At 41.3% G+C, this 72,089-nt stretch overlaps 1 protein-coding gene across 2 annotated transcripts; it reads right to left on the bottom strand.

Moving 5' to 3' along the window:
- Positions 1 to 13,425: 13,425 nt before the first annotated feature.
- On the bottom strand, positions 13,426 to 62,364 carry insyn1 (inhibitory synaptic factor 1). Of its 2 annotated transcripts, none has more exons than XM_070972829.1 (3): positions 61,780 to 62,364; positions 59,723 to 61,307; positions 13,426 to 15,548 (listed from the first exon to the last, which is right to left on the bottom strand). In XM_070972829.1, the coding sequence occupies exons 2-3, from the start codon at positions 59,864 to 59,866 to the stop codon at positions 14,727 to 14,729; spliced, it is 966 nt and encodes a 321-aa protein (XP_070828930.1). In that variant the 5' UTR covers positions 59,867 to 61,307; positions 61,780 to 62,364; the 3' UTR covers positions 13,426 to 14,726. The 2 variants fall into 2 exon arrangements, with proteins under 2 accessions (XP_070828930.1, XP_070829012.1); XM_070972911.1 differs by having other exon boundaries at positions 61,550 to 62,350.
- Positions 62,365 to 72,089: the final 9,725 nt, after the last annotated feature.

Raw genomic sequence — 72,089 nt, 5'->3', positions numbered from 1 at the left:
GCAGCATGCAGATGAAGACTGAAAATAGATTTGAATTTTACCTATTTATTATTATTTCATCTTAAATAGATGCTAATGCTTGGCCAGTGCAGCGATTTAATATTTTTTTAGCAACAGAATCATGGTTCATATGTGCAATACAATGAATGTATTTACATATGTTGCATACCTAATTTTTTGCTCTAGCTGTACTTTTTTGTTTTTTATGAAGTGTACAATTGAAGATCTTGAAGATTAGTCACCACAAGCCTCTTCAGTGTCCTTAAAGAAGGTTGTTGACATGCAAATCGAATGCTTTTTTTTTTTTTTTCCCAGATTATCCAGACTGTGCATGCATGGTTTTCACATCCATGTGAAACTGCTGGAAATGCTAAGGATAGCTCAGCAGCTGTTTTAATTCCTGAAGGAGATGCATCATTTAAAAATGATTTCACTCACATGTCTGAAGCAAGAACAAATATGCATCACTGTGCAAATTTTGGGCAAGTTCGGACTAATTTCCTACTCTGCGATGCTGTATAAATAAGAGCCCCATTTTAGTTTATTTAACTGCAGTGGCAAGTTGGAAAACAAGCTGAAATAACACATATCACAACCCATTTCCTCACGATTAGGCATGCTTCTCAGCTGCTAAAGGGATTTAAGACACGATAATAAAGATAAAAAGGAGACATTAATAATTTTGTTATGTTAATTAAAGGCAAGAGGATTAACAACAACACAGGAGCCTTGTAACGCAATAAACAGACAGGGGCTCTGACATTTTTCCAAAACCATTAATAATAAATGAATTCTGTCCCTGCTGCAATCAAACAAATCATATGGGAGGGAAAAAATTTCTCACTTCTCTTGAGAGACACTTTGATTTTAAATTCCAGGGTCTTAAACATCTATAGCAGTGGCAGTATATACACTCAGTCTTCTTTGCCAGTTGACTTCGGGTATTCAGCTTTAATGCGGTATATGCAGTATATTTGTTAGTGTAACCACAGTCTGTAACTGGAGCTGTGCCATTGAACTCCATTTTAAAAGCACATTACTGAGCCATATTCTTTCATTACAATAAGGAAAAACAACCAGTGCAGAACTGCAGCCCGAGCATTTGCAGTGACATCTGCATGATGTGAAGCTGAGTTGACTTGAGATGTTTTACATGAAACGACTCCAGCCATGTTAGATAGCAAGCAAATCATTACAGCCTATTAATGAAGCTGCTAATCAGCCTTATAACTTGCAGCTGTGCCTGTCTGAATGAACCGCTCTTTATGCTTCTTCACCTTCAACCAGTGCTGAAACTACACCTCTCTGCACCTTATGCTTCTGGATCCACTTAAGTTAACAATTCAAGACCAAAAAAATATTAACCTGACCAGTTAGTAGCCTGGACAGCTTGTTAATCAGGTTACTGCTGGAAATATATTTACTGTTAACCTGGCATGTTTTAATCAAGCATGTTTTTAAGTAAAACTCACAACAACAAACAACTTCTTCTTCTTCTTCTTCTTCTTCTTCTTCTTCTTCTTCTTCTTCTTCTTCTTCTTCGTCTTAACGGTTATGGTATTTACACTTTGTTGTCATTTGAGAGCAGCATCCTGGTGATTAACTTGGTTACTTCAGTTGTTGAAGTGCCTGAACACACCACTCCTTTTGGTCTGTGAATAGACGGGTTGAATTTGGGGAGGAGGTGCAGGTTCAGCCTGGCCTCTGAAGATCCCTCTTCTTGGACTGTTTCATTTGAAATTCCTGCTCATGACTTTGGGAAAAGTACAGTGTAATGCTTGACATGGCACCTGTGGCCAACTGGGATGTTTATTTCTTCTTCTTATCTCTGTGCCCCTGGAAATGAGCGCCTACATGGTTACCATAACTCTCTCAGATTACTCTTACCCTGCTGTAACATTCATCATGTGTTTTGTCTCTATTTGTCATATCATGTTTTGAGTTCTGCTGTCTGTCATTTAATTTCATCTTGTTTTGCTCAAATTGAAACCTATTTGACATTGGGGTCAATGTGTTAATGACGCCCTTGTTCTAATTGCACTTGGGAAATTTACACATGGTTAGTTTTGTAATGTTAGTTAATGTTGCTGTAATGCTGTCCATTTCGGGGTGCCAGTGATATGGTCTTGGTGTTCACTGGCATGTCTTTAATGTTAGGGGGCCATCAGTAATGTTGTTAGTTACATCTGTGCTCCTCCTGCAGGTCCAAATGTAGGCCATGAGAAAAGGTCTGTTGGGTGTTGAAAGGTTAATGGTGAGAGTTGAGTAATAGATGCATTTGTAGTCACATCACCTGTGGCTCTTGCACCCTGCTGGTCATAGACACTGATTTGTAGACAGATATCATAGAGAGCTGCAGACAAATTGAAATGGTGGCTGAATTACATATTGTGTGAAAATGACAGAGCTGTGAGGAATGAATAGTATTAGTGCTGCAGTCACTCCAGGCAGCACATTGAAATGTGACATTAGCACCAGTGACATCAGCTTGGGGAGGTTCAGCCTGTTTGATGCATGAGACCGTGTCATATGATCGGCTCAGAGATGACCTCAGCGCTCTCAGGGTTAATGGCTGAGGATCCGGGTCGAAGCTTTGGCTTGTTTAAAATTGATTGATATGTTGAGATTGATTTTGCAATAGTTGGCATAATGAAATGGCTTGGTTGAAATGATCTTTGGCAGTTTGGTTACTGACACGGAAACGCTTAAGAAAATCTCTCATGTCTACCTCCCGAGCTACAGCTACCCCCACACGTTCCTCTGTTTGGTCCAGCTAAATACCCCCACACTACTTTCCACCACCATCTCATTTTTCTAGGTCCAGTCTGAGCACGTAACAGATGTTTTTCATGAATATAGAGTACTTAGCTGATTTTAATTCTCAAACGGATGTTGGGAGTTGGCTGTGAAGATGTGCACTTTTGTTTAATTGATTTTATCTTTAGCCTCTGCTTCTGTGGGCAGTTAAAGCTTATTACCAGGCCAGGATAAAAGCTATCACTGGTGTGTTCAGCTATTTTAGTCTATATTCTCAAAAAGAATGACATATCCTGCAGCATGTTTTGAATTCAGAGTCCTGGCTGTGTGTCTGAACAGCTGTGCTTACTTAGAGAACAGAAAGCATTATTGAAATCATATTTACACCTGGGCAGTGGGCGGCTCTCACCATTTAAATGATTCTAATTTCCAAACCATTTGAATAAATGTCACAAACGCTGTATTCAGCTTTTGGATTGGCTGCTTTCAACAGCTGGCACAAGATGCTAGTCAGTGTGCCATAGCTGATTGTGCCCAGGCTCCCACTCTCATTCTGTTTTTTCTCTTCATATTGGAGAAAATGGTTTCTACATCACACCACACTGCTCTAGCTGTCCAGCATTGAGAAAATCCAAGTTTGTCTCCAATGCTATCAGAAGCAGGTGGTTGGATCTGGAGGTCAGGACTTCTCAGGTGTGGGTATCTGATCACAGAGCATGACATGTTTAATGACAAACTGTCTAAGAAGAGAGGAAATGACTTAATCCTGCATGGAGGTAGGGAAAAGGGTGGGGAATAAGGAACGTGGCTAGTGGGATGACCCTCCGGGGAGCACACCCCGCCCTGGACATACCCATAAAATGTATGAAAAATGATTAGGCTGTGACTAATTACCCATTTAGTGTCGCCGAAAGTTGTTAAACAGACCATTGCCTTTTAATACCCAAAGTAAGGAATGGGATTAATTAAGCAGAAATGTATTCTTCTACTCTGCCAAGTCTCTTTCTCACAGTCTCTAAAAACACTGTGTGATGGGGTTTGCACCTCAGGGAAATAGTTGGTAATGGCCTGAGAAAGGGATCTCCTTTTCTCAACTCACTACTTCTTTTTTGGGTGGATGAATGAATGAATAAGTGCATGAACAGCCACCTCTATAAAATGGAAGGCAGAAGGAAAAATGGAATTTTAGGAGATGAAGGATTTATGACTGCAGAACTGTTCCTTGAGAAAGCATGACCTTTAAAGGTTAATGGCCTTTAATAAAGAAATCATTATTGATATCCATCTGTGTAGTAAAGAGGGTGAAATGCTATAAATGGCACATATACCATGGTTTGGGAACAGTCTGTTCAGTATTCTGCTGCATAGAAATGTTGATTTTGTTTGCCAGTTTACACCTATCTTGTAGACAATACCAATGCTGTCTAACTTCATCACTATAGTAAACACTTCCATCAGTCAATGACACTTGCGCGGCATACCAACAGCAAAAAAGTGAAATAAGGTCACTCTCACAAAGCTAGATGCTCTGGATTGTAACTGTAATCTCTCCAGCTGTATATCAGAAGATCCTGTTTCTTTGAATACATAAACTTGCATGAGTGGAGGATGACAATTAAGATGATGATGAACTCTGTTTTTTTTTCTAACATAAAGAAGAAATGTTGTTTATTAACATATTTGGCAAGTTGCAAAATGTTGATACAGCTGATTTCATTGGAAGGAGAATTTCTCATAGCAAAAGATACAAGCTTGATCTTCCATAGAACAGAGCAATGGTTACTGTAATAGTCAGATTCACTGTTTGACTCGTATCCATAATGTCTGCTGGACATGGCTGCTTTTCAAACTTAATTGCACTCATTCTCCATTCTGGCTCTTTTCCCTGCTTCACTAATTTGAAGCGCTTTGGTCAGTTTTGGTCAGACTGCCTCATATCTGGAATTAAAACTAGAAATGTCTGCAATGTCTGTATGTGTGACTTTTTGCTCATTGAAGTCTTTACTGAGTGAAATTCACATTTTTACTGTAACGTGTCGGCGGCCATCTGTATGATGACTATATGATGACTTTCCGATGGTTGCTTGGATCATTATAGCCAACTCCAGGTGGCAGAAAAATGCATATTCTCTGGATTATATCTGCAGCTATCTGCAGTAGTGGTGAACATTTTAATTGCACTGCACAACCACACACTCCTCTTCCAACTTCCTTAATTCTTGTGCAGGCAATACCTGGCTCATGCAAGATTAATACAAAACCTGCTACAGTCTAATATAACTACAACTCAGTATTCCATACAGCTTTTACACAGTATGAATCATCAGTGATTAAAGTTATTCTTGAGGCATTTTGAATTTCTCCAGTCATTGTCAATCAACTCTAGTTACCCACCAGTCCTTGCTTTATATTCTGATTCCACATGGCCAAAGTGGTCTGACCATCAGCCAGCTGTAGCTTGGTCACATGCCTGACATGCACATATACAGTTAACAAAATGAAATGTAATCCATTCATGTGCTGCTATTTTCAAAAAAACTGACTAAAAGGGTTTCTTATCTAATAGTGTGAGATGTGCGTTAGGCAACCATAGCAACACTGAAACATGTCAGTATATACGTGAAAGAGTATCGAAGCGAAGACAGTTGTGCCTGTATCATACAGTGTGTAATGTATCTGCCCCTCGTTAAATTTGAGTATAACCTAAGCAGCAACCACACTCATTATTTGACAGTTTCCCCTGCAGTGCCCAGAGCATTGTATCATTAATTGCAATACAGCTATGCTTGTGACTGTGGCAAACATGACGTGGTGCAACAATATCACCACAATAAATTGCATCTCGTATAAATTTATGTAATGCCATGTAAATTCAGTAATTATTAGGAGTTGTAAACCCCTGTGTCCAGAGCCGCATGGTCTACATTCAGCATGTAGTTTTGATCAACTGCAGTCGGTCATTGGAATGTGGACTATATAAATCCAACCATGGTGCAACTTGTGCATTTGGGATGTTGTAAGTGATTTAGGGTTTTGCACTCATGGTTTACCTGCTGTCTTGTCATTGGTGACTTTGGTGTGCATGGAAATGTACTGTAACTGTCTGTGACTAATTGGCCTTTTTCATTGGAGACATTTAGACTTGTCAATGCAGGAAAAGCACAGATTTGACTAAGTAACATCAATTATGGCTTCACTCTATTTAAGTCTCCTAGTAAGGCATGCCAGTAAGCCAACACAATAGCAGGACTGTGGCTACTGGCACACTGACATGGAATGCAGCCATTATTAATGTTATTAGTTACACTTGCATTTGACAAGTAAAAATGTCCTCCTTCGTACCTTATGCAGCTTGAAGAACAAGACCAGAGCTACTTCCTGGAGGAAGGTGGCCTGGACCTCCTGCTCCTGTGAGTGTATGATATCGCTCACTGCTTTTAAGAGGAGAGGGAGATGAAAGGAGCTTAATGCCAGCATCTAAAACATCCAGTGATAAGGCACTCGTACCTGCTTCTTACTGTTATCATCTGCACTGCTGATAGCCCTTTCTGTTAAAGTATCAAAAGGGCCACAATGTCCAGTGTGTGTTATGCCATTTTCCGTCGTGGAACTTTGGACCACAATGATAAAGTCCTCCGCGGTTCCTGCGCTGTAAAACACACTGCACTTTTATTCAGGAAAGGAGGAAGACTGAAGCAGAGTGTGCAGTCAAACACACCATTTGCAATTGCTTAGAGGTCATGGTAGTGTACTTTTGATATTTTAAGGCCAGAGGTGTACAGTGTAACTGGGCAACATTAGCAACATAAGCAACATTCATTTACCATACATTATAAATTGGTGTGTCAGTGACCGGTATCCATTGACAGCAAGTAAGGACGTAGAGACTACAGACTGACTTTTCCTATGAGGAATAAAATATTACTTATTAGTTGAGACAAGAGCATCTTGTATCAGAAACTGCATCTGTGCAGTTTTACTGGTTAAATAATCTACAATCAAATAACACAAACAAGCATGATGTATGAAGACTTACATGGATGTGTACTTTTGGAGTCTATGCAGGTTGGTCCCTGCCTACTGTCACTTAAAGAATTGGAACCATAGTTTGATGAAAATTGCACTAAGCAGACAGGTGTAGTTTGCAGTTTGCTGTTGACCTGACTCACACAGGTGAACAAAGTTCGGTCATATTCTATCCCAAAACTGCAGCAGACAAGTTGGCAATTAAACACACCTCCTACTACATCTCCTCCTACTTTGCTGAATCGTGAGTCACAAAAATACCAGTCTGGTGCAGGTGAAGAAAAAGCCCACCACACTTCAGAGTTTGCTGGCTGGCTTCTACTGTTAATTTTCCAGCTCTTAGTCACACAATAAATTCAGACTATATTTGTCCTTATGGAATATATTTCTCATGCATATTACAGTGCATAGACTCTGGGATTGTGAGTTATCACTGTTGATAGTGTCCATGAAAACATTTCCACAATGTATACTTTATTCTAGATAATAGCAAGTTGCTACAGCTGGCTTCTTACAGCTCTGTGCAAGAGGGCAAATCCAGTCTGGAGACAGCAGAGATCTGTCTGTCAGCTGGGAGATTTACACTTTACATGCTCTTAAAGTCCTGGTCTGACACTGAGGGTGCCAGAAACCTCTGCCAGATTGCCAGACACCAGGCTAGCAAAGGGCCCACACAGGCATTTAACGGCTGTGCTTTCCAGGCTTTATAGCTCATGCTGATGGACTGAGGACACAAGCAAAAGAGAACATTGATTGACCACTTGGACAAGGCCAAGATGCTATAACTTAAAACTGCGGCCTGCTTGCTTTTTATCCAAGTTACATTACAGGCGATTTGCTGCTTTAGGATCAATTGTTGTTGTTTGTTTGTTATCCAACTTGGCATCTGACGAACCATACTGGTATATCCCACACTGACCCCTGCGTAAATCCTCTGTTATGCCACTTCTACACCACAATTAGGGCATACAGGCAGTTGACAACTTTACCTTTGTCAGTAGACTTTCTGTTTTTTTTTTCTTGGTCTGGCACATTTGATATGTCACACACATACCAGAAAAGAGGAAATAGCACAAAACAGCATTTTTAAATATCTTTTATTAAACGATGATGATGATGATGATGAGATGGGAAATGGAGTGCAATGAGTTGACACCTCTGCCAGTGTCCGGAACTTCAATGCACATCATCATCGTACTGGAAAAATATTGAAAATTACTGTGTCCGCTCAGATGTTTCCATCACTGCCAATTGGAGCTTGAGCTGATACCTGCAAATGCTACAGAGTCATTTGACCCAGGAATTAATGCCGACTGTACCCTTTACCACTGAAGACAAAAGCCAGATGCTGATCGGTGCTCACGGGTTTATTGTCCAGGTATCTGTACTGATGTCCATTGAGAAGATAAATAATAGTTAAATCTTTAAACAGCTATAGTTTGTTGAAATTGTAACAGTAATTTCCACATTTGTATTTACATTTAATGTGTTGGACAGCTATAATTTAATTTGAGAGAAAAGAAGTTGCAAATTGATATCAATAATCAATGCTTGACCCCAATGTGTTAAATTGTTGATTTAGGGGGTTTTAGTTTCTATAACATTACATTGATTTGGAGGACATTATTATAACAGTGTATTCCTGCTCTTTTGTGCTTATTAGTTGATAATGCATCATGCTGCTGCCAGTTTTGGTGTTCTTGGGTCTGACTTTGCTTGGGTCTCTCACATCCCCTGAATGACTGTGGTTTTATAATTATTATTATTATTATTATTATTATTATTATTATTATTATTATTATTATTATTAACAACAACAACAACAACAACAACAACAACAACAACAATAATAATAATAATAATAAATATATATTTCTGGACTGCTCTGGACTGTTTTTCAGATGTGATTTGTTTTTCACCATTCCTCTGCAATCTACTGAAAATTATCTTTTATTCAGTAAATACAATGGTTTTTATGACTTCAGGTGCCATGAGAAGAGTCGTTAAGACCTCTTGTCACCTGTGACTGTGCAGTGTGACATTCGTATATGCGGACCAGGTCAATGCCTGAGCCTGTTGACAGATTTGTTTTTGTCCTCTGTGCTTAATTATGGACTAAACTTAAGAGAAAGCACTAAAGTTGGAATGAATCTGTGTTTATTCTTCCTGTTTCTTTCAAACACCTGACTTGAAATCTCTTGAAATTCCAAAGCTATTAATCTTTTGACATACCTCTGAGCTACTTTGTCAGCAAACCACCGTGAGAGCGTAACCAAGCCTGACATTTGACTAATTGCAGTCATTTGAGAATGATCGCTTCTGTAATGTATTGGAAATGCACAGCAGCATAACACAACATTGAGGCACCTCTCTCCATTTGCTGACCCACTTTACAGTCAGAATAAGGAAGAGGCTGTTGAACCATCAAAAAACTCTACTAATTAAAGCAAAATAAGTACAATAGTAATTATTGAGCTTTTATTTCCCCAATGTCCACTCTGATTTTTGCCAGAATCGCCGAAGACAGGAATCAGTCCTTGGCACAATCCATTATCCAGTGCTGCGGCATAGCCGAACTCAAGCTTATTCCCCTCTTGTTTCATAGAAGGGTGACTCTTACCTGTCCTTGGCACCTTGTGAATTGCTGTGTGTTTGATGAAGACCTCAGTCACAGCCTCCTGGGCTAGGCAGGAGAGCTCATTACAGCCAGAGGAGACAAGTGTGTCGGAAAGAGTGAATAGAGGAGAGTGTGCATGTGTGTGAAAGAGAGACATAATAAGAAAGAGAGAGGGAGAGTGTGAAGGCTATAGACTATAGAGAAAGTAGTAAATATGAGCAATGGGGAAAGCCCCTTGTAAGGTGAAATAAGGGGCACTTGGGGACTTGCCTTGTACATTGCACCTGTCTTATCATCATTTAGCTCTTATTTGTTGGTCTTACTAAACTGTCAGCAACTCTCTGCCTTCTTGGCCTTTACCTGTAAAATGCCATGGAAATGCTGACAGGCTGCCAAACCAGAGCTTTCTGGGAAAGACTGCTGCTGGCTTTTCTTTGACTTCCACTACGTATTGTCAAAATTAGATGTACGTGCACAGAGCTGCACTTAGCTGCATTTATATTCCACAGTCCACCTTTCAAATACAAATTCATTTAGCAGCCGCCTCCTCTGATTGATTCTTTCCTTTCACAACTTACCAGTAACTTGGTAATAAATGTTTTCCGATCATGCTGAAACATGCTTCACTATTCCTGCAGTCTGTGTCAGTGATTTTTCACGTAATTGTGTATTTTTCTGGACCGATTCAATTGTCTCTTGATGTATTCCTCGCTCAGCTGAGCATGTCATTACACACATCATTTGTGTGCAATTTAATATGGTATGCAACAAGGTTACATTTCTATGGTGGTTCAATTTGAGGACTCGCAGCATTTCAGCTGCAATCATTTCTTTCTCTGTCTCTCCTTTTCACTTGCTCTCATAAATTGCTTTGGCGATGATTACGCACTCCTCTGCCTTGCTCGGTCATGCCACATTTTAAGTTCACATTGGGAGATGTTCCAATTATCAGTCAGGTAATGTGATGAAAATGGTAACTTGCTTTCTTTAGCCTGGGTGTGCAGATATTTTTTTTCAAGTGGACTGCATCATAAAATCATATCCATCTCTTGTTTTCTGTGCTTTCCACTGGATGTAACAGTTGTAGGCTTCACATACTTCTCATTGACTCTTGAATGGTAACTGTACGGTTTCTGGTTTCTTGTAAGAGTAATTGCTAGCATGAAAGGACTGTGAATGTCTTTGGGTCTCCAACCAAAGACCAGTACAAACGCTAAAAATGGTTTGGTAGCTTTATTTGAACAAGGCCATATGGTCACCTCTTCTTTGACCTATCGTAGAATAATTATAGCCTCCTATTACCTTTCTTTGTTTTGCTTGACACACTGTTCAATCACAATGTCACGGTGTATGTGAAAGTGACAGGGTTCTCATTAACCTTAATTACTGTGTGCCAATTCATCTAAAAGCAGTGTTATGTCCCAGGAACCGCCCAGCCCCCTACTCACAACCACAGGCGCTGTCCTTCATCACCTGCAAAGGTCTAATCTTATCTGCGGCTGTTGCCTGACTCTTCATTAATCACTACCCTGGCCCAATCAAATGGTAACTGATGGTCGGTGTGGCCTTGTCCAGCCATCCCTCAGGTGCCGGGAGCTGGTCTTGGGTTGGCCTGGGGCATATTGTGGCACAGATTCTGTGGCTCATTCTGACCAGTGTCTGTGTATGCATAAATCCGGTGGTGTCCTCCACATGGGGCACACAGCGTATCATGTAACCCAGTGCCAACTGTGCAGCGCACCTGAAGTTCAACACATTGTTCCGCTGCTTCTGACCTTGTCTCATCAGCAGCAGTGAGCTCTTAGCGTGACTTTGATTTGATAGAGTTCAAGCTGTGATCTGAGTACCATACAGGTTTACTCAATGACACAAAACTTTCTACTTATTTGACCCAAACTAAGACATTAAATTATAATCCCATCTCTTGATGTGCTCAGTAGAAGATGTGCAGTGACTGACCAGCAATATCATGACTGGAAAAAGGCAGAGCGAGGTGAGAGTAGGTTGCATATAGGAGAAGGAGGAGGGAGACGGAACAGCAATAGTTTGTTCTAGTGGCGGCAGGATATAAATGGCACAAACATGAAACAAATCAACCTTAGGTATCCCCAGCCGTTAGCTAATCCATAGTAATCAGTGAAGCTGCATTGAGCTCTCTGCTTCATGGACCTTTACCAATCAGCAGAGAAAAGAGATCTGTCATCTGTTTTCCTCTGCTCACTGATGGGGGCAAGGGGCCATGAGAGTGAAGTGTGGTAATTATATATGAAGGTTGGAAGGGATTGGGGGCGTATGCTTCTGTGTTTTTGTGTCATAATCACCTTTTATAAAGTGTTTTTTTCCTTTCTAATTGTCAGTCACTCAACAGAGAATGTCCCACTGGCAGTGATTAGTGGATTGATCAGGGATGTGAACGTGAACATGCCCACTGCTGATGTCAAAACACAGATGGCATGACTTACTTTGCAGCCTTGGAAAAGCGATTTTATTTAATCGTGTCTTATGGACAAGTCTGGCCAAATGACTTCCAGGGGGATGTGCGGCATCTATTTGTATTGATCTCCATTAATTGCTGTGACAGTGAAATATGAAATTAAGCATGAGGCGATGGGTAATTCAGAAAGTGTCGCTTATCTCCTCACAATGTGCAGGCAGAAAGGCAGTGAACATAAAGATGAGATATGCACATATGCGCACAAATACACAACATCTGTTTTGTATGCAGTGGCATCACAAAAGGTAGGCAGATGATTTGGCGTGCTCAGGTTTTCATAACCTTTGGATGCCTCCCATCCTTGTCCTACAGAGAACCGAGGACAAAGCTCTGTCCTATTAGAGATGAATAATGAGCCTGTTGGCAAAAGAGACATTGCAAATATTTTGTCCAAATATCTCAAATCTGTCCCCAATGATAATGTATTCTGCATTAGTGCCAAACAGCTCTATATTTGAAGAGGTGATTTCATCGCAGATATGACTTATAAAATCTTTAGGCTGGAAAGGAAAAAAAATCCCCCTGATTTTATAATGTCTAGCGGGTGTATAGGCATCACAACAAGGGCTTAGTTTGTTTTCCTGTAATTGAAGCTTTGTCTGTGTGGCGGCATAGCTTTGTTTGTTTATGCTAATGGCTGTGATGACCTGTTGGTCCCCAATCTAGCAGGGAAATGGCAGCCAATGCTTTGGGGAGTGAGCCATTGATCTCTCTTCAGTGCCTCTTTCTTCACAGGTACTTGGGATTAACCGAGCCAGAGCAAGAAAAAAGGAAAACACTATAAACTTAGAAAAAAAAAAAAAAACATAAACTAATTGCTTGTGGCATGTATAGCACATCGGCTTCAGACTAATTGGTGCTTGTGTGGCTTCTACCAAGCGGCCTAGTGTAAAAGTGCTCACTCTGTTTCCCTTATATCGGACTCTTGAGGCTTGATGCTGCCTAAACACAGCTGTAACTCCCCTTGGCAGTCCACTATGCAATAACTGTTAATAACCTACAGTGTTGCACTGGTCAGTTTAAGAGGACTGAGCACATCCCAAGCTGTCATCAAAACAGAGAATCACTGAAATACAGCAAATTCAGAGTACAGTGATCTTCCAGTGCTGGCACTGGAAGATCACTGAGGCCATTCTCAACAGAATTAGTATGAAATTAGTTGAATAGCAACCAATCTTATTTTTAACCATATTAACCATATAGTAATTACTCTTGTCAGTTTGCCATTCCATGGAGATTTAAATTATCTGCTTTACAGTAGCATGATATTTTGATTTGTACTTAAATTTGTACTTATCTGGGGTTATGGTTGTTGATTCAAATCTATTGCCTTTTCCCATTCTAGATTATTTGGCTAGATTTCTAAAGAATAAAATTGTCTCATCTCTATGAATTTTGTCAGATATTTGAGCAGTATGTGAATGAATATGATTCTGTGACCATCTCTGCCTACGGTGGAAGGTAAAGTCCACATTAGGTGATCCGAGGCACAAAGGTCAGCTTCACAGGAGTCAGCAAGGATTTTCCTCTTTAAGATATGGCATTTTACTTTTTTCTTTTCAAAACTAAAAAAAAACATAACATCAGGAAAGTGAGGGTGAAAGGACCATGGGAGCAGACTCACAAAGCTGTTCCCCAGGGTAGATTATTGCTCTGTAAAAAAAATCTTTGAACAGGAACACTCTCTCTTTCCACCATCAGTTCTCACTCCTGGACGCACATTTTTCGAAATGTCAGTTCTTTAGGACCACAGTTCTAATTTTTGTTCCACTCAGTGTAAGTAAATAGGTCTGACTGTGAGTTTTTGTTCACAGATCCCAAGAGAGTGGCATGCAGGCTCAGCAGAGAGACCTCTTGCTGCAACCTCCCTCTAACATATTGATCAAGAATGGCTATTGGCGTTAGCCCAGTGAATACATTGCTGCTCTGCTGAGTTCAGTTCCCCACTGGGCAACTGAATAGAGACAAAACCTTTAGGACTTTTTGCAGAGTGCTATTTAGCCCCAATCCTAGGTCTAATGATGTCACAGCCAGGCACGGAAGAAGAAAAAAACATGGAAATGTTACTTTTGTGGACCACACAAAAGTTTTATGTGTGTGTGTGTGTGTGTGTGTGTGTGTCTGTCTGTCTGTCTGTCTGTTTTTCTGCCTGGTGCTCTTACACGTCAGCTTCTGCAGTAGACCAAGATGAGATCACATTTAGATGATTTCTAAAATCAAGGGCAGGTAAATAGTGTTGTTTCCTGGCTCCTTGCTCGAAGTTGTTTGTTGACATCAAAGAGAGGAAGAGGCTTGACATGTGCATCAAGATACATTACCCCGCTGAAAGCAACAATTCCCTTGACATTTGAAATAACTGGAACATGGAAAAAGACAATGTTTATACAGATTCAGAGTACAGAATGTGCAGTGTTTTTGTATCCACATTATAGGAACAAGCATTTTCTTTTTTTTTCTTCATGACTTATACTATTGTACGAGGAGGGAAAAGGACCTCTTCATACCCTGCTGTTCTAGTAAAAATGATTGCTTTTAAAATCTCTGTTATTGTTTCAAATGATTACACGCAGGGAATCCATTCAGTATATCTTTTGACGTTGGAACAGGCACTAACCTTTTGGTCCACCAGTAGCTTTCATCTGAATGATCTGCTTTGCTTCATTTTGTGTTTTCCCTGAGCCTCAGAATAACTTTAGGTAGTCGAGTGATTTCCCATATATCATTTATTTATTTAGTAATTAATTTATTTGTGTATTAATCTATGAGCTATGTATTTAATATTAAATAATGCACAGTCCTCTTCATGAGATTTATGATAAACTTGGGGCTTTCTCAGTGGTCCTTTGTTTTCTGTTTGGTTGGAATATAGGGCAGTACAGTTTGGGTGCTCTTGTCAGAGACAGTTTGTGTGCTGCTATTTCGTAACAGTTTTTTGCGGCAGCCGGGGTTTAAGAGACCTTTCCTGGGTAGTGTGTGAGCTCCCGTCGTCCCCTTCACTGGCGAGGAGACATAGGAAGGGTCCAGACAGTTATGGAGGAGTGAGTGCTCAGAGGAAGAACGTTTGGGGGTGACCGAGCTTGTCAGGAGACTGGGTTCACTGTCGCTATCTGGTGTAGCACAGCCACTCTTGTCCTCCTGTGATTCCTCTTGCTCCTCCTCCTCCTCGTCATCGTCACAGCACAATGCGTGGTACAGAATTTTGTCACTGAAGCGGACTCTTTCTCTTGTGCCAGACGTACGGGAAGTCTTGTGGCTGTGCGTGGAGCTGCTGGCCTCCTCGCTGGATGAATCTGGTGTAATAATTCGGGGCCCATTGGGTATGGGCAACCCACCGTTCATCTGGGAGTAGACCGAGGCAGTGGTGGGGGGTGGGGTGGGGGTCTGCGTCTGGGTAGGGATGGTCCCGCGGCCCAGGTCCGGTCGCGGATCTCCTGGGTGGTCGCCAGGTCGACGGGCAGTCGCGCCAGCTGCCTCCAGGTAGCTGCAGAACTCCCAGCTATCAGAAAGCACATCTGCATTGAGGAAGTCCAGCCTGAAGGCCTCTCCCAAACCTCGCTCACTGCTGGACGTGCTGCTGGCTGTGGCCACCGTCCAGTCATCTGGCTCCAGGTCAAAGTCAAAGTCGGACGTTAGTTTATCGATCTGACCCACCACCTGCAATAATAAAGGAAGAGCATGACATAGGAACTGATTAGATAGTGTTGAGAAAGGGAAAGGTCTCAACAACTACTTGATTGATTGGCATGAAATTTGGTACACACATTCATGTCCCCCTCAGGATGAACCGGTGATCCCATAACTTTCCGTATGGCGTCATTGTCTACATTCTAATTTGTCAGGTGCTTTGATTTGTGACCAAATACCTGCAAAACTAATGACATCCTCTTCATACTCAAATTAGTTTTGTTTCGTGCAAAGGTTATCAAATTAGCAAATGTTAGTATGCTAGCACATTAACTCGTTCAGCATGTTAAACACTGTATACATAGAAGTCTATGTGTCAGCACGAACATGTTAGCATGTTGATTGTAGCATTTAGCTCAAAGCATCGCTCTTCCTACAGCCTCACACAGCTGCTGGCATGTAGATTTTTAGTCTTGTTTTCTTGCAAGTGTTGAAGTGATTTTTGTGTCAATATTTCACAGTAACAATGCACATTTCTCAGCTAAAGACTAAGTGACTGCATCAGAGACCATCTGAAGTGGTTTAGGCTGCATCAGAACATCGTACACAGTCCTACCGATGGTGTCACGTGACTATGATCAACAGGTGGTGGTAGCACACCAAGGTATGCTGCTTCTTGTGTTGTGTGTTCTTACAAGGGCAGAAAAGACTGCAAGCTAATTGACATTGAAATAAATGATGCAACATTTAATATCCTTAAAACATGGCTTTATAAGTGTTTTATTAGGAAGTAAATGAAATCAACCTTATTGGTAGGATACACACAGTGTATTTTGGTGGATATAATCATAGCTTTTGTTTGTTTACAGCAAATCTCCACAGGGCCCCTTTAATGTACACAGGGGGTTGATCATTACTCATATTTTGGTACTTTTAGAAGCATTACAAATGTAAAATGCATACTGATGTTCCTTTTCACAGATATAAATAAACTCAATAGGAATAAAAATAGATTCAATCTAATGACAAAAGTTGACAAAAGTATGGAAGACACTTAACCAAAAGTACTTGTTGTGAAACTCACTTTGATTTAAATCTTTGTGACAGCTTACCCAATGCTATTTACATGAAATTTCCAGATGCTTTGCATTCCATTGATCTACCCCCCACAGGCAGGTTTAACAAAAGTTAAGATTTATTTACAGCTGTTAATAGATCTGCGTTTGGCTTTGCAGCATGCCATTACACTAATTTTCATCCATAAATCCTTAATTGTGCGTTCATGGTTTCTAAAATTGTTTTCAGCTTTGACAAGACCTCCTGTGGACAGGTGTTGTAAATTAGCTTTTATGCTAGATCAAGACAAAAGTAAATATCCACTGGAACAAGGTTATAGCATTGAAGAGGATGAGTGGTGAAAGCAGTACATCCTCAGTCCAGTGGCTGATTCATTTTGCCTTGATGTTGTACTGTAACTACCTGGATGAATGAAATGAACCGACACAGGCATATGGCTTCATGATACACTTAACCTCGTGCCTTAGATGCTTGTATATTCATGCACAGTTTTTTAATCTCAGTGCTTATGCAATGTCCATGTCAAACAAAATAAACTCAAAATTCCACCTCCTGCATGGAAACGTATCACATGAAAGCCTTTAATTCATTGTTACCTCAAAATTAACCTCAATGCTTCTGTCATCAGCAGCCACAGTGTTGAGTGTTTGATGAACAGAAAGCACTTCAGTTGAAATCACACTGGTTTGCTGACAACACCTAAAATCCAAGCCCTCCATCCTTGACATTTTAGCACCTTCAATCAGCATGTTTTGCTCTCAACAACAGTCTATTGTAAAATGAAAACACTCAGCATTCACGTACCATGTAAATGATACGTTTCCACAAACTGTTCAGCAATTAAGCTGAGTGGTTGTAACTCCAAAAAGTTTTTTTAGAACATGCACACATGAGTTTGCAACATAATTGCAGTGGAATAGGAGACAAAGTGTAGTTTTACACTCAGGTTTTTGTAACATGATCCCCCTTTTTTTCTGCCTCTAGAATTATTTGCAGGATTTTGTTTCTTCCTGGCTCTTATGACTACAAATGAGCACAGTTGTATCAATAACAAAAACGTCTTATCTCAGAGTGTAGAAATACAATCCCTTTTCGTTCTCTGTCCGAGTTTTAAAGAATAAATTACAAGTATCAGACTGTAAATGCAAGCATATTACAATGTGCTGGTAGAGTACCATGCTGCTCGTGTGCTCTCCAAAAGCTCAAGTGGTCTCCACTGCAAACATGGCAACTGACATCCATGTGCTTGATGAGCTTGTGCAAATATCTTCTGATTTATTAATCTAACATAAATTTACTCACTAAATACTTGAATCAAAAACAAGACTTATATTACCAGCTGCAAATTTAAGAGTGAGAAAGCGTGACGGGTAAGTTGATGCTGCTATTCTACTCTCTAATGAATTTTTTCTTGCTCCTGTATCCTTTTCTCAGATGCATTTTATGCTGTTAGGTCACACCAGCTGCGTTTGAATCTGGCTGTGTACGTCTACATACACAGCACTGGCTTGTCTGTCAGTGAGCTTCTCTGCAGATCTGCTAGTTGTGGCATCGTACACCTCATGAGTACCTGGACCGTGCTTCTCTATTGGCAGACTGCCCAGAGGGAATTGGGCTGTATGAATCCTCTAATCCTTGAATTACTCAACGTGTTTGCTGTGTGATTTGCCGACTTTCTACTCATGGAGTTGTTAATGTAAGACATTTCTCAGGCCCAGAGGAAGCTGAATAGCTTTGTTTACTTGATTATACAACTTGAGCGAAGGACTTAATTTAATCAATGAGTTAAAAAATTATCCGTCTAATGTATTTCACAAGCTTGCCATGACACCAATAGAGAATACTTGTTGGTTAGTTATTGCAATTAGCAGAAAATCATCCTAAATTAAATACCATTTAAATTTGTATATAAAAGTTTCAACATGTGACATGTTAAAGGAGAATTCTTAAAGTAAAGTTTCTGGCTGCTGAACATCACCCAAATGCTGCTGTTTCTCTGCAGTGGATCATGACCCTGCTTATTCTCCATTTTTAAAATGCATTCCCGAGTGTTAACGGTAAGCTGTGCCAGCTTCCACCGCTGGTTAGCCTGACCCCTGCTTGCAGTATATAGGCTAATTTAGCTTGATAAGTGTCTCAGCTAGAAGGGTTCTGCTGAATCTTTCTAGGTCACAATGCACCACATCCTCTATGCAGCAACAATGAACACTAGTCCCTGCTTTTTCTTCCAGTCAGAGAATGTGTGATGAAGGAGCTATTGAGTGAATTGGAGGAGCAGATTGCTTTAGCACAAAGGATGAATGTCAGGAACCAGTCATTAAGAATGACCACAATGTTTTTCAAATAGAAATCGCATTAATAAAATCTTCAAGTGTCAAAGGCAAAAGTAATTATGTGACTTAACAGTCTAACATTTTAGAGTTAAACAGCCTCACATCTGTTCATCAGTGACGAAGACATCAAATGTCTTTTCGAGATTATCCTGTCATTGGCCCCATAGTGCTGCTATCAAATAACAGGTCCTTTTAAGAGTAGAAAATGAACCAAACGCTGTGTGAGTAAACAGAATTAGTCGAATGCTCATCCTCTGTGCAATAACCAGCCCATGTTTACTGTACCAACACTTAATGGTCCTTCGCACTTGAGTATAATCAGCCAGAATAATTGTCTGTGTGGGTGGACAACACACAGTTACATGTTAAAACTGACTGATATCCTCCTGACAGTTCTTGTTAATAGGAAATATAGCAAAGTTTTCTTGGCTTCTTGTGTGTTTCGTTTCCTGTAACATTCTGGATATGCAGGTTAAAGCTGTGATAAACCTCTGGAGTTAGGCTGTGTATCCCCCACGGACTTTATGGCGCTACCACTCTACAAAGTTTATGATGCAGTGATGGCATATCCTCGTGACTGAAAAGACTCCATTTGCAACACAGTTAAGCAGTAATGTATAGTATCAGTGTGGATATAAGTGCTGGGGATTTGAGTTTATCTTTAGTCTTTAATTTTCTCTCACTGCCTCTGCTGACAACCTAACTTACTTTCTTTACTGTAAATGGTGTCTAGTGGAGGCTACTAAAAACTGTAATGCTGAATATAACAGTATCTATGATTCTATGTGTGAATGATTAGCACACAAATTGTAGCAATAAACAGTTTTTTTGTTGTTGTTTTTTGTGGCAGGAGTGCCCAGCCAACACAAAGCACATCTGAACTTGTTTATATACACAAGAGTAAGTGGAATTGTAATCCTTTTTCTCTTTTTTCACTGCACACTATCAGCCGGCAGCCATGAGTCAACTGTGGTCACAGCACCTGATCAACAGTGAGTTCAGTCATTTCAGAGCTCTCAGAGGTGCTTTAAAAGAGAGGCTGCCTCCGCAGCATCAGGTGAGGGTTTATTACTGTACCTCAACACCTGTCTGAGATGATTGTGCTGGGTAATTGAGGGTCAGAGTGAAAGAGGCCACTTGGAGCCTTGTCTGTGACAGAAAGGTACAGTGATGGAAAAGACAGGCAAGGATAGTCTAACGTAGAATGATGGTCAGTAATGTAAAAACTCTCTGAAGAGTCTCTTCTCTGGTGGAGAGGTGATTTTGGAAATAGATTTCATATTGTCCAGTATCATTACAAGAGTCCTTCTCACTAATATTCAGCTCCACCTGGTATCATGATTTATTTATGGTGAGTGGGTACATGTCCCCCCCCCCCCCCCCCCCCGAGTGAATGCCTGTCCTCTGTTAATGCTAATTGAAAATGTACTGGAACATTAGCAGTGGAATAACTTATTCTACTACTAATGTCTATCGTGTTGTTGAAAAATACTGGCTGAGGTCAAAATCAGCGAATGTGAATATTTGGGTGTAAAATTGCCTCTGATGAGGAAAGTATTTACCACATGTTCTAATCACTCTGTTGATCTTTAAACAGATGTTTAACTGGAATAGCTTGTTTTGATATGCATTGATGGCTTTCTGTATGAGAAGATTTTTGTTAGTTGTCGAGTAAACAGATGGAGATTGCCATCCATTGCAAGTCTTGTGTACTAAATGGTGTAAAAGCCCATCTTTAACATGTTTCTGATGATCAGAATATCATATTTTCCAAGTTTCTACTGTCTTACATATTAAGTATTTATCAGCAAATAAAAACTTCTTTGAAAGGCGGCACCTGTAGCAACGCTTTGTACATATGTAAAAAAATACATCAGGTGTGAGTTACCAAAATAAACGAGATAGAACACCCTCACTGGGTTCATTTGAAATGCACTCTGTATGAGTGAATTTTCTATGGATCGCTCCATTACGCTGTGTTCAAGTGGCCTCTCTCCATCTGTTCCTGTGCCACCCGTTCTTCCAGGAGTCATTTTCAGAGTAGACTGAGAGAAGTTTGCAGTGCTTGTTTGTTAATTATGCAGTATCCAGCGTCTAGCATGGCTTTGCTTTTTTCATGGGAAAAGCTAAAATGTGTTCATTGGAGCCATTCAAACACATCTAAGTGCTATTTCTTTCACAACATGTCAACAACAATAGATTTCTAGCCTTCCCCTGCACAGCACTTCCAGCGCTGGAAGCGCTTTATGCCAGTTAGTAAGTCTCAGCAATTATCACAATAGCCTGGCATGCTGACTTTGTAAGTAAAACATTTGCAAATATTGTTTTAATGCTGTTAGCTCCTGCCGTTTTGCAGTTCCTCCTTACTCTGTACCCCATGCTTATTTACCCTCAATTTAATTCTCCTCAAGACGTGAAGAGGGGAGCATCCAAGCCACTCATACTGTGGTTTATCTTATCCCCCAGAAGCTAATTTATCATCCCCGACTTACTCTGAAAGAACATGTTTCCTGGATTCACTAGAAAAATTGTCCACTGACTCGTAAACGTGTGCAATCTCTTCTAGACATCTTATTGACAATGGAGTATTTTGAATTTCTTGTTGCGTACTTATATTACCCAGCTGTATGCGAACAAAGTGCAGAATGTTGAAATATTTGCACAGCACTGTGGGCTTGAAAGCTTGGGCAACATTACATGAATGCTCAGGGCAAATTTATGATGCACAAGGTTGGTGTTGTGACTGACGCGCACAGACTAATGCTCATACCTGCTTGCAATCTCAACAGGGTCGAGTATGAAGATTGAGACAGAAGCAGAGCTTTTAGGCATATTTAGTTAAAAATATGAGCGTTTAGAATATGCTGAGTGCATGGGCGGACAGCAGAGTAATTAATTATGCTCAGGGAGCCAATTTTGAATTTTCAATGGACACTTTAATGCTTTCTCTCTGTCGTGAAAACTACCCCTAACCATGACCCTTCAACCTGACCATAGCCTCCGTTCTTTGAGACAGGCAAATTGCAACCATTACATTTCAAGCTTAGAGGGAGCAAGTGAGTGTTTCATAACCCCTCCCTGAAAAAATAAAATAGATTTTGTGTAGAATACGACTTTGATATAGCTGCATTTTCAAAGCTCCGCTTCAAAATCCCTTTTCCCAAAATGACACAAATTGTGTGAACTTGGGTAAATTCAGATTACATGCTGTACTGTCATCCTCCCTTCAAAGCATATGCATGTAAAAAATGGAGCCACATAACTGACAGTATGCAAGGTGTGATTCAGATGAATCAAGTGTTTATGTGTTTAGAGTTTAAGTTCACATGCTGCTACTGTGCGTTGGCTCTCTTCATCAGCACTGCATGTGACATCCCTGTCAATAAGTTTCTGCTGCAACACCACAAAGACCAGAAAGCGTACGAAATCCTGTATGCTTTTTGGCCTCTTCAATTACATAGAGTGCAGTTGTGATTCTAATGCTGTTGGCTCTGCAGAGGTCCAGTGGGTCTGTGGGCGGGGGACATTAGAGACAAGCCAGGGGGACCTGATTTAGGTCAGGCCATCTTGATTGGTGAGATGTGTTGCATGGTGTTGGCACAGGGATGAAGTGTCCTTTGAAGTGCTCGCTGGAAGCATTTGGTGTAATTATCCTGTCATGAGAGGGGCTATAAGCCTGAGACTTCATTAGGCACATGCCCCCTGCTTTTTCATCTTTGCTCAAAAAAACACTCATCTTTATGGAGGTCTTAAAGTGCTAAACAACGCTGTGATGAGCGTAGGGCAAATACCTCCTGACAACTCACTAATCAAAAGCATCATTACAAACTTCATGATGTGCCTCATTTATTCCTTTGGGGCTTTAGAAGAGGTGGGCTTCTGCAGTCCTTGAGGCCACGGAAATAAACCACTTCCTTAGCCAAATTTAGGTCATTAGACTGGGCAGGCTCATCCACCTGCTGTATGGCAAATTTGGAAGGTTTATACCATTATGCTGGAGAGGTTATGGGTTGTACTATCAGTGAGGGAGCTGGATTGGACGTCTATCTTCCAGCAACAGGGAGGCAGTAGATGCAGCATGCGTTAGTGCTGGCAAAGCACACTGATCATTTATTGAGGTTCTCCTTCATTGCCTCTATCCATGTTGAGAGGCCTAGCGCTGGTAATGACCAGAAAAAGATGGTAGTGCCACACTGCGGAGCTCTTCAGTCTGTCTGCTTCCCTGAGATAGCACACGGATTAGACCTGAGCACTGTCAGGTCACACTGGTCACATGCAAGAGAGAAAAGTGTGCATGTGAGTGCAGCCAGGCCACACTGAACCATTTTAATGACTCAGTAGGGTTTTCATTAACAACATGGTTTCTTCAGAGGAGTTTGCAGTGATTGCAGTTTGTCAGAGCACAGCGATGAGAGTGGTTTATGTATTTGTGGTAGGTTGGAAAGTAAACATTGTTGACCCATGCTGGAAAAAGGGGAGAATCTCTGGTTGGGGAGAATAACACTACAGGAACTGACTCAGGCCAATCCAACAGTAAATCGCTCATCCTGACACCTCACACTGCCAGTCTGTCTAAGGCCAAACCAGTAAGCAGATAAACAGCAAGTCTACCCTGAAGAAAAGCAAAAATAAAAAATACACGTCTGTGGCTACATGGCTGTGATGGTGACATGAGTTGTGTGGGAAATATATGGAGTTTTTTATTTATTTTTTTACTGTTGTTAAAGTTGATTTGTCACTGTAACAATGCCTCACATAATTCTTACAATACAAGTGAATGAAAAGCACTAAAAGCTGCTGTAAACATGTTAGTACATAAAAGTATCACGGCATGACATAAACAATTTTTCTGGCCTGTCATAGCTGTTTACATCAGATGCTGTGGGTACTCAAACAAAAGGTTAAGGTTGACTGAAAATTAAATATATACATGTCTTATTTCAGACTGAGTTATTGTGTCCTCTTGGAGTTTGGATTGTTTATTAGATTGTTTATTATATTGTTGTGTAGAGATACTGATGTGTAAAGGCAGCAGCTGCAGTAGTAGCAGCAATAGTAGTATGGTCAAATGTCAATGCAATTAACATGATTTAGATCTGTATCAAAAGGAAATTCTAAAACTGAAAAGAAATGAGGTGAATTTTTAAACCTGGTTGTTTTTTATCTCAGTTGTTGATGACTTTTTGTCAAAAGGAACAGCTACTCTACATTTTCTGTAGAAAATGCTGAATTAAAGTCCACGTTTTAGGTTTCATTGGGATGTTGTATGGCCGAAATGCAGACAGAAAAGTGGGTCTGGGGCACATGTAAGACACAAAAATTGACATTTAGGTCCAAATGTCAGTGTAATAGAAACAAATAGGCATCCGTTTCTCATCACAACTCGTAACAGTAACTTGCAGTACATTTTCATTTCAAAGTTATTCAAAAAAGGAACATAAGAGAGGTGAAGGATGTATGGAGGGAAAGAGAGATGAAGAAGGGGAGAGAGCCAGGCAGCAGGGGAAAGACTGATTGGCAGGGAAATAATCGCCTTCATCCAAACTTATTTTCATGTTTAACCTATGCTGCTTTGAAGGATTTCACTGTAAGCTTTGTTCCACTGTAGTATCTATGAAGGACCTCACTCACAGTCACATTATCACTTGTATACAGTCACACACGGCTATCAGTGGCTTTATCAAAAGTGGGGATGAAACCACAACCCCCCCACTCAAAAAGCTATCGCCTGTGCTAATTTCTTAATTAGAAATCCTTCTTTCAAAATTCCTGTCATGGCTCCTATCACTGTCTGTCTTCTTGGGCCAGGGACAGATGATAATACCTAATGTCAGTTTCCATGCAGCTGTACTGGGTGTTATTTTGCAATTCCAGTAGTGTAAATGGATTTACACATCCCAAAAAATCTGAAATAACACACCAACACACCATTCTGCAGTTACATCTATCAGCTCTGTTGGCGGTGAAGGAAAAATGAGATGTGAATATACAGCTTGTTGGAGGAGGATCAGATGTGTGAATGTGTACAACTGGATAACTTAGTCAATTACTCATTCACTCAGGTATCATCCACGACAGCTGCCAGACTGCTTTCAGTTCTTGACATTACTGTCACTTATGTCAATAAGCCACAGTTGCAGCCAATACTTAGACAAACTCGTACTGCGTGAGTACATGACGGGGTTGTTTTGTGGCTGTCTGTGTTTATAACATTACAGATGGTTTCTTTATTGACATAATTTGTGTGGAGTTAAGTGTCCATTTAGTGTCCAGACTGTCACTGCTGATCTTTAGCAAGAAGCAACCACCATTGCTATCAAGTGCAGAAGTTTCTATTGCTGCAAGGTGTTAGCTGCTAGAAAAACTCTCACTATGCTTTAACTCTCACTATCAAAATAGGTAATTTTTCAGCTCTCTCTAAATTGACCTGCTTAATTTGGCAACTGATGGTTTCCGTGGTACCAGCAGTGTGTGCTTTAATATCAAAGCAAACACTCAATCAGCAGCTACTACTGTCAAATATACAGAAACAGACGAAAGACTGGTGTTATCAGCAGAGCCAAACAAACAAATTTGAATTAAAACATAATTAGTAATTGCAATCAAAATAGCAAAGGGATGTTCTATTTTTCATTTACAGTAAAAATTTGTATTGGTAATAATACAGTAAACAACAAACCTGTCATCAACAAGATAACGTAAATACATTGCATGGCTGCTGAAGAAAAGAACATTTCTACCATAAATAGTAAAGAATGGTAATTTTTTTTTCCCCCCCAAACTGTTGTTTTCATGAAAATGTTAAGGATTATAAATTGCAGTAGAGGGTGGATTTCCTTCATGGTTAAAAACCCAATACTAAGTGTTGGTAGGAGACTGGATGTCTCCCTAAGCCTTTTTATGATGGTATAACATCTTGACACAACTTCTATCTTTGCTATCGAGAGAGGACAGTCATCACTCCCATGAGAGGCCACCTGTCAGAAAAACACGTACAGAGGTTGTTTTAAGCAGTTGAACAACCAGCATTGTTGATTTCCTGGAGATGACAGTTAGCATTATGTACCAAAATACATACACACGTGTCATAATACCCCAACATCTCCCATCATATCCAATAGCTAACAGTATGTCCTTAGTAGAGAAATGATAGTGATTGTTTTTCTTTTTTCTGAGACATTTATTATGATTGAAAGAAAAACATGTAACAGACCTGATAATGACATTACCACCAGCATTGGCTTTATAGCATTTTTTAAAATAACACAACAGATGTCGGAGCGCTGATCTACACTATTCAGCATTGAACTAATGTTTAGCTGAAACGGTGAACTCTAAAACAACAGTCGTTTCCTTGCTGTCTTCCCTGCTGTGCAATTCAGCGGACTACAACTGGCTTTTCAGCTGCTCAGCACTTGTACCGTTTTTCATTTGGTTAAAACTTGAGGTTAGTTGTCATTGCTGCTCATTGTTGTCGGGCCACGACTTTGGATGAAATGTCCAAGCTGAGAAAGCAGCAGCTAACCCTACTGTTAATACAGGGCATACAATCAATATGCCACTGGCATTTCTAGGTTTCCTTGGCCTGCAGCGCTTATCTTAATGGAAGTGCGCTCCCATTTTCTTTTATTGTGTGAACCCATATATCATTACCCACCAAATATAGCCCGATGTGCCATGCTGAAATGAAAACACTGGGGCTCAGAAAAGGAACAAAATTATATAATTTATTTTTATTTTAACCTTCTCTTTGCTGCTTATGGTGGTGATGGTAGAAATGTATGTACAGCCAAACGTTATCTATGTGGATATGACACACTTATGGTGCATTATCCTGCTGAAAGAGTGTGGCCATGAAGAGATGCATCTGGTCAGCAACAAGGTTGCATAATACACTGTGACATTTATACAATTCTCAGCTGTTAGTAAGAAAACTGATACAGTTTGTTCCAAGTTAAACATTATTAGTACATCACATCCTCCCTGTACTGACGGTGACACTGACCTGTCATCTCAGGGTCACAATAAAACCTGAGATTCTGTAATGCCACTATTTAATGATGTGGTCATCAAAAGTCCAGGGAGGCCCAATCCTGCAGTGGGGAACCAGAGGTGGAACCTAGCACGGTTTACTACTGTTTCAGTTCATCCGCACTTCCAAAATTTGATTGGCAACATTTATTCTCGACAGATATTTAGCATTTAAACAGATCTGTATGGGCTCTGTCACAGACCAGTCAGCCATTCTTGGTACCTGTATCTGTAGATGTGTCTTATCACACTGTCGCTGCACTAAACACTTACTTGTGGCCACTGTTAGCTTGAACAGTCTCCTCTGACCTCTCATCAACAAAGCTTTTTTGCCCTTAGGCCTGTGACTATGATTCACTGTCTGGAGGAGTGAGCTGTTTAAAATAAGCAACCTATTTTATGGTAACTGATATGCTATGATAGGGTCCCATTTGCAGTGATGCATTATCCCAAAGCATTATTGACTTCTGCAGTTGCACTCAACTTTATAACAATTCCAACGGCAGCAGCAAAAACTGATCTTGCCTCATGAAGACACACTTTATTCAGTAAATATTAGAGATCAACCGATATGGATTTTTCAGAGCCGATACCGATTATTAATAATCAAGCGAAACGGATAGCTGATATTTAGAACCAATATTCGTTTGCAGCAAAAATGAAAATTTTGTTGTCAAAATTTAGAGTAACATACCTGTGAATAGAATGAATACAGTATACTGTTTCTTTGTTTTGTGTACACTGAAAAAAAAAGACCTTAACTTTTTATAAAATAACACAAACACAAAATCTTAATTGAAATGCCTTTAAGTTTAATTATTTTTAAAAGAAACAGTGCAGGGGCCTTCCAGCAGCATTTCTTAAAACTCACTTGAATGAATAAATAAATAAATAAAACAGCCCTCCTTGAATTTTTGAAACATCAACAAAATAAACTGAACTGAACTGTTCTGAAATTTGGGTCTGAGTTAGTACTCCCAGTTCAGTAGCAGGAGTCATGCCAGCACCACAGTTTTCATATGTTTGAGCTTGGAAAGCATCTCATTACACACGTGAGTTGTAGACGCGACGGTAAATTTATTGATTGAAAATAAAACACATTGAGAATAATCTCCTTGACGTGTGCTCTCTGCCTGACTCATATCCCAGGACTTTACGAGTGACGGGCAAAAAGACGATCATTTAACACCAGTAGTTACGTTGCTGCGCCATAGTGCAGTGAGAGCACGAGTGCTGAGGGAGAGGCGACTGTAAACAAACAAAGACACGTTAGCATGTAGTACTGTTCAACTTACAGGCTAGAATCACCTCCGGTGTTGTTTATTCATAAACCAGGAGCTGGCCCATGGGCTGAGACACGTTTGGAGATTTATTATTCCCACAAAGTAACGGTAACTGAAAGGGCCTATATTATTATTGTGCGTCTGGCAGTTATAACGTAGTGGTGGGTCATCATGAAATACGCCTTGTTGAAGTTGTGAACAGTTTCATCTCCAGGGCCAAACAGCGAAATTCAGCAGGTTTTCCTCCCTTATGCTTGCTATTGTCTACCTACCGGTATGTCGTTATGTCTTTTTTTATTATTGTTAAGTAAGGAGCTTCAGGTCATGTTCACTTGGTTACGTCTGGCTGTCACTTACTCACTTGTACCATGTAGCCAATCAATGAGGGCTGTGGGCGGGACATTGCTACACAGCCAAGAGTGGTGACTTCAGGCGGAGAAATGGCTGCATCAGAGCCAAAGGAGCGCGTTTTAAAATACTTTAATTAATTTTATCAGTCATCGGTGGAAAATCTGGAAAAAATGCCCACTATCGGCTGATACTATCGGGCAGGCCGATAATTGGTTGATCCCTAGTAAATATAAACTTTCATAGTAAATTTTAGATCCTTAAAAACAATAAGAAATCATCAATCCTGTGATCTTGTTATTCCTGACTTACAAATTTGAGAACAGGAGAACCCTAAGTTGTGAAGACTGCTCTATTAAAAAAATAATTGAAGATTGAATTTGTGTACTCGTGAAAATGTTTGTTTGAGCTTTTACACCCAAATGAGCTTTATCTGGTGTGGTGCTAGCAGTTATGAACCAGAAAATGTGCCCATATCTCCGTGAAATCACCCTGGCTTCTGTAACTGTGTTCACAATGTCGTACTTGCACTCAGTGGAGCAGATCAAGGATCGCTCTCTTGATGACATAAAGAAAATGTTCATGTGCACTTTACGACTGTCCCCAAATCATGATGTTGGGAGTCGACTCAGAATCAACACTTCAATCTGATTGATCAGCCCAACTCCCCTACCAAGTCAGTATTAGTTTACTGCACCTGCAAAGCAGACAGCCCACACTAAGCTCCTGTATTCTGTATGTGTGAGTTTTACCTGTAAGACCCATGTGTTGATGCCCTTGTTCATCATCTGTGTTGTGAAACATCAGATTTCCACACTGGGAAAGTAAAAGTGTAAGGTTCTAGTCATAGTTCAGTTATAAAACCATCGAGCACAATGGGGCATCTCTCCTACTGTCCTGCTGACAGCTGTCAGCCAAACGCTCAGTCACGCTGGATGGCAATAGAGGAGGTTGTACCAGCGTGTAGCTCAAAAGTAGTTGAGCCGACTTCAGTTACAGTCCGCACTGGAGCTGAGAGCGTCTGTTCGGCGTCACGCTGCCCTTTGTTTCCATTACCCTTCAGTACTTCCACCGCAGTTAGTTATTTTGAGACAAGAGACGTGGTTTGTAAATTTTACAGCCTGCCAGGCTGTTGCTCTTGCATTGCTCGGTGGACAGTGAAGCAGCTAAAAAGAAAGTGATTTGACTGACAAAATGCGAGTCGACTCGATTTCACCTCAGCTGATGACTCAGATTATTCACTTTTATTTGGCACCCCTAGTGCACATACATATGCACTGTAACCATGCTCTACCAAGTCGAGGTGAAAACATTAAAGGTTATAGAATCACAGGGAGGGAAGATTAATTCTTTGATGCGGCCATTTGGCAACAGCAACTTCAGTTAATCACTTACATGAAATCAGATAACATCAAAGTGTGTTGTTTTTGATAATTCTGCCATAAACTCTCACTTTCAAATTAGCTGAAAATTTAATCCAATCCAATTACAGTAATTACAGTCAATGTAACATACTTTAGGGTGCATTTAGATGTTAAATTGTGCAAGTTGGTGGGAAGTTCATTTTTTACACAGTATATTACAAACAATCTCACTGAAATGCATATATTTCTATCTGCACTTAAAACCCCATTCGCAAAAGGCCATGACACTTAGACATACGGCTGTGGGAAGTGAAAACAAAGATCCTGAGTGATGCCGCGCTCCCCTCCTTGCTGAAGTAGGCCACAGATATTGACATGACTTGCTCTCCTACTTCTTTTTCTCAAAACAATTTGTCATTGCTTCCAGGGTTCTGCCATTTCTATCTGTGACAATCTGTAGGGCGGTCGCCTCAGAGAGTGACAAAACCTGTCACAGTGCGTCACTTTCACTCTCTCTCCAGCAAACGGCAGGACATCTTTGAGTCTGCAGCACCTTTATCAGATATGGCAGTTCCTAAAGCTCTGCCTATAACAGCAGGCAAGTTGGAGGAGAGGAGCCGGCGACTTTACAGAGACCTATTTGCAAACAAAATCACTGGGAGACATTCCCCACAAGGCACCATCTGGCCGCCACACATACCTGCCTCCATCACTCCCTCACCAGCACCGGTCTCTCTATTTATAGACACTCTTCTGTCCACCCACCCACACATTGCATCTTGTAAGACAGCAACCAACATGTAGCAAACTGAAGAATCTCCTTCAGGCAATCAATCATCAGGGTGACAGATGTCAACACATCTCCATGTAATGTGTGGATTTTCCTAACAGTCTGCATCCCTAACAATAGAAATGAACAATCAGCCGGCTCCTTGCCAGACCTTGCGGAGATAGCAAGGCCGGCAATGACCTTCTTTGTCATTATCTGAACCCGTTGCCTATTTTTAGCTTGGCTGTACTTAGAGTAAGTAGTGAGATGAGCTGTGAAAAAGAATGAAGCGCCTACGTGTGAGGTAAAAACTTACTGCAGTGACTGGTGGGGGCAGATGGTGAGGGCATTGGGCGTGATCTAATCTTTGTGTATTCCAGGTTGATACAAGCAGAATTTGTTATGATGTGGGATGTCAGCCATCCACCACCAGTGGACTATCAGAGTTATCAATAAAGCAATTAGTGTCTCATCTCTGAGGGGTGGAGGCTGAATTCTAATCATTGGTATTATGTTATTGAACAAACATTCCCCAGTGAGGGAATGATATTGAGAGCCCTAACACAGAACGTGCACTTGCAAGCTAGTCAGGCATTTGCTGCATTTTGATAAAGTCCACAGTGACTATATTTTGAATGCTATAAGAACCCTCACACACACTACTTTGACTGCAATGCTAAAATGTCACATATAATTAAATTTAAGCAAGCAAGGACTGCAAAATACTGCCTCACCAATACAGTAGATGTTTCAGGCACTCCCTTACTTATTTGTGCATTTAACATATCCTCTTTCCATTTACGCTCGAGCCAAGGTTTTATTCCTTCTGAGCAAGAATGAACTTTCACAACGTAATATACAGACTTTGAATGTGAAATTAGTCATCAAAATCCAGATATGTCGGCACAGTTCCCCATTAAGAAGCTGCCACAGCCTCTTTCTTTCTCTTTCTTTTTTTGGATGGATTTCATCAGCCATCTCATAGCGAGGACAATTAGTCAATGTGCATGGATCAGTTCCTTTAATTACATATTGAAATAATACTCATAAGCTCAAAAACATATTGATTACTTGCCTGAAATCTGCAGAGAATACATGTATGTTCCGCTCTGAGCAATAACACAACATATTTTCCTCCCAACAATTCTCTTGATTTCGGTTTTAATGTGACCGTGTGTGTGTGTGCATGCGCGTGTGTGTGTGTGTGTGTGTGTGTGTGTGTGTGTGTGTGTGTGTGTGTGTGTGTGTGTGTGTGTGTATGTCTTGATAATTATAGGCTGCAGAGTTGGCAGGGAAACATGGTGGTGTGTGGAGAAGCGCTGCCTCACTCACACAAGCCCTTCCAGCAAGAGGAGCTTGGTAAACAAATCTCAACAAAGTGAGAGAAAAAATTCTGTTTAACTAGGGCAGTATTTCAGTGCACTATTAATATTTTTCTACTACTTTCTGGACTCATTTTTTATAGTTCTTGTCCCCACTGTAGGGGAAGGGGTTTAGGTTGTCCAGAGGAAGGCAGACCAGCAGATAACTGTCTCCATCTTCAATATGCATAATCACAAAAAAACTACCATGCTTGATTAGGTTCATTTGCATTTAACTAAAGGCAGTTGTCAAATGTTTGCCCAGTGATGGAAAAATAAGTCTCCAGAATGAATTTGGATTGTCAAGATACATATATAGTAGATGTAAATGGGAAGTCCATGGTAGCCAACCAGGAATTTAGTCTATTGTAACGTGTCATCCAACAGACTTTCTCCTGTTGGCCACTTTCTCCTCTGCTGTATTGTTAGGAAAAAAAAAAAAAAAACATATAAAAAACACTTAACACAGTGGGGTGCTCTACCTGCATTCTCCAGGAACATTAAAAGGCCAATTACCACAGGCAAATAAGAAATGTACAGTGAAGGTGAAGGACAGGAGAGGCAATTTTCTATCCTTTTCTCCTCTCACTTCATCTCTTGCTTTCACAATTTAAATTGCCAATCCATAAACAGTGGGCCCATTGTACTGTGCTGTTGACACAAATTGGAAGGAGTGAAGAATGGAGATGTATTGTTCCATGTAAAGCATATTCATCTTTTCAATAAAGTTGGCATTGGTAGGGAAGAGAAAGTGTGAAGTCAGGCGCAGCATGTAATTAGCAGGTAGAGGTACAGTATGGACGCTTCCTCAAGCCATCTGTGGGGGACATTTGTGAGCAGTTCTGTGACTGAGCCTCCCTCACATCTTTGTTTTCACCTGGGTTTCTCCGTGACCCTCTCCCCTATATGCTTAGCCTGCCAGCAAATCGCCTCCCCCAAACCCACTGTTGTGCCTGTTTGCAAGTCTGCATGATGCAATAACCGGTGTTCGCCAAGGCAAGTTCTGATGCAAGCTCTTAGCTTTTCACACACCATTCTACAAGGTTCCTGGAAACATTTGAAGGGGCTGCATTAATAATCCATGGATTCTGTGTCCATGCGTAAATGCGGTGCCAACCTACAAGTGCAAGTCCTCAGTTGGCCACTGTTTTGACACCTTTCACGGTTTTTCCCTCTCTCTCTGGCAGCCATGCTTTGATTGATGACAACAAAAGGAGTGGTGAAATCTGAGGGCTGGATGGAGAGATAACTGACTGGCTTAGAATGACTCAGTCTGTAGCAGAGAGTCAGTCTACTGCAGCCTGGAGGAAGAGAGCAAGACAGGAGTGCAAGAGCGAGAGAGAGTGGGGAAGGGAAAGGGTATCATGGGGTAAATGAGGCCTTGTGGTGCACATAGCTTCATCATCCCTGGCTCATGTTTGGGAGGCAAACACGACTGGGCTCATGTTGCTTTATTTGAGAAGAGAAACATCACAGACAGTCAGAGTGATGCGACCAAACGCACAGCAGGGCCTCGCCAACAGCATCCTATCTAATCAATCTACTGGCAGAGGACAGAAAATACGCACAAACAACATGCACTCACTCAAGAACACGCACCCACAACAGGCACCCACAGTACTGCAGTATACGCACACACATTCCCGCATGCTCAGCCATCTCATATCTTCTGGCAGATACTCATACACCCACGCAAACACATGCATCAGTCACTAGCTGTTTTTTCCCTCTCAAATAAAACACACCGTCATACACACGCAACAGTTACATATACAGCGCACGCCAAATCAGTCTGACTGCCAGGCTGCCTCATGCTCGCTTGATCCTGATGTGAAACCGCGATTCTTCTGATGGCGGCTCATACATATAACCTCAGGGTTAGAAACGTATATGTATAGGCCAACAATAACCCTTAGAAATGTATACCACAGCTCTGACTGCATCTCTGACATTATCAGGCAAATTCCCTCTCATGTGACCTTGGGTTTTATGTGGTGGATCTACACAGAGAGAGAACGTGAAACGTGATCAGGTTGGTCACAGGAAAATGCCCCCTCCCCACCCCCCTTTGTAGCCATCATTTATGCGTCATGTTTTTTTGTCACAAGGTGATGGCTGCCAATGATGTCAGAGTGGCGGTGGGTGCAGTGTGGACACTGGCGTTTGGAGCTTTGGCATGCTCTCCCTCTTTAAATAGCCCCAGATCTAATCTGCAGACAGCAGCAGAGTTCTGACAGATCCTGCCTCAGTGCCTCCTCCCACTAGGTGACACATTCTTTATTTATTTTTCCTCTCCTCCGCTCTGGTATTCACTCCATGGAGCACTGGCCCCTCAAGCTATTGTCAGTTCCGTTCTCCTTCCATGTCTGAAAAACCAAATGGATTTACTGGGTTTACTGTCAACCCCTCCCTTTTTGGGGGGCTTATGAATGTGGCACAGTCTTCTGTTTCCAGTTTTTTTTTTTTTATTTATACACTATGCAGTCCTTTATGATGACTTGGTCATTCTTGTTATTGTGAGCTGCTGTTGAGGCACTGACTTTAATTTGTCTTATCATGACTTTCACATGTAACATATGTCCTAACCTGTGTACAGTCTTAGCTCAATGTAGTGCAAGTTTATGAGGTGATCATAGAATGTCCTCACAGTTTCAAAGATGGACAACACATCTGAATAGCTCATGGTTAATCCTCATTGCTTTTCTGGTAAGCTTGAGAGAAAGATGGAGAAAATGTTGTTCATTTACAGTCAAAGAAATAACCCAAAAACAACATATGCTTCAGTCGACTAAGTGCCCCGGTGACCATAGCAATTATGACTCCTGTTTGTTGGGAGCAAATAAGGAAGTCAGATGACTTAATTATAGAGTGACAAAGTTCACAAAGTGATGAGGTCGGGGTGGATGAATGGATCAACAAAATGTTGGACTGTAACCGGGGAGAGCACTGTTGGATTCCCTTAGCAAGGCAGCATGGCTTTCTTTTAACCTTGACTGCTTAAATTTTACCACGAAGGTCTCCTCAACCACAGTAATTTCAACCCAAACCAAGCTATTTGTGTGTCTAACCAGGCCTTAACTATAGCATTGCAGCATCATATAGTGGATATATTTCTAACAGTTTTGGAGGCACTTACAGTCATCCTGTGGATGATGTGGGAAATTCTCTATATGTGTCGTTCTGGAGGGCGGTGATTTTGTGGTTGAGACCAGTCTAGAGTTGATCTGATCTCTCAGTGCCTAAACACTAAAAACTGCAGTGAACATGGCTGTTCCTTAACACCTGCTTGCTTTGTCAGTTTTCAGGTGAAAGTTTGTTCATACCATTCTTTTACTGATCTTGAAGAGGGAAGCAATGACAAATTACACCTTATATACCCTTTTTCATCAAATACCTTTGGGGATACTTACACAATCTGCAGCTCTTTAAAGGTAACTCTAACCCTGGCCAACAATAGAAATTTATACAGAACTGCTCCAATGTGAAGTCATGCATGCTTACGAAACCTTCTTGTCCCTTCAGTTAAGGTTACAAAGGTGTTATCATCCCAAAGCAATTAGTTATTGGCCTTACATGTTCAAACTTATGGACTTTGTTAACACGTTGTTCATCATCATGTTTAGTAATAATGCTCGAGAGATGCATTGAACAACTGCTGGCTCCATCAGATGGATGGTTGAATCCAGTGTGGAAGTACCTTATGATGCAGTTTCTTTAATTTGTGGATACTCAAAAATAAATGAGTTTGCATTGAAGAAGATGGGAAAACCCCAACATGCTTACCTCAGGATCACTCAGTGGCCGTCATGATAAATCACACCACAGGAGCCATAACGTTCCTTCTGAGTAACGTAACAGGGGTCGTGTCAACGTCTTTCTAAAGTGTTTAACTGCAATCTGTTTGGTAATATGAAAAAGGGTAGACCTCTAAAATTCCTGACAAGTTTCATCTCGTGGCTTAACTGTAAGTAACCACTGCACCAACAGAAGACCTCCAAGCCATTAGATGATCCGAAGGCAGCATTCTCATTATCTATTGGCTTGCATAATTGTGTCAGTGTAAATGCTGTGCATACCATGCCCATACCATCCAGTCCATGCTGACAAGCTCAGAAGTTAGCTACTCTGTAATGCCACACTGTGCACTTCATTCTGTATTCTACCGGAGGCAACAGCTGTGTGGACTTTGCTGACATGAAAAAAAGCAAAAAGAAAACTAGTTTTACTTTGTGCAATTGTGTGATGACATGGTGAAATCCATTGCTATGAGATATTCTCTCGACCCTCCTCACTCCATGCACAATTAATTCGATACAAGCAAGAAGCATAAATCCTCGATGATTATGCTGTGTTCAGGACAACAACAATGAATATTTTCATCTTCTCAGGACTCAAGAACAGCAGGAGACAGGGAAATTAGTTTTGTTGTATTATGTAGATGCTGGCGCATTCTGCAGCATCGACAGGATTCAGCATTTGAGGTGTGTGTGTGTGTGTGTGTGTGTGTGTGTGTGCGTGTGTGTGTGTGTTTGGGAGGGGTCAAGTTGAAGTATTGAAGTAAAAAGACACAACAAAACATAATTTTATGTGTAGTCTTTTTCCCCCCAGAAATTATTATATTTCAATGGCGGCAGGTGTTGTGTCTCCGGAATGTCGTCACACTGTGTCTCTTGAGCAGTAATCCTGTGAGGTGAGACTCTTTGGTAATGATCAAAATGTAAATGTAATCGTAGCAAACCCCCTGATCCCCCCTCCCAGAACACAAGCACAATTAAAAGCGCAGTCGTTCAGGCTGGAAAGTGGCCAGCTGTTCTGGGTTAATAGATGGGCTTGGCCAGACGTCTGTGAGGTGACCGCTAGCTGGCAGCCTGCTGGATAAGGTTGCAGATTGTAAGTGGACATGTACTTTGCTTCCCTCTGTGTGCAGTTGTCACTGGAGATGATGAAGCACCCTGAATCTCCCCTCCTTCTCCGTCTTCACCTCTCTCATCTCGCCCTTATTCTAACCTTCCTAACCCTTCTTTCTCTCTCCAAGGCCAGAGCAAATGTAGTGCTGACACGTGGGTACCACGTCCCTGGCCCCCTGACTTTGGACCCCAGAGTGGACTGTCTCTATTGACTCAGGGGAGTTCAAGGACTAAGAGAGCATGATAAAAAGAAAGACAGAGACAGGGAGAGAGAGACAGCAGAAACCAGAGACCATGCCCTTTGATAACCCATGGCCCATCTTTCAACAATACACATTGTCAACAATACTTACTTGGCACCACCCTACAGAACTTTTACATACACATGCCCTCAAACCTGGAGTTAAATCAGTGGAGGCACAGGCGAGATCTGCTCTGACCTGGAATGACATGAAATAGTGTGCTAAAATATGTACATTGCTCTAAATATTCACCCAGTGTGTCCCGGTTACAGCTATTTCTTATTTCAGTACTGCTCTGCTTAGTGGTATCACTTGGCATCTGCTCTCATTTCCAGCGGAAAAAAAAAGAGGAGATGGAGCAAGATGGGGGTTGGTGTGCTCGGTCAGCCACAAATGTTACTCTAGCTTTTCCTGTAATCTTTGGAGTAGAGCTGTGTTATCCATGTTAAACAGAAATGTTGGTCAAAAATGAACAGTAAAAGTCTACTGGACATAAGTAGCCAGGAAAGCCTTCCATGCAAGCACTTAAGCATGAATTATCCATGTGTCGAAAAATCAGAGATTTGAACATGCTGCATTTGATTGAAAATATAAGAGCCATCAGATCGCAACTGAAGTCTCTTGTATAATGTAAAAAGTTTGTCTACATCAGCAATATTTGCGCATATTAAATATAAAAACAGCCTATATTCTGAAATATGATCGATTGAGATACACAAAATGCCGATTTTTCCATCTACAACTCAAACTCTTCAATGATGTATGTGAATATACTGTACCTAGTCAATAATTTATATAGTCAAACAAATGACTGATTAGGCAAGAAAGCATACACTCTCTAAGTGAGCAGGGCAATGAATAATAGGTAATGTTTGCAGAGTCTCAGATAGATCCCATCAAAATGCATATGAAATATTCATATAATGGGTCGCACTTTATTTGGATAGTCCAGTGGTGAAAATCGGTGTCCCATTAAGTGATTTTTATGTGTCACTAAAATGCCTTGGGTGTTTCAAATGCTGCTCATAATTGCGTGAGAAGTAGTCAATATATCTCTGGGCCACAGTTAAACTTAGGGCGAGGGTTACTTCAGTACTGAAAGCTTTAATGCAGTGGAAATGGAGGAGGAATACAGGAGTGGAGTCTCTTGCAGCTCTGTCTTTGGCTTGGCGCTGGCCTGATTAGTATTCTATCTGCAGCGCAGGACACTGGTCTAAATTTAACCAATAAGAAATAAGGAACTGGACTCACCCCTCCGACTCAGAACAGAGCAGAGCAGACGTGAACTGCTCCTTACACCTGCTGGAGGACCAATGTTTGTGGGGTTTTTTGCCTCTGGCCACAATTTTGCAACTTGAGCAACAGTCCGGCGTGTGGGCTTGATTGGGTGCTTCTAATGACATGCCTCAGTGCTGCTGGCAGGATGCTTTGGGCCCACACCGAACACCAGCACAGCTCTGCTACTGTATTGCTGGGATCCAGCTCAGAGATGGCACATCAGTAATTCTTCCTCTCTTGAGTTGCATGGCATTAAGGAGGCACTTGAATCAGTGGTATGAATAAGCATGGAAACAAACATGTATCTCAAGAGCTCTCACATGCAGAGTTGGCATTAAGGTGCTTCCATCTGTAGCTATATGATTAACATTTGGTCACAACTGAAAAAATAAGTCGGGATAAATACAAGAAAAAAAAAAGACTTGTGTGTCTACTTTGTAATGAGTCAGGCGGCAGTAGCTTTTAGTTCCTCATCTCTTTGTTGTCACTCTGAACATGTCACTAAGTGTCTTCAGATAGTGAAGGCAGATGCTCCTGCAATCACTGCTTTCCACCCAATTCATTAGCCACCAGATACCCAGCACTGATCTCAAAAACTCACCGTTCTGCTCTGAGTAATGAAAGTGGCAATAAATGGATAGCTTTGTGGGGAGCGGGAGAGAGTGAAAAAGGAAGAGCATGCATCTATCAATTAAATGACAGGGGCAGAGTGTGTGCGGTGAATTAAGAGAGTCCGATGGTCTATTTTTCGTCTCTCATTGGAAATCATCAACACTAAATACAGCAATAGCAGAGGAAGGAAGGAAATCCAATAAAATATAAAATGGATGGAAAATAGAGCCACTAGCTGTCGCAGAAGTTTACAACGGGTTTGTCGTCAGAAAAATTCTTGACTGCTTCAAAATGGAGTCTCGCTGGTAAGTGTTGCTAAAGCTTGCTGTGGTGCACCGTTCATCAGATACATTATATTTCTAAATGGAACTGTTATGCCAGATTGTTTCTTTCTTTATTGTCCTCAATATTGTAAGCGCACAGCACCTCCCACAAAATCCGACATTTTATCCAGCAGTTCTGAGGCATGAAACACTTTGACAGTTATTTTGACAATGTGGTGTGAAAAGAGGGTAAGAAGTGGGTGGATGGGCTCAGTGACGATGTTGTTAGCGGTGCCAGAGCACTCCTTTTTTACTTCCTTCCTTGATGCTTGTTTTCGCCTTTAATGGCTCAATGCCCCTCAGAGAGATGATACCCGAGGCAACCTTCAATTGTTTGTTTTCTCTTTCTTTCCTCTCTCCTTTAAAAAATAAAAAAAGATGATCAGCCTGAAATTATGCTGCTTTTTTTATTTGTCAGTCCAAGATAAAGGACATGCATATTGAGAGAAGTGCATGAGTACAATTTATGAATCTTCATGGATCAGAGGTTTTAGTATCCAGGGCATTTGAAGCCAGTCATTCTAAGATAAAATGGCAGTATGCAGATTTACCTCTGCACACCTCATTACAATGCAAAACTGTTGGCATTCAGCGCGCAAACATTATTTATTTAATTATTTGTTTGCTCAAGGATGTAAGGCTTGGTTGCACAACATCTTGGCATGCAAAACCCCTGATATGACTGTTTGATATGCTAGATGTTAACCAAAGTTCAAGCAACAAAGTTTGTTATTCCTCAAGGATATTCACTGTTGTCCTAGGATCAGAAATCAATAGTGCATCTTCTGCCTCCACTCGACTTGCTGATAAAAAAACAACAAAAAAACCCCAACATATTTGTCAAGTGAAAGTAGCATTTATTGATCTTTGGTTCCCCATTTTTCTATGTTTAAGTGCATAAAAAGCAGGTTTAAATTCATTACTTAGACTGCAACTATGGTGGTAAACCATGTGTTTCAGGTGACTTTGCTGCCACAAGTTTGTACAAACAATAAAGCTATTGTGTCAGTAAAACTGTAATACCAAGACACCCAAGATTAACGTCACCAATTCACTGTCAGAGCAAATGTGAAATATGGTCACAATCTCCCCCTCTGTTCCTGAGTTTTGGTGTTGAATAATGGCCCAAAAAGAGTTTTTGCAGAACATTATAACGTCATAGTGAATTGACCTTTGACCTTTAAGATATAAAACATCATTACTTTATCATTTTATCCTATGAGACATTTGTGTGAAACTTTGTCATAATTAGTGAATGAATTCTGTTTTGTGTGGTCAGGGTGACCTTGACTTTTGACCACCAAAATGTAATCAGGTCATCCTTGAGTCCACATGGATGCTTGTGCTAGATGTAATGAAATTCCCTTGAGCTATTCCTGAGATATCACGTTATGCCTGGGTCAGTCTACACGATTTTTTTGTCTTTGACGATGGTATGACAGTAAAAGAAAATGCAAGAGGCATCGTGAACTTCTGCCCATTTGCTCATTATTTATACATCTACTGGATGGCATCCGGATAACAATTATGACCAGTTCAAAGAGTTTCACATATAGTCATTTTATTTCCAAGTTATTTATTCTACAAGAAGCAGGCTTGGCTGTGTTGGCCGCATCAAGCAGGCTACGTTTGATCTGGAGTTAGTCATGATAAGCATATTCCTGCAGTTAGGTCCGGGGATAATGTTATGACCACACAGCCAGCAACTCGCCTGGTGGATGAAGTGCTTCAACTATTTCTCACCAACATTTGTCTTTTTTGGGTCATGGTGCTCCTTCGAGGAGGACGGGTACTGTTGCCACAGCTCAACAAACTTTTCCTGACAGCAACCTCAGTACCCCCCCCCCCCCCCCCCCCACCATGGTTATCATTAGTATGTTTAGCATGTCACACTACACGTGTACAGACACAATGACGGTCTTTCACAAATGGCCACACAGCTGGTAATTGTTCAGCCATGACAAAATCATCTCAAAATCCGGATAGATTCGTGTAGTCTTAACCAGGCATTAATGAAGACTTGAGGGCACAGTGAACTTGACCTTTGACCTCCAAACACAAATCACTTCATCATCCTTGAGTCCAGGTGAACATTTGTGCCAAATTTGAGCAAATTCCTGCAAGGCATTCTTGTGACAATGTATACAGGAGAACAGGATGTATGGACAGCGTATGGACAACCTGCAAACATAAAGCCTCCGGCTACAGCTGTCACCACCACGTAAAAACACTATTAATTTAACATATACTGATTAAGCAAGAGGCAAAGCATGTCAGTGACGGGAAACACCAGCTCTGCATTGTAACCCATTACGACAACCTGTATTCAAAAATGAAAACAGTCATGGCTTAAGGGCGGTTTGCTACTCCTTCTTTCTTCCTGAGCTTACTCTCATACATATGTATAGTGCTGAGGCAGGCAGGCAGGCAGGAGTGGGTTGAGAACAGCATGAGACTGTGTTTTGCACTGTGTATATCTAATTGCCTGACCACCAACAGTTACAGCCAAATTCAAATCCAACTCTAAATGTTTCCCGAGCTGTATTCCACTTCCCAGCCCAAAGCCAACCTCCCTGGAGCCCCGTGGAGGCAGGGCAAACGGCCCATCTACCTGCAGTGAATAGAGGCCACAGTCAACCTTTATCAGTCTGTCAATCAGGCAGGGACTGTCAGAATCAATTTCAGAGCATCAAGCCCCTGCTAACTCTCCTGCAGAATTTGGCTTCAAAACAGTCCCCCAACTGCCAATGTAATGTCCATGCAATTAGACTGAGGGAGAGGTAATGATGTCACACTCCTCTAGGTGTCTGGATAGGCTGCATCTGGTCAAGGAGAGGAGAGGGTATTCTAGTGCAAATTCCCAGAGTACACTGGTGCAGGAGTGTTGTGGAGCCTTCACATGAGCATGTCAAAACAACAGATTTTTTGGGCTTTTTGCTGCAGGCGTCAGTTAGCGGAGCTGGAGTGCTTCATGTGAGATTTACATTCACAGCTATGTTATGTGCAAAGGTCATGCTGTCTCCTGCACGTGTCAAAGTAGAGCATAAAGAAAAAAGTTTCAAAACTAGAATCCTTTGCATGTCTCTCAATCTTTTATTTCTTTCCTCTAGAGAGACACAGCTCAGCTGATGAGCACTCATCAGACTTCAACACGTAATGTCAAAATGGTTTATCTTTAGTTATTAAGTTACTAATCAACACTTTGAAGTTCTAAAACAATCTGTAGGTACAGCGTTGACTAAAAGAAAACGTAGCTCTGCAAGGACGAGATCCTCTTTTCGGCAGAATCAAAGTGGGGCATAATGGCAACTTAGCCATGGATACAAAGCACTGTGGGACGTGTTCACAAGCAGAAAGAGAGGATACATTGATCTGAGCAAAGTGGGATGATAAGTAGGGAAATTAGTTTTTCATTTGCATTGAAAATGTAGGGAAATATGGCTCATCATATCGCTCACAGGTGTGCCAACAGTTCCCTTAATTGAATTGGGAATTTTATTGTCTCACAGCACATAATTCTCTATGAGTGTACATGCGGCTTAGCTGTGTGTTCCTGTTGTGTTGTCATGTTTAAAGTACTAATCCATATTTTTGACCACATAAATATGAGATGCAGTTACATACATATTTGATGAGTTTGGCTAGGAAATGTGAAAAAAAAAAAAAAAAAAAAGATCTTGTTTATTCTTAAAGATCAGTCTGTGATAATAACTGAAAATGTAGGCAACTTCTAAACGAGAAATTGTTATTTGTCTAATGCTGAACCTTTTATTGAAAGACCTTTTCAGTCAATTTGAGAAAGATAGTATGTTCCAGTGTTTGGATCTTTGGTAGTGGTGCAACCCTTTTGATGATTACATGGGCTTCTGATTTTTGTTACAACAACTTACAGAATTATATGAGACAAATGGTTATTGAGACATCTTGCGAAAATTACTGGATGTTTAGACACTGTAAGTACTGACTAGAAATTGAAAGGATGTGTGTTGTGTATGTATATCAGTATATAGGTGTATGTGTGTGTGTGTGTGTGTATATATATATGTGTGTGTGTATGTATACACACACACACACACACACACACACATATATACATACACACACATCGATATAATGTATATCTATATGTGTATGTGTGTGTGTATATATATATATAGAGAGAGATGTGTGTGTATGTATGTGTGTGTGTGTATATACACACACACACACACACACACACACACACACACATATATATATATATAAGTACAATAATTCAGCACTTCTTGCAATTCTTTGTAAAAGTCCCAGTGGGATTAAGAAATATTTTTTCATTTTGTATGCTAATTTTCCATGTAAAAACATTTACATTGCAATAAATGCCCCCAAAAGTGCTCTTTAAAAAAAATCTCTTGTGGTTTAAAATCAAAATCTAATTTGAATACTAATTTAGTTCTTGTACTTAATGGAAAACTGTGTCTTCATTGCATGCTGCAGCTTTAGCTCTCCGTCAAATAAAAATCTTTTTCTCTTCCTAACCAATATTACATTAGACTATATTTCTGAATAATGCTGCCCCACATTATGTTCTGCCCTTGTATTCTCTACCAAGTGAAAATGCAGTACATCAACATAAGGAAGCAAGATGCAGTTTGTGTTTTGTGGGTTTAAAGGCATTTTTAGTTTTTTACAGGTAGGCAGTGCCCTTGATTTTTTTTTTTCTTTCCTCATAATTTAGACAAAAGGCTGTACTGAAAACACAGATCTTTTAAAGAGTGCGTGTGCCACCACAAATTTAGCTACTTGCAGCCCACTTAATATCTCCTCCATTTAGGTCATAGCAGATGTCATTGACTAAATGTAGACCAAAGCTATTTTTGGTTGCTACAAATGACTCTGCAAAGCAATAGTGACGTCAGTATATCTGACGCTTCTTCATCTTCATCTTCATCTTCATCTTCATTCATTTCGGCATCAGTTATAAATAAGTCGGTTCTAAAAAAAAATACACAAGCACAGATGGATAAAGACAAATCTTTCATGCTCCTTTGTGAACTTTTTCAGATATGCAGTGACTAACAGCCATTCGACTCAGCTCCCAGCACAGATGCAGGAATGACAGGTGTTAAATAGCTATACCCAGTTTTTTATTGTCATGCATCTTCAACTGACACGCAGCCATAGAATTATAGGATGAACTGATGACTGCCTTTCTCACGCACCTCGATGAGGAACACCCCCCCCCCCCCCCCCCCCACACACACACACACACACACACACACACACACACACACACACACACAGCTTCAGCTCTTAAAAAGAACTGTTGTCTGTCAGCCAAGAGATAAGCCCTCTCTGTGTGTCTGTCTCTCTGTCTGTCTGGCTTTTTTTTCTCTGTCTCTTCCTAGCTCCTTCTTTCCCCCTCTGTCTCACCCTGCCTCCATCTCTTCCTCCTCCACATCATCTCTTGATTCTCAGTCTCTAAATATTTTCCCTACGGACACAGACACCTATACAGAGTGCGACGGACATCGGATGCTCTTGTCCCATTTGTTTTGTGCTGACAAAAGCTTCTACACTCAAACCCAACAATGGATGACCTGAGTGCCTTCACCCTTACCTGACTCTGAAAGTCCTGACTGTTGGCAAACCACTCCATCAAGCTGCCCTCTTTGCCAACATGAAGAGCTGATTCTAGGAGTTATAATTCCAGCTCTGACCTTGAAAGCTACTGTGGAGGTCATTGTTGCAGCTCCAACTCCACTTCAGCTCTCCTGCCCTCCATCTTCTAATCCATGTCAATGGCTCCAAAGCCAAACAAGGACCGGCTCTAAACATTAGGTCAATTAGTCACATAGTTTGCCTTTTGGCAAGTCACAGATGCACACAGAATTGGTAATAAACCTCAAGCTGCAGACTTGGCTCTATGATTTATGTGGTAGTACCAGAAAATGTAGCTCTGTGAGGGTCACTGCACTCACCTGAAGTCCTTGGTCACACACAAATTGCAACACTTTTTTCTTCACACACTGTATTGATCATCACACTGTATTCATTGACCATCAAAACCACGTGTACTCTTTTACATTAAGACATTGTCAGAGCATACTGTACAAGGACAGCAGAATGGACATACAACAGGGTGTAAAATTTCCTGTCTGAAAAAAACAAACAAACAAACAAACAAAAAAGCCAATCTTCGTATCTCGATCAACCCCACCTCATTTCCACAGAATAATGTGTGCTCATTCACTGGAAGCCACAAGAGTGAGTGAGTCATAGTTGAATTGAGGACAGTGGAGCGGCTTTACTTGTCAGACTCTTCAGCTACATCATACATTCCTTACCACAGACAGCATGCAAATATGGATTTTCCTGTGTTCAAGTAAATGTACTGTATGCATGTGCAATACTTGTGGTTGTACACGTGAGTCAGTGTGGACAAATAGGAGCCTGCCTTGCGTAATGGATTTACTCAGAAAATGACCAATGTTAACGATCAACCGTGTCGCTCTGCAGCTCTATTGAATATATTGCGTCATGTGGGAGAGTGATGGAAGAACTCCTACATTAATCAAACCATGTTAATTTCAGTCAATTTTAGAGAGCATGACCTCACAGAGATGTACGCTTCAGTGGCCACGGTCAAGGTGACCATGCTGAAATCAATTGGATGTGTCATTAAAGTGGCTTTTTGTGTGGATCTTCATCTTTGAATTGAAAAAATAAAGCATGCAGTCAACTTCTGTAGACTTGTAATTATTATACTGTTAGATGCTGAATTATTGCTTAGTAATGCCCTTTTTTCTGTTGGCTCTAGGACAACCTACACATCAGAAAACATAAGTCCTTGCCACATAGTGAAGAGTTTTTCTGAGAGGGCCTAAAATCAAAGAAAGTGCAGGGTAAAATGCTGATCTGTATTTAGGCTTGCAACTAGCTGTTATATTTGTTACGGTTTCATCTGCAGATTGCTCTGTTTACAACATCCGAAAACAATAAAAAACAAATAGCCACCACAGTTTCCAAAAGCTCAAGATAATGTCATCAAATATCTTTTTTGTCCTCACAGCAGTTAAAACTCCACAATATTCAATTTACTACAATATAAGACAAGGGAAACTTTAAGCTCTCACACTTGAGACTGGCATTCGCATTTTTGCTGTAACCAGTAATTAAAATAGTTGCTGACTGATTTATCAGCTAATCATTTCAGTTCTTATTGTATTGCATTGAGATACAAAGGTATAAGGGCCTTGCTTCTCTTATTTATTCCCATGCTTAAAAATGCATGAAAAAACTATATGTTCTACAATACCATTTTACATTTAGTGACCACATTGTGTGTAATTGTAACAATAGTAACATTTTTCAAATTAAAAACCCACAAATCTGAGGATCTGTTTCTCCCAGTGCTTTTGTTAAAATGCCCACTATAAGACGATTATGTGATATATCGTGTCACATGACACTGCTTTTTATCTTTGACATATATTCACGCTCTGTTTTTTCTGAACAGCTGCGTGTTCATAAAATAGATGGTTATAAAACTAGCTAAAGAGGCTGATGTTAATCCTTAATCTATTTGCATTTTGAGACCCTTGATAGGATTGTTGTTTTTATAATCATGCAACCATCTGACAACAGAAACACCTTCCCACAGACCTCCCACCTGTGATCACTGACGATTATGTTTACTGGAGCAAAACAAGAAGTAGCCACAAATCACTGTCTACATATTATCTGCACTAATGTACAGATATACATTGTACAGATTTACACTGAAATGGATTAGGATCATGAGGATCCTACCCAATGTGTGTGTGTGTGTGTGTGTGTGTGTGTGTGTGTGTGTGTGTGTGTGTGTGTGTGTGTGTGTGTGTGTGTGTGTGTGTGCATGAAATATTAGAAACTATAATAAAGAGAAGTGGTTGACATGGCACAATGTTGGTATCAAAGCGGACAGTCCAGAAGGACCTTGGAAATTTGCTAATGCATGTTCGTCAGTAAATTCATCAGTAAATTTATTTTTTTCCAATGTGCTTTCTGCATAATCATAATTTGGATTTTTCTCTCTAATCAGAACCTGCAGCACACGGCCCACCGCAGCATCAACCTGCAGTCCTATCACCAGCTAATATTCCTGAGAATAACAGCAGACCGAAAAGCCTAATTATATTTTTCACCCTCACAGACCTTGCTGTATCATCTACTTTGCATAAAAGTCAGAAATCTTGGGCTTCATCGTCTTCGCTATAAACTGCCAACTGCACAGGTGACTGCACAGATGACAAAAAATATTAATCACCCAAACAGTTTGTTGACATGTCCTGTCCCCGTCTGCTCTTAGCTGTGTGTCTGAATAATTAGCCTGTCCTCTCTGCTGTGCCTCTTTCATCTTGCCCTGCCCTGCATTAGATGGTGCGTTGTCATGCTATTGACAAAGACAGTGGTGGCAGCCATCCATGCCGCGCCACTGGCAGAGTGCGAGCTGTCAGTGTGAGGCAATGAGAGGAAGAGAGAGACCCCAGAAACCCACAGAGCTGGTTTTGAAGACACTCAACAGGGTTACATTTTGTCATTTTACATGTTACTCAGAGATTGTAAAGCAGCTGCCCTTTACAGAGAATCACAGTGATGCGGTGAAACATGTTCGATAAAGGTCACTTATAAGATGAGCAAAAAGCATTCTTTGTTCAGAAACACATCTGAAGCTGAATTCACTGTCACGGCCAGCTTATTCACCTGCAGCCTCAACACCTGCTCCACCAACACTTGCTGGCACAAACCTCGCTCCATGTTGGATTCACGGCTTCCCCTTGGATATCATCCCCAATGAAATCTAACACCATCAGTCCAATTTCCAAGCCAACAACTAGCCACCTAGCCAGTACCAAATCGTGCACTTTAAAGAAAACGATACCAAAGCAAAGAAAACCACGGAAATGTAGGCACCTACCTCATCATTGGTCACAGTTTCCTATTCCCCAAACATGCACCCAGCTCCCAGCATGCAACGAGGCTTCCTGAGTGAACAGGTGTTGTGTCTTGATCCAGCTCTGTGTGTGACTTTGTTTTTCTTGGCTCATTTTCCATGTGAATTTCTTGTGATTCATGGGTTTAGTACAGCTGTCTATGGTGAGTCTTGAAAGGATTTGCTGTTCGCTCTTGAAGATTAATATCTCACTCTCCAGCACTAGATCTGCAGGACGCAGGTGGTCACGTCACTGCAGGGTTTCAATATGCATATCAACAACTGTACATTACTTAAGGTTGATAGCATTGTTGTCAACTCTACCAGTCTTGTCTGCTGTGAATTTCAAATGTTCAATTGCATAATAAGCGACAACAAAAATAACTGATGTGTTCAAAAAGACAGGTCTTTTTCAGGTCCACAATGTAGATTAAGCACGACACCTTGGGACAGACAGGCTGCTCGCAAAGTGAAGATATTAATGACATTTAAATGTTAAATGGATCTCTGTCTAGTTGGCATTAATTAGGTGGATTAGAGACAAATCCCAGTAAGAGAATCTAATGTTTTGGCATTTCTAAAGTCTTGTTGCTCACATGGCAAGGTGCATTACCTTGCTATAAGCTTATTATTCCCTCCAGGAGTGTGCAATCTCGCAATCAGAGAAATTAATGCAAATTCAACTAATCCCTGCATTATTTGCCAGAACTTGTAGTTGTGTACAGTACTTTGAAAATTGAACTCAAATTGAAAATTTCAGGTCAAAGCCATAAATAAGCACAAATAAGGTTAAGCTTCGACTCCAACAGACCAACATACATGAAAATACTCCCAGTTGTGCATTGCCCCCAACAAGCTATGCCAATTCCAAGTGTAACTCTTTCTAACATTAGACAAAAATCTGAAACTATTCTGTTTATGAACTCTATGGGAGCACTGCAGAGGCTGAGAGTGCAGTGCAGCGCAGCTTAGTAGCACCAGATTTATTTGTAGAAAAACGTTTTTTAAGAACAGTCAGCTTGCAGGCTAACTTTTGGAAAACACCACAGTGCCAAGTTGGGATGCTGTGTAAAACATAAATAAAACAGAATCTGATAACTTGCTAATCCTTTTTTGACATTATGCGCAACTGAAAACAATACAAAGACGATATATTTGATGTTTTAACTCATCAACGTCATTGATTTTTGTAAATATATGTTTATTCTGAATTTGATACAGCAACATGCTTCAAAATTGGGACAGGAGCAGCTGAAGACTGGGAAAGTTGTGGAATGCTCCAAAAACACAGGTAAACAGGTTCATTGGTAACAGGTGATAGTATAGTAGATGAGAGGGGCATCCTGGAAAGGCTCAGTCATTCACAAGCAAGGATGGAACGAGGTTTACCACTTTGTGAACACATGATTGTATAAAGGATATGACTAAATGAGCTCAGGAAGACTTTACACTTCGCACTTGTTGTCAGTACACAGTTCATTTGCAAATTAACTGAAATGAATTGGTTATATGTGACTGTGTAAAGAACACCTGACCTGCTCTCATTTATGCAAACAATGTATAATGACTATAATGACTGACATGATGGTCACATTATTCCTTAGTGAAACAAGTGAGTGGCAGTTTTGTTGAATAATGTCAGGGGTTTTGGTTCCTACTGATTTATCCATGGAATTTTCCTTGTTTAGCCTTGTGTGATGGGCACAGTGGTTTTCAAGGGCCAAAGCGAGATGGAAAATATCCAAATTGTACTATTTCATTTCAATATTTCCAAAATTTTCAAACACATAGCTCCAACATGATGGAAACATCACTTTAGTAACAATGCAGCTGAGATCACTTTTGCAATGTAGAGAAGATCTCTAATTTGTGGTTTTGCTGTCTGGACTCCAACTCAATCAATAAAACAAGTCTAAGTGAAGACAGGACAACCTAGCAGATGTTCTGCCAAAATTTATAGACCTTAAAAAATGAGTTTTCCATCATGGTCTGTCCTTATTTTGTCCTCTGTGTCTGTGTGTGTGTTAGCATTTGCGTGTGTGTGTGTGTGTGTGTGTTGATTTTCCGTCCACAAGGAAATTGTGCTTGGGGAAATGTGCTTAGTAATGAATGACTAAAGGTTATGCGAATGTATAACAATGCAAACTCTGACAACTTCCTTATAGAATCACTGGATGTTTGAGTTTTGAGCTAATAAGATCTGAACTCAACACAAATGTGGTCTATAAGAAGGTGAACAAGAGGAGCCGAAGCTTCACTCCTTATAATCCCATGAAATGTTTTCTAAAATATGTCCAAACAAAACTGAAATGTTCCGATGACTTTTCATCCATCCTCATAATATTAACACAAAACTCATAATCAATGACAGATGTTTAATGTTCCTAACTACAAAGGAAGAAACGACAACCTTTCACATACAAAGTGCTGCTGTTTTTCCCGCCCTTTCATTCCCGCCTAACATTAAAAAGCCAAACCTCATTAAGCAACTTTCCTCACCTCAGAACAACTACCAGATACATGATAAATGATCCTAAATATTAAATGCTTGTAGCACTACAAAACCCTTTGTAAGTTAACTGTGAGCACCTGCTTGACATTATACTGTATGCAACAACTTGACATTCCTAAAAACACGTTTAAAAAAAGCTTTGAAGTTTTTTTAAGGCCAGAGCATACGGATGCTGGGTTGTGTGCCATCTCAGTTCAGCTATTTCTGCTGGTTAAAACTGAACAATCTCATTCGAAACTGGGTTGATTTATGATGCATCACAGACTTCGGCTAAAAATAAAAGGAAGGACAAAAAAGCCTCCTGATGATCCCTCAGTATAACACAGTTCCAAAGATTGTAGCTGGATTAAGCTGCTACACTGGTGAGTAGGTTGGCCCACGCTGCCCTGCATACTTTCACAGGCTTCAGAAATGGAAGAAAATACAGCAACCCTTTGAAATCAGACTACATTATTAATTTGTAGATCTCTTCATGCCCTCCATTTATCTGCACTCCAGCTAAAATTTTGTACCCACACCTGGTGAAAGAGACAGTCGGTCTGATGAGCTAATGGAGAGCAAGCTGTCCCTCTGCGTACTGTATGCTTTGACACAATGAAATGATGTAGCTATTCTTGGAGGCTCCTTGTGCACTTCGTTGGATGCCATTTTTCACACCATTAACTACAGCCTACTGGTTTTATTCACAGCACAGAGATAGGCCAAAACAATCCTAAACACGCCCACGAACGAGCACAATTGCAACAATTGATCTAAGCTGTTCCACCCAGTCTGTCGCAATTCTGTGCAGCAAGAGAAACCATTATCTCCATCCACCCTTCATCTCTCTCCCTCTCTCTCTCTGTCTCTTTCACACATTCTCTGTCTTTCTTTGCTCTGCCTTTAACTCCCTTTTTCATCCTATTCAGCTCTATCCTTGCCTAAGGACAAGCAAAAGGGTTTCATGGCTGAATCACAAAGTACAAATATGCATGGTAAAAATATTTCCCTACTTTATCTGAAACTGGCCCACAGTAAGCGTGTTAGTTGATATAAATCAATGAGCAAGACGAGCACAATTTTTGGAGTGTTTACCTCAGCAGAGGTCTAACCTAAAGCCCTCATTACAGTCTATGCTGAGTGCAGGGTTCGCTGAGGGAGGCAGAGCTCAAAGGGCCAGCTAATCCAATGGGTTTTACAGGCATGATGGGCTAGTCAATATGCTGGGCCTGCATCCTAAAGAAGCTCGAGCTTCACAGCAGAGCTAGGTAAAAGAGGCTCAGGGGAATGCTTTGCGTGGTGCAGTTTTATTCTCTCCACAGCTGTCAAGGTTAGATGTCGCTTAAGTCTTAACCTGTTGTTTACCACTACTCCCTCCCATTTTTGACTCTACTTTGCTTTCAGTCCTCAGTAATCAGATTTAGCAAAATTATCCTGATAACCCTACCATTGCAAGCTGGTCTTAGTAAAAGCATCAGCTAAATGCACAACAAGAGACTATGTGCTAGCATGCATGAGCATGGACTGTGGCCAGGTCAGAATCTATTTAAAATCAGTTCAACCGTGAGGCAATCTGACATTTTACTTCAAATCCTGAAATGGTATTTCATCAGTCCTGAGAATAATTGAGCCTCTGATTCATTCCAAGAATGGACAAATTTATGTGAAGCTCAGCTCAAGGCAGCATTACAGGTGTGGAGATGGCAGAGTGTTTTGTGTTCAGCGAAGAATAGATAAGGCTTGAGGTACCTTGCTCTTGTTGTTTTCCTGAGCTAATAGAACTCTGCTGGAGGCACGTCACCAAGTTTAATTTAGGAATTTAATTTCCACACACAAAAGAGGTCAGACAAGGAGGAACAAATTGACAGACACAGCAGGCGGGTACTTGTCATTTCTTCCAAATGGCTTTTAATGAGAAGAAACCCTTTGGCCCAGGTATGTCAGGTTGAAGGGTACTTTCCTCTGTGAGTGGTTAAGCATCCGGTGCTGCCTGCTGAGTGTTGTTGCCCCGCAAGGACAGCTGGTTGGCCTGTTCACAGGTTGCAGACTGGGCTAAACCCCGCCTTAATCTGTAGTGAATGGATTCTCTGGTGGAGAACAGGCTGGGTCACCCTCAATGGAGATCAGGGGGCTGTGGTCAACTGGGCAGTAAACCCACAACACTGGCGGCCAAGTCAAAATAAAATGGTTGCAATGTGGGAAATGATCCAGCAGGACACAGCTTTGTGACTGATTGTAATTTCTGATTGTACGTATTCATTTGGACAAACAGAAAGAACCACAATCTCCTGCCAGGATGATTTGATATTCAGCCATATCAAGTCATCATTAATGGCTGGATTAAACTGGGTTTTTATTTACAATGTAATTACTTCAGCATGTTGGCACATGCTCAGTAGAAGCACGAGAGAAATATAGTTGTTTTCCCTATATTTTCTGAAGTCTGTGGCTATAAAGATATATATTAATTTGATGTAAAGATGTTACGAAAGAAAAATTAATTGCAGGTAAATCAGAAATTTGTAAATACTTACTACAACCCTGTTTCCAAATATTGTTGGGATGCTGCGTAATTCTTTTTGTCATATACTCAATTCAAAGACAATGTATTTAACCTCATCAACATAATTGATTTTTGTAAATATATGTTTATTCTGAGTCTGCTGTGAGCAGCATGTTTCAAAGAAGTTGGGACAGGAGCAAGAAAGACTGGGACAGCTATGGAATGCTCCAAAAACACCTGTTTGGAACATTCTACAGGTAAACAGGTTGATTGGTAACAGCTGATAGTATCATGATTGGGTATGAAAGAGGCATCCTAGAAAGGCTCAGTCGTTCACAAGCAAGGATGGAGCGAGGTTGTGAACACATGATTGTACAAAGATTATTACTACATGACCTTAGGAACACTCTGTAAAACCACTGTCAGCAAACACAGTCTGTTTGCAAATGACTGCATTCTGTTTTTCTTTTGCACACCATCTCAACTTTTTTTGGAATTGGGGTTGCATAATTACTTACAATAATTTAAAAATATTCCAGTCTATTGTATTATGTGCCTCTGCAGTGATGCATTTTCCCCACAGGAATCCTCAAATTTTCTAATATCTTTGCCATGCCCTTAAACGTTCCCCAAAATATTCCCCAGTAATAGGATTTCTTTTTCATGGAATGAGAGTGTGTCTACCAGCAGCCTTTAGATTGTTCTACTCCCTGAGTGAAAGTAATAGTGATTACTGGAGTCCCCCCTCATGGTTAAAAGGTTTCTTGCTAGGCAGTTTTCTCCTCCCTGCCCTGCTCAGCAGCAGCATCAGCAGGGGGAAACACAGAGTGAAGAGAGGATATGGCCCCTGCAGAAAAAAAAATGGCCCTTTGATTTTGGTTTTGGTTTCCCTTGGGCTGCCTCTGGGTTTGGAACAGATTTGGTTCAGTGCTGAGCAAGCGCGGCAGCCTCAGCACGGAGCGTGGCCGTGACCCCACCCCCCACCTCCAGACGTCGATGTGTCATAACTGGTTTCAGTCTCGATAAGGAGGCGCCGCTGGCTGCCTTGCTGGCTGTATGATCTGGGGGCCAGCTGTTTGGATACCTCACCCTCCATACCAAGCTCAAACAATGCAGTATATAAGTATGCCGCAGACATGAAAGAGCACCACGGAAGCCCTTCTGATCAAATCATTAACGGAGCAGTGTTCTTTAACAAACTATTTTAGCATAACTGCCTTGATTTGATAGCGAGGCCAATGGGATCACCCCATCTGGTGTTTGGTGATGAATAGAAATTGAATAGACCACCCCATTTGTGCCACTGTGTCTGCCATGGTGCCCACTGCAACGTTGAATGAGATGTGCTTGTGCATATTTAGTGGCGGGCTAAGCTTGTTGAGCACAAAGTTGACTGTTCTAGAAGCAAGCAAAACCTGAAAGGCTGATAGTCCTGCTGCTGATACTCCCAGGTGATTTTCATTAGATCAAAAGCATTCATGACACACTTTCAAAAATCCATTTTATATCTCTAAAACTGCATGGTGGCCAGTCTCATTACTGAAGCAGGGCTTCATTCCTAAAAAGCTGACATTTGGAGGATGCAGCTTTCACCTGACACTACTGTTTTCCTGCTGCCTCGCTTCTCTGTCTCTGGGCCTGTATCTCAGCAGAAGCAGTGAGCCAGTCTCCAGCACTGCGATGAACATGGCTTACTGATGGAGACCAGTGTCCTGGACATGCTGTTCTCTGCTACTGATAATTTCTCTTTGTCCAGCTTATATTCACTCCTCTCATTTGGAGCTTTAATTCTACATGTCCTGATTGCCTTCCTGTGTTCATTTGTCTTGAGCCCGGCATGACGTGCAGCATCGTCTGCTCGTGGTACGACTCTGCATAATAACTACATCCACATAATAACAGTCCATCATTCCTGTTTGGTTCCATATAAAGATGTGTTTCTCACTGCCAACCCCCATCCCCCCAGTCCGTGCCACTGCCTCTTCTCCCCAGTCTCAATTCCTTTTTTCTTTTTCAGTGCTTCATTAAATTCTTTCAATTTACCAGTCTGTATCTCTCTAATAACCAACATGAGTGCACTCCTGCATTTGCGTTTCCTTAGATGCCCTTTTTTTCAGTGAAATTCAGTTTCAGAAAAGGAGCTAGTGAGCATCAGACATTTCAGAAGTTGTTTTGCATTCTGTTTGGTGCCATTTCTTCCCTTGTTTATCCTCAGACATCTAAGTCCAAGGTTGACATGATACCTAAATGAATTATTTCCTCCAGAGTTGCCACTCCTGGCAGTATTATTATTACAAATGGTGCAGTTTATCAGTATGTTACCTTCCAATGTCCTTCCTTTAGATCCTTCTCATTTTAGCTGTCATGAAGCCTGTAATGGGATTCACAAGTAAGACAGGATGCATTTGACTATAATAGGCTTTTGAAGGGAGCAATCTTGAAAAACTGCGAGTGCTCTTGTTTTACATTTATCTTTGATACGTAATGGAGATTTACTGCCCGAGACTGTCCTGTAGCATGGACAAGCAACTGTGATATTTTATATACTTCAATTAAAATGATCTCTGTAATGAAACAGCTTTATGTGTCCTGATAGATTTGTTCAGTATAATGCAATAAATGCATAGTTTAAGAGACAGCCTATAGCCTGGGGATAGGTTACCACATAGCAAGGCAAAATGCAAAATGTCTGTAGATTTGAATCCACAGTAGACGAGCTGATTTAACACATGTTCAACCAAAATGTAGGAACTGTATATATTGTACTACGTGTGAGCCAAAATGAAAAAAAAATAAAATAAATAATGTTGTCAGGGACCAGAGTGCTATGATGGATAAAACTGATCTGACTGATAAAAGCACAAGCCTCATATATTTCAATGGAAATTTCCTCGGTATTGCTTTTTAATTCAGCATTCATCATTGCTCATTTATCAGGATCTGAATGCCATGCATTGCTGAGCCCGTCTTCGCCAGAAATTAGTCAACTTTGTTTACTATGACCCATATTTACATTTGTTAGGTGCCGACCTCTAGTGGCTGTAGTAATTAAGGTTGGAGCAAAGGAGGAAGTAAGGTAACGTAGCACAAGGCACAAGTCTGCACATGGAGGAAGTTGGGGTGGATGGATGGGACAAACCAGCAAACAGGACTTTCACTAAGGTGACCGCTCTTAGTTTCTCTTGTGAAAACAAAAGTCAGCATTGACCCATTTTTAATCATATAGTGTACTTATGTTACAGTACGGAACAGTAACATACTTATTTTAAGCCAACTCAGCAGTTTTGTTGCCTAAGCAAACATTTCACATTGTTAATGATGTGAGGACAAAGGTCCAGTACTACGAAGGTGGACCTTCTTCATAGTGGCTGAAGACATCATTTTGTCATTTTTGGAGTCATTCACAATCAGGCTATGGAATCATGTAAGTGTGAGGATGTGTTGACTTGCTGCTCAGGTAACAATCCTTATTTTTAAGTGATAAAATTTTTATGATACTTTCAATGCAGAGTTCCATTTAGATTCCGATTTCTCTGTCCGTTAAATTTACATACAGTTCATCTTTGGCACTGGCATATGGGGCAATGTACACCATTTACAACAATTGCACTGCACTTAATGTTTTGTCTTGTTTTGTTTTTTTCCCAAATCTCTGGTAAAAATTATGAACCTTTTGTTGCAAGCATTTAGATGTAAGGTTGGCACTTGTTCTCTAGGGAAGGGACAATGAGGATGATGAAATCTGGCAGACAAGAAAGTAAGACCCGTGGGTGACTCCTGTTCAAGACTTCTGTGCCTTTCTGAGGAAAGCAAGTCACTTTGGGGAAGAATCGACAGACAATTCTGGTTATTTCCAGCCTTTAATTTTCATTGTAATACCATGATGTTTTTTGCTGTCTTCAATATTTAATCAATTTGGTCACTGGTGCTTGTTGATATCAGTTACTCCCTTGTTACATTATGACCGATCATTCTAATGTTTGAAAGATCCCAAATCTGAAATGCTAATTCAAGTTACCTTCTCCTAGACCTCTCACAAACCAAGGCAACTTTTGGAAAATCAATCTATAAAATTTATTGAAATACTTTTCTGTGTCACTGAACTTTTTGGATGTGATTCCCCTTGAGCCTTGTTAAATGTTTCATTGGGGCTTGAAATACCTATCCAATCAAACACTGGTAAACTTTGTAAATCCTCATTTAAGTCCCTCATGTTAGTCCCTGCACTCTGATGGCCTTAATGGGTAAAGCTATGATGACAAGACAGCTAAAGCTTGACTGGAACACCTCCCAAAACTTCCCATTTTAATTCATGTAGATGGACTAAATGTTCAATGTGAACACTGCAATAATGTATGCACGTTTGAGGCAATAGACATATGGCAGATTCTGTTGCACTGTGACTAGTAATTATGTTGAAATTAGAAGTTTTAATCACTTTAAGGAGTATGAGGTGTGTACAATCCTACTATATACATCACATAGTATAGTGACAGACCAATAACTCCGTAATTTCTGGCCAGCTACGTAACTTGACAGCATGAACTCCTCAGAGCGCTGCAGTATCTCTAGCTCCCCAAAGACCTTGTGGGTGATAATCAGTCATTACCGCTCTTTCACAGCATTATTTATTTCGCTACATTCACACGGCAATTCATCATTTATTTATGTGACAGTTGTTATCTATTATGTTGTTCCTTTCATGTGGCCAAGAATGAGAGATTTTATGGTACATTAGGCTTCCATGCATCTGATGGCGCTACACTGATTCTGTTTCTTCATCTCCCTTTGATACAGTCTGCAATCTTGCAGGTCAGTTAATTGCAGGATATTGATACCAGCGTTATGACCCGCCACTGCAGCTAATATGATTCCTTAGCCGTTTCAATATGTTGGATTGTGCTCTCCCAATAAAAAATGACATTTGAGCCACTGTGCAGAGCCCTCTCTAATGGGGTCTGGGATAAGAATGGTAATATGCGTCGGAGCTGGCAGAGGCACAGGCCGTGTTTTTGTTTATAAATAGCTCCAGCCAGCATTATTCCACTTGCAGTTGTCCCATAATCATCAATCACTCCCGCGCACAGACTGGCTTCTCCTGCTCACCAGAGAGAAGGTGAGCTGTGCCCTTGCACCTCCAACTGCACAAGTACATAAAATAGAGCTTGGTGAGTGGGACAAAGCTGGGAGTCAGGGAGGAGTGGGGAGGGGGGAGGTTCACGTGTGGTGATGAAGTGAGTTATGGCTGCTTCACCCTGGCTGCTCAAAAGCCTCCTCCTCATTCAGGTGATTACATGTGCTAACATCCACCATTTCGCTTCTTCAACACATTTAGAAACACACACACACACACACACACACACACACACACACACACACACACACACACACACACACACACACACACAAACAGTCCCTCTGCATCACTGATCAGAAGCAGGTGGGAGGTTAATCATGTGATGTGCTTGGGGGATGTGGGATGGGTCAAACACAACTGTTTGCTCAGGTTTCATTTGTCTCTGCCTCTCTGTCTGCCTTCATCTGTTTCTGTGGAGGAGCTTTGTAAGAAGAGCTCATGGCTTTACGGACACTGCAGGGGGACGATCCCAAAGAGATGATGAGGGCCATTTTGTACTCACACACATGGACAGATGCACTCTGATTGTCAGCCATCACGCACACATTTTGTTTAGTCTATACACTTGTAGATGCATGTAAGAACACATGCGCACACACGCACGCACACAGGTATCTCTCTTTGTTGATCTTTGTTCAAACTGTGTAATGTACACACAGACACACACATGTGCGAATCTCCCAGTGTTACCATGGCAGTTGCGAAAATACAGTAGGAATCCAGCTGATCCTTAACAAAATGGTTATATAACTATTGCGGCGCTAAGTCTTGTATCTTATCTAAGCCTGCCTCTGTTTCCTTTCAGCCTGGCTTCGCTGCTTTTCAACAGCTCTTGACATCTACTGTACTCCCACAAGACACCACTGAACACATGAAGGACATTTGTAATTGACAATAAGCAATTATTTGATTGGAAAAGGAAGACAAGCCTCGCTGCGGTTGTAATCAACAATATCCCTCTGCTGCAAAAACAAAAACAAAAAAAACAACAAAAAAAAAATCTCATCACTTTCAAATCTTAATCAAAATCTCCACGCTGCGAAGGAATTTTACACTTAATTAAATGCAGCCTACTCGAGAAGCACACCCATCTGCCACCTACATTCTCCCCCTGCCTCGGTCTCTTCTTTCCCCTGTTCCTCTCTAAATTCCCCCAAAAGCTTGATATGTGTTAGCTGACTTTGAACCTCACCTCCCGGAGTTCCTTGGCCACATCCTTGAGCTCTATGAGGATACCTTCCAGCTGGCTGATCACCATCTTCATGTGGCTGCGGATGCGTTCTCTCGGGCTGGGGGTCTCAGAGGTGTCCCGGGCCGGAGCTCTGCTGAGGGACATCCTTTACAGGGTGACGTGGGGCCAATGGCCAACAGGCTGAGGGCGTGGGGGAGCCGAGTCGGGGTCCATGTCTTTGGCTACAAGGAGCCTCAGTGCTACTGATCCGAACAGGGGCCCCGGCCACGCAGGGAGACCTCAACATCTTAAAAGCACCTGGGCAGCCAAAACACCTTGCCTCGCCCGCACTCTCGGCACAGGGTCACACTCTGACATCCATGCCCTCTGGTAGACACTTCCAAAAACGAAGGGAAAATGAACATGGGAAAAGTCAAACGCTGTAAATCCATGGAAAAGGAAGAGGCAAAATACATGGGCTAAAGCTGGTATGAAACTCTTACATAATCGTGTTGAGCCTACTCATCTCATGTGTCAGTGTGTATGTTTGAAATTGTTCCCGAGGAGATGCTATTTAAAACACCTGTCTATACAAAGAAGGGACTTTTTCCCTCTTCCACTTGTCCTCTACAAGCTTTTTTACTTGTGAAACACAGTGACATAATGGCAGGCTAACATACAAAAGTGAGAGCAGAAAAGGGGTTCGTATTAACCCCTTTATAGAGAAAGCTATCCAACGTAGAAAAATAGAACTCCCAGCAGTGGCTCAGTTTTCAAAATGATCATGTTCTACATTATTAGCCAGCAGGAACAAGATTTGCCTTCTAAATATAGTCCCTCAGTGAGGGCTACTGTCTTTTAAAAGAGAGAACGGACAGATCCTGTTTGGAAAAAAAGGGGGTATTCCTCTGTGCAGTTTGGCGTTTCCTCCTCTGGGAAAAATAAAAAGATTTTCTTTGCAGATGATGACTTACTCATGTTGTCCTTCATGTGTCGTCCATGAAAGGGAGGGAGGCAGGTGTGGGTCTTTTCACAAGAGCGTCCAATCTCCCCCCAAAGCAGGGCTTATTCCAGGTGGCGTGGGATCAGAATGAATTGATTTCCAAGCCAGCGGCATGTGACTTGTGATGAGAATTTGTGGAGGGATAACAAAAAAATCATGGTGTCGATGAGACACAGTTACAAGGGGGCTGGGGGGCGAATGAGCACCTTCCCCTGGAATTTGGGTGGCAGCTTAGCTTATGCAACAGCGCTATCCAAGTCCTCTCAGAAAACACTGACCCACAGCAGTCCACAGGGGTGTGCCCAAAAAAAACCAAGGGAGCAGAAAGAAAATAATTCTCTCCTTCAGTTGTTGCTAAGGGAACCCGGTCTGCCTCCTTGTGCTGTGATTGGATAATTATTTAACTTCTTATCCATGTAGTGTATGTTTTCTCTGTGGACTCTTTTCAGAGAGGCAGGGAGCTCTGTGCCATCCAGCAGGACGAGATAAATCCTATGAAAGCTTCCCAGAGGAGCCCCAGAGAACAAGCAGGGGGGAGAGCTTCTCGCCAAATCCGGGGTGATGCCACTGCCACAGGGTGCGCTGGCCAATCACACATGGCACCTGGACAGACGGGAGGGAAAGCAATCACTTATTCTCTTATGTCTCACCCCCCCCCTTTCTCATGGAAGCATAAAAAGAAACAGAAATGAGAGTTAAAGATTGTCAGAGATGGACAGGAATTAACTGCATTGACGATTTTTAGCTGCTGTTAAAACGCATCTCTTGCTTCAGCAGCAGCATCACCTCACCTTCACACACACACACACACACACACACGCGCGCCAGAACACACACCTACTCACCTTTCCTGTGCATCACTTTGCTGTTGCTATGCCCAGAGCTCACTGTCCACGCACAGCAGGATCATTCAAGCTACACACAACCTTCTGCTTCTTTAGCAGTCCCTCTGTCGCACACACTAACATCTTCCCTTCTCGCTTGCTGTTCTCTCTTCCTCTCTTTCTCTTTCTGTCTCACACACACACTCTCTCCCTCACACACACGCAGTTCTCTCCCTCCCTCCCCTACTTACTGTCTTGACAGAGAGAGAAGCTTCTATCAGCAGGGTTATTTCACTCTGAGGCTGTGGCTCATCAGAGGAGGAGTAGAAGTGGAGGATGAAGCTGTGGAGGAGGAGGAGGAGGAGGAGGCAGGAGGCATGAGATTGGAACGATGAATGGCCCTGATAGCACTCTGAGAAGGGAGAGAGGAGGCTGAAAGATGAGTAACAGCCAGAGCGGCGAGGAGAGCTCCTGCTTCGGACTGCGATGCCGCCGCGGCCGCTACCATCACTCAGATGACTGTGCTGCTGAAAACACGCCACCCGTCATTCCCGTCAGCGTTCGCCTGCATCGGGAGGCGGCAGACAGAGCGGCTGAGCTGCTGCTGTGAAAAAGGAGCTGTGTGATTCCTATGACAGCCTCTCCCCCTCTGTCTATCTGCCTGTTTTCATCTCTCTCTCTCTCTCTCTCCCCCCCTTCTGTCACTCGTGCTCTTTCCCTTTCTCCGTCCCCGTCTCTCTGCCCCTGCGCCCTCACTGTGTCCTCGCTGACTGCCGGATGAAGGGAAGCTGATGCCAGAGTTTATCGTGGGGCTCAGGCTCCTGCCAGCACCACTCGGCTGTTCTGCTCGCCTCTGTGGAGGGAGGGGCTTGGTGCTTTAAAGGCACAGTGTACCGTGCAGTCCCTCCTCTGCCTCGCTCCACTCCTGTCTTCTCCTCTCTGCTGGCGTTCACACTCCCTCACTATCTCCTCTCGCGCTGCCTATCTAGCCTTTGTCACAGTTCTATCGAGGGTGTTATCTCCCTCTTAAATCAAGATGAAGTCTTCCTCTGCCTCCAGCCAAGCAGTCTCTGGAGACGGGGTGTCCAAAAACCCCTGGCTGTTGCATCATTAATATACAAAGCAGGTTGGTGTTTGATGACCTCATCTGACTGAGAGACAGAAATAGGGAGGGAGGGCCAGTATGACTTTTTCTCTCCCCCGTCCTCTTCATCAGCATTTTTTTTCAACACAACAGCCCTACATAACCCCACCACAGGCAATTACACTAATATGAAATTAGTTTTCTAAAGGAGATAATGTAACAGTAAAGCAAATTCATAATGACAACTTCTTGAGAAATGTACGGCAGCTTGCAGAGGGTTTTGGCAGATAAGTGTACTGAACAGCCAGAGGCTCAGTGCATTCCTTAGCATAATTGTAAAGAGAAATGCAGAGTGGATTCAGGATAGGTGGATCTTCCATGCAGATGAATTTACATGGGGGTCCTCTGTGGTTTCTACTACTAGGATCACAGACGTTATGCTGATGCTGTAAGGCTAATTGGGGGAATAGTCTGCAGTATCATAAATTCTCTTTTGCATGTTTTCTTTGATTAATAAATTATCAAGTTGTGCTTTAAAGAAATATAATAAGAAATGCTTCATATTCTATGTTATCCTTTTCTGAGTACACAGTCACATTGTGTCATCTTAGGACTTCATCAAATTTTCAACATGTCATCACATTCTGAAGCACATTGCGGCTCTCTGTGGAGTTTGGCGGCTGCAGAGGGATCTTGTGCCCTTCCTTGCATGTGCACGTGGCTGCTGCAGCGCTGCTCAGACGAGGTGCTTCTCACAAACTGCTCCCTCCAAGAAACAGGTGTCCTTGAGCATGTTTCCTTTGTAGCTTCACTGCTCAGTCTCTCTGCACATATGGGAGGCTCCCTCCTCAGAACACAGCAACATGTTGCAGCGCTTTTTTTTTTTTTTTTTTTTAACCATACCCCTTTTTTCTTGACTTTGCAAAATACCTTTTTGCTTGGATATGCATGGTGTATTTAATAGAGCTCTTCTTAAAGAGAGAATGTATAAATGACCTCTCCCAGGTGCACAGCACAGATAGTTTCATGTCAGTGATGCCTTCATTGGAAGGGAATTGGATTATTTCCCCCTGTAAAATATATTTTTTTAATGCTAAGGTCATCCTGACTTGTGAGTTTTACTAGGAATCTGGAGTGGGTCCAGCAAAATATTGGTTCCACTTAATATTTCTGCCTTGGATTTATTGTGCCATGCTGTTTATAGAGACATTTTATAGAATGTAATTTTTTTCTAGTCAGGCACAGGCTCACAAACAAGCACAAAGATGCATAAACACACTATTACACACAGGCACACATAGGCACAGACCCACAAACACGCACATCAAATACAGTTGTACACACACATAAACACCAGGCTGGGCATTCCTATCCAGAGGAAACTATATTGGCAATTTGATACCATAAGAATAAAGCCCAGGAGAGATTTTATATGGCTTACATTGTTTACCTCTCAATAAGATATATTCCTACTCATTTGATACAGCAGGGATCAACAGTGTTTTCTTTTTTTATTGTTCTTTTTTTAGCTACCTTCCTCATAGTTTCTGGGTTCACAGATACTGATACAAGATGTGCACAGGATTTATTTTTTTTTTAATAAAGTGGGAAGAGACAAATAACAACAATCAATACTGACACTCAATCTATATCCTGGCGGTCTCCCCACAGCATCCACATGTGTGATTACACGGACAGGTAGGACCATCTCTGGAGCACTGACTTATTTATGTGTCTCACTTGAGTCAATTTGATATATAATAGAAAAGACTTGGCTGTAGGAAACAGTAGCTGAAATACACTGTGTCTCACATAAGAGGCATTCACTAAAATTAAGACTCTACCTCGAAAATATAAATCAGCAGTAACAGGAAAAAGGGGAAACAGCATGAAGCTGCTAGCCTAGCTCTGTCCAAAGTTAACAAATTCACCCACCAGCGCCACTAAAACTCACTAGATAATACAGTATGTCCCATTTGTCGAACTCATAAAAAACAAAGTATAAAAATGACCAACTGCATGTGTAGTGGCGGCTTAATATACTAGACTGTTTCTTTGGCCAAGATGTACTAACGCCTTCCAGGAGACCAGTGGAGACTCAAACAAGTTATTACTCTGCCTTTGGTTAGAGCCAGACTGTTTCCAGTCTTCATGCTAAGCTAAGCTATCTGGCTGCTGGCAGGGGCTTTATGTTTACTATAAATCATCTAACACTCGGCAAGAAAGTGAAGTATTTCCCAAAATGTCTATTCCTATAACCGGTAAGAAATCAGCTGCGAAAATTGCATTTTCTAAAATGCGGTTCGGCAGGGAGAATTCGAAGTTGTATTTACACCTACAGATGTGCTTTATTCTGATAAAGGCCATAAAAAAGTGTGATATAATGATATGAATGTTGTGTCGGTTTAGTCTTTGAAAAATCATATAACAACATTAGGAAGCAACTTTGCATTTCAATGTGATGGATCTGTGTGGGACCATATTCCCTCCAGCCTCGAGTACAAACCACCCCTCCTCCAGCAATGCATCACTCTTTTCTCTTCGCTAATTAGCTCTCATTCAGTCCTCAATACGCTCGATTCCCCTCAGTGCTCAAAAAGCTGCAAACACACAGAACCTCCATGTCTTCTACAAGGGATTTAGCTCACGTGGTGAACTAAGCAATGTTCACCAGTTCATTCTTAGTCTCTTGCACCCTTATTCTTAGCAGGTGCGCATTTTGTTTCTCTATATATACTTTTCTGACTTGAAACTGTCCATTTCCAGCAGAGGAGAGTTGAGTAACTGTGTTTGAAGGTGACTTATATTGACTCATCTCAGAAAATGATGTGATGGACTAGATGCAGATTTGCATCTTAAAGTCAGTTGTTAGAGCACAAAAGTCCACCGATTCAGAAAAGTAGCCCCCCATACAAGTGAATGCTTGCATTTTTTGTTGTTGTTTGTTTGTTTGGGTTTGATTCTTAAACAAACTAGCATAATGTTATGTTGTTTAGTGTCTGCACTTGGTACGTGCATGTTGGACTTTCCCAGCAGCACATAAACACAGTCTAATGGTAGACATGCCACATCCTGATGATTATCGAAATCTAATCAGCTAATTCTTTTTCCCTGCAAATTTCAGACAGAATTGTTTGTAATATTTTGAGATACTGACCAAACCAGCAGACAAGGGAGAAAACACGACCTGCTTCCCAAGTTGTCAAGAGATGAGCTAAACTTTTTGGAATGACCCCTTTAATTAATCTGAATCCATTATGCTTTTCCTCTCCTGGCCATTGTGTGGCACTGTGGTGCAGTTATGACATGTTGCTCTCTCTGCTCTGACTGAGGACTAAAATGGTGGACAGACAGAGAAAAGTTCCATGTTCTTTGCATTTGACTGAAGAGCTGAAATATTAAGTGTTTCATGACACAACTACTGTGTAAAGAAGCCACGTGGTACCAAAGGAGGATTGATTGCAGTCTTTAATGCACATTCAGCACATAAACATGAATAAATGAAGAGATCAGTTCATGTCTGTTCATCATTTATTTAAAAGTATGTATAGTCAAATGATTTCCACTGATAAAATACAGCCTCTCTAAGAGGCTTAAGTATTTTTCCATATAATCTCCATCATCATCAGCCATCATAATTCTGTAGTTGAATTTTTTTGGCTTTATGATGACTGAGACTGAATGATGATTATGAACCAAAGGAATTGGAAAGCACATCTGGCATCTACAATATGCATGGCCGAAAACAGAGAGCGTGCCCTGTTTACGATTTCCATTTGTGTCCTTGATTTCACACAGACAAACACTGGGGGACAGAGAGCTCAGAGGCCCAGCCTGTCTTACAATGACACCAGTCTCTCCTCTTGCCTGTCTGCTGACCTTTTGATATTTCAGTCTGCATCCTGTGTGTGTGTGTGTGTGTACGTATGCGTGTGTGTGGGGTTTTTTTCCTCAGTAGTCCTGCTGCATGCAGAGGAGCAGAGGCTGTCTCAGATCATAACACCCTGTGATGGATCAGTGCTTTTATACAATGAGATGAAGCTTAAGTCTTTGATTGATTTCTCACTTACTTTTCCTCACCGATGGTGGAAATACAGTCAATGCATGCCACTACACTGGGGGCCCCTGGTCTGAGGGGGCCTGTGATCTCATTGTGAAAAGTGGCCCTGTGTCATATTCCAGACATGTCTTTGAGCTGAAATCACCCAACAGTTGTGGATCAGTATGAGCCTCTACAATTTAGTGTCACATGATGAAGTAACCTGAGTGCACACATGTAATGAATGCTGCGAAAGCTTGTGTCCTCTGCTGCATTGTTCACATATATGGGAAATCAAACCAAATTCAAATAGAAATGATGCATGCCACCAAAACCTATTGAGCCCAACATATTTCTAACTATTATTTATTATATTTATTAATATTTATCATTTCTTTATTCCACTTCTTAACATGAAAGAAAGCACATACATATGAGGAGAGATGTTCAAAGACCACTCTGTAGGATGTAGTGGCATCTTGGATCGAGGTTGCAGATTGCAAACTGAGTACCTGTTGCCTCACCCCTCCCTTTCAAAGCATCTTGGTGAACCCATGGTGGCTGCAGTAAGCCAGCATGTGAAAAATGGGAAAGGCGCTCTCTAGAGCAAGTGGAACAAAATGCAACGGATCTTATTTTGATGTGATTATACCCTAATGAAAGCAATCTTACAATTATTATATTGAATTTCTGCTATTTTCTGAGTCACACTAGACCTTTAATGTGGATAGTTACAGATGCTCGAGTTAAGTTGGCTGTGCAAAACAACTGAATCTGAAAATTTACTGCAGAATTGTGATTAAAGTCTGAAGCAAGCTATAAAAAATTAACACTGAAACAGCAGTGATCAAAACTAATCCAAAATTAGTTAAGGACAGTCTTAAATTAGCCGACCAATCATGTCTTCTCAGAAGATATCATGGCGTGGGACAGATGAAAAGGACATTGTTGGGGATGCTGAGGAGGCCTTAGGTCCACGGTTGCAACCTGTCTCTTTTTGATAAGATGTAAGCAAAGCTTCTGCGCAAAGTAGTGGTATTATTATAAGTACTGCTATCATAGACTGTCAGCAGTTGGGTCAGGGATTCAGTTGTGTCATGCTAGTAGCGGCAAATGTAGCCTTGAGTAGTTAGCCTCAAGCAGAGGTGAAGAGTAGGCTACAGAGGTCTGCACACCCACACCACATTTTCAAGCTTGTTGTCTTCAACCCCAATCAGTTTAGGCTATCAGGCTTTACGCAGCTCCGTCTGGAGCCACAGTGGGTTTCATGCACCGTCTGTCACAGTAGTACTCCCCAAGACCTGTGAACAGATCACCATGTGTAAAATTGGTGGAATTCCCCTTTAAAGGTCACTCAGACTGCTGCAAAAATACCTCATGAGTTCATGTCTTAATTCTTCCTGCATGTTTACCATCCCTGCCATTTATTCCTGATACATTTAAAACCCACCATGAAACAAGTACCAAAAAGGCCCAAAACTAGTGGTTAATTAAAAAAGGAGGTTGCACTTAGTCATCATCATATCCTGACTATGCCTCAGTAACAAAGCCGACACTTCCTCTAGCTGTTTTACACCTTTCCAGTGATTTGCTGTGGCAAAGCTTTTCATGTGAAACAGCAGCACAAAGTTTTCAGCTCCAAGTAACAACAACTTCGCTGCATAACCACACACGTTGAGCCAGTCTCTTTCCTGTGAGGACTGCACCGCATGACGGAGGACGGGGACCGTCACGGTTTCGTCCTGCTTATTGAGGGTCACTGTGGTTATCTCCTGCTGTGAGGATGCAGCGGAAATAGGAATGAGCCCAGCATGCCAAGATATGCTGTGGCTTCCATTATATATGCTTCTTCTGCCCTCAGGATAGAAAGTCACATGCAGTGAAAAACCTGAATGCATCAACATTCTTCCATCAGTAACTGCCACTGATGATTTATATCACCTGTTAATGTATTTATTGTTATACTGGAAATCTGTGGTCTTTATCTCTAAAGTAGATTGCTCATAATTTTTTGCTGGCTTCTGTTAATAAAGTAATAACATAGCATGGTCAACAGCAGCTTCTTACTCAGAAATGCAAAAAGGATTTCTTTATTTATAACTCAGTTGTCTAACACCTGATAGAAATCTCTGTTTGATTACTTTCTTTGATTAATTGTTGGCCAAATCCTCAGGTCTTGTCAGATTGTCTGACAGGTTAACATTGGACTGTTGCATACAGCTGAAATACTGAAATACTTGGTCCAGACTTGGTTCTTTTTTGTGATGCAGACTTTTTATGCTGAATTTATGGGCTTGTTTTCCCTGATTGTGCTTCTGCATGAGCTGCTCAGAAATGTGGGATTCATAGCAACAGTAGAAAATAACTTTGTCTTGCACTGTGGAAGGAGGGAGAAAAATGTACATCATCACATGTACATCATGTCAAAGCAAAATCCAGCCTTTGATCAGCAAGATAAAGGGGGAAGGATAGCAGAGAAATTCAAAGCTGCAGGTCATACAAAATATCCTCAAAATAAGCTTATGCAACCTATATGTGTATCAATTATTCAGCAGTTGAATTTAAAATTACATTGTGCAAGCTTTGTTGTTGGTTCACAGTAAGCACTATTTTTGACTACTGTGGGAAAGTGACTGCTTACCTCAATTGAGTGTTTTTTCAACTCCTTGATTTTGCAGTTTAAAGAATTTCCATAAATTACCAAAAAGGAAAATACATGAACACCTGTAGGTCAGCAGCCACACGGATAACACAATCAAATAGATCTTGTCAATTGAAAAACGCCTGAACCAATCACGTCAGAGTGATTGCTCCTTTTCCTCATGGCAACGAGTCCCAATAACATAAATCATTACATTTTAGGGTGACGACTCGGGTGAGGGTTAGGGTAAGTCTGCAGGAAATGAATGTAAGTCCATGTGATGAAACTGGTGAAGCGCTTGAAAATGGATGAAGGAATGTCACTCTGAACTGTTCTCAGTATTCATGCAGACCAGGGTTTTTACAAATCCTCTCAAATTGTGCCAGGGATAGGACGTAAAGGTTCAAATTCACAGAAAGATTAAAAAAAAAAAAAAAAACATAATCCATAATAACATTTAATCCCATAGTGTTTTTGCTCTGTTTGGTCCTATTACCATGCATCAGTACTTTAACAGTCAGCCCAGTTTTATCTGTATCTTTCAATCTGTGCTTTCCTCACTTCCCCTGCGTGCTCACTTTGCTCAGGATGCCCTCTCTGTCTCCTTGTGAAATGCTAAGTAGTCATCCCCCTTTAACCCTGTCTTTCTCTCAGAAGCTGAAGTATCTTTGGTGTGCTGTTTGCCAAGAGCTATAAACAAGTGTAATAGAATTGCAGAGGGGTTAGCAGAGATAGCCGACTATGCATCTCCCATCACCCCTGGCTCCCCAGCCATGTGCTAACAAGCCCAGCAGCATCATTGCAAATTCATAACGAGTCGCACCAATGTGGGTCATCTCTGCTGCCTCTACATCTTCCTCTTTGCCCCTCCTCCTCCTTTTTTTTTTTTTTTTGAGCACCTGTTGCCTGTATGACAAGCATTATTCCTTTCAGCTGTGCTCCAGACTCGAGTAGATGAAACGTTTTCTCCTGCAAGTCCACCTCAATGAAAGGGGGAGTAAAATCATCACTAATGTGTTTGTCACCTGCACAAGAAGGCGCTTAATCAGAAAGAACACTCTAACGTGGGGAGTTTTGGGAGAAGAAAATACTTAAAAGGAAGCTTGAGAGAATTGTGTCGAAATTGTGTGATTTGTTGTGCAACATGCTGAATCTACTGTGTCCTCTGAGGATTCAGACATTACAGCGCAATGCAATTGTGAGAAACCATCCTGACAACAGCCAGGAAAAAGAAAGTGAAAGTCTGCTATATTTCATGTTTTTCTTTTATTGATTAGTCTTTTATACTGCTGACTTTATGAACTCAGAAGAAGTCCTTCTATTTATACCAGTTGCCATACAGTGTGTGTTAATGTCAGTTACAGGACGGCTGATTGATTTTTTCTAGGCAGGGACTCCATATAAAAACTGTCACTCTATAGAAAGCCATTAAAATATATTAATTCTTTACTGTGCACCTCTGCTGTCTGTTGGATGGTCTGGACACCGATAACTGGTACGCACTGTATAGAGATTTAAATGACATGCCAACATAAATGTTTAAGAAATACCATTATTCATCTGAAATGCTTATGTTGACAATAGTGAAAAGGGACATGCTACGTTAAATGTATGCCTGATTCCTCATTCCTCATTACATATGACTTAGCTGTAATACAGATCAACCCTTGAAAGTGTTTTCTTAATCAGAATTGGCAAAGTCCTCACAGTACATCAAACCTAACCTTCAGGTGCTGGCTAATGATGCCTTTTTAATTCCTCAAGAGGAATCATTAGTTGATTCAGATATTTATGTGGTCTGAAGAGGAAGATGCATTCAGTCTGGGGTGTGTGTGTGTGTGTGTGTGTGTGTGTGTGTGTGTGTGTGTGTGTGTGTGTGTGTGTGTGTGTGTGTGGGTGGGGTGGGGTGGGGTGGGGTGGGCGGGGGGGGGTCACAGATAAATGTGCCCATGAAAATCTGAATATGAAATTGTAGTGTGATCCAGGAGCTGAATTATTCAGTTCGACCCTGATGCCGACTGCCACTCTTGTTTCATTGCCTAAGGCAGCCCAAGTTCCTCTCTCAGTGCTATGGTCTGGAATCTAGCAGTAGACACCAGAGGAAGACTGCTATCCTCCACTTAGCAGCTGTGGAGCAGCAGTCAAGATCTAGTGTAACGATGCAGGCAGCTACAAATTACATGAATCCGTGGATCGGTTCATTAGCGTCTCAGACTCACTTCATGATCTCGCTTCGTCAAAGTAAACGCTCTGCCTTGCTGTTGGAAAAGTCTGTTTTGTGAAGAAAGTTTACATGATATTCAAGTTCACCGGTTGTATGTTAATCTGCTGGAGACGATGCAAGATACCAACATCTGAATAATTGATAATTGGTCTGCAATGTAAACACTAGCCAACCCACCGTCTGTGTCAGTGTATTTATCTCACATACATTCACATTCATTGCAGTTAAAATGTGTTGACATCCAAGAGAAAGAGTCAGATCAAATGCAGGATTTTAATTTAGGGATAAAAAAATATTTCTAAGTGCGTGCGTGCGTGCGTGCGTGCGTGCGTGCGTGCGTGCGTGCGTGCGTGCGTGCGTGCGTGCGTGCGTGCGTGCGTGCGTGTAATGAAAAGTATGGCTCCTATATATACATGCAGCATCAGATTTTGCTTTTGATTAATTTACATGTAAACATATTTTGGAAAGACATACCAAAATGGTTTTGAATTAAGTTTGAATGAAAATTATGTTTAAGGATGAGATGAAGGCAATTAATCTTGTCTTGGTTAAAGAGTGAAACTTGAAGGTGTA

Source organism: Chaetodon trifascialis, chromosome 1 (assembly GCF_039877785.1).
Source record: "Chaetodon trifascialis isolate fChaTrf1 chromosome 1, fChaTrf1.hap1, whole genome shotgun sequence".
Classification (NCBI taxonomy): domain Eukaryota; kingdom Metazoa; phylum Chordata; class Actinopteri; order Chaetodontiformes; family Chaetodontidae; genus Chaetodon; species Chaetodon trifascialis.
This window is presented reverse-complemented; position numbering and strand designations above follow the sequence as displayed.

What these genes read in the sequence shown, in the direction of transcription:
- insyn1 (XM_070972829.1), bottom strand. Translation starts at nt 59,866, where the DNA reads ATGTCCCTCAGCAGAGCTCCGGCCCGGGACACCTCTGAGACCCCCAGC. An exon ending in TGGCCAAGGAACTCCGGGAG is followed by an intron (nt 15,549 to 59,722) that starts GTGAGGTTCAAA and finishes TTATTATTGCAG; the next exon opens with GTGGTGGGTCAGATCGATAA.